We start from the raw sequence: 72,089 nt of genomic DNA, 5'->3' as shown, positions 1-72,089 counted from the left end.
GTAAAAATAAATTTAGCCAAGAAATTGCAGCGCTTCTAGAAAAGGTGGTAACGGTTTATATATATATATATATATATATATATATATATATATATATATATAGTTGCAAGAGCTTTTTGTACACCGTTGATGGTGACACCTTAAAGTTAAGGGCACATGAAAAAATGTTGAAATGATCATATATAAATCTAATAATGATTCATGCTTCGATATGTTCACAAAAAGTTTGAAGAGATCATAAAAGTAAAAATATCTTCAATAGAGTCAATGGAATTTTTATTTTATTTTAAATATATATGAATTCTTCGAGTTATATATATTCTTACAAAAATATCAAAATATTTAAGGATATGTTTAGATATGATTGGAGATTATTGCAATTTGTGAAGAATGGACTCAAATATAACAAAAATTGGAGTTCGATGATAATTTGGTTCTAAAATTCGTTGGTAATTTCAAAAATATGTGTTTATTAAAACTTTAAATATGTTTTTCATATAAAATACACTTTTTTTTCTAATATTGGTCGAGTAAAACTTTAAAGTTATTTATTTTAGTAATTACAGATAGATTATTTTATTAAATATTGACGTAATATATTTTGCCACGTCGATATTTTAATTTTCCATATGACAATATTTGACTTATCATATTATATATTATTTAATAATTTTTTTATGGCATGGATGAAGGGCAGATATAAACTTTAAATTTTATTATATAACCAATATAGACCAAAGCAAAATACATGTATTTTAATTTTGAGCAACGCTAGGAATTAAAAGGGTATTAGCCAAAAACTAGCCAAAATATTTTTGGTGAATTCAAAATCTATACGAGTTAATATATGTGAATGTTTCTTCTGCTAAGTATCATAATGTTTCTTTTTCATACTAAATGGATGTTCTTTTATATATTTTTCGTATTTTTTGTATTGCAAATGTGAATGTCTCTATTCCTTTAAAAATTTTATTTTTTTAAAATTTTATAGATATTAATTATTTTTACTAAAATATAATTGGATGTTTCTTTTGTTAAGTATTAGGATGTTTTTTTTTCATATTAAATGAATATTTTTTTTTATATAACGACGCCAGAGGGACTCCCGTGAATTGGAAAACAAGGTCTGCCATTGCCCTTGGCGCTGCTCGTGGAGTCGCATGCCTACATTCACACAGACCAACATCCTCGTATGGAAACATCAAATCCTCAAATATCCTTCTCACCAAATCATTTGAAGCTCGTGTCTCTGACTTTGGCCTTGCTCATTTTGCTCTCCCGAACGTCACACCCAACTGTATTTCCGGCTATCGTGCCCCAGAGGTCGCTGACTCTCGCAAAGTATCACAAAAGACAGACGTCTACAGCTTTGGTATACTGCTCTTGGAACTCCTAACGGGGAAGGCGGCTCCCACTCATTCCTCACTGAATGAAGATAGGTTTACTTGGAGAGCATAGAAGTCGTCGGCGCTTCCAGCAGCATTGGCAAGAGAGAGATCTGTGTGTGATTGTTGGAGGTGGGTAAGTTAATGTGAGAGAGAAGAGGAAGGCTTTTATAGGTTTTAATTAGGTTTACCTAATTAATTTTAAATTTTTTAAATTTAGAATTTAAAAAATTTAAAATTAATTATTAATATAAATTAATGTGATTTTGTTTAGTTTTTGGCTAATTTCCTTTTGGTCCACATACTTTTCCTTTAATTTTTAATAAAAAGAATTATTTAAGCCTAATTATACAACAAGTACAATTAATATTACATGATTAAACTTTAAACATACTCCATTTTGTTGGGTCGTTTCTTGTTGATATTTCCTGCAATGCAATTTGCCAATTTGTCATGGTCAATGACCACTTTCTATATACACTATACAGCACTCATCATGACCTTTGTTAGTGTCATAGTGTGCCAACTTGGAAGTACATCCTAAAATGAGTTAATATTTGTATTTGTCTCTGAAATAAATTTTTGCATTTTAATTTAATTTTTAAAATTTTAATTTATTCAATTTGTTCTCTTAATTTAATATTAATGACTCATATTAGTTGTTGATTTTATTTTTATTATCACAAAACTACTGTTAACAACATATTGAGATAGACTAATAACTATTTCACTAGATTTTATAACAAACATCTCAAAATGATAATCCTATTAGAAAATTTAACATAGCCATTGTCAGTATATAATTATTAAAATCGAACCGAACTATTAACATTGTTATCAGACTATCTTGTTCTTTGACACTTTTCATGCTAAACTGCTAATTATTATATATATAAATACCTTTAATGTTTTTATTACCAATTTAATTTTATTTTATCACTCATTCTTAAATATTAAATTAATTATATTTTTAATTATATACAAATTAAAAAAACAAAAAAAAATTTTACTCATCACAATATATCTTTTTAATAAATACTTATAATATATTAATATAATAAATTATTAAAATATAAAAATAAAATTAAAAAGACACTTATTATATATAAAGATAATAATAAAATTTTATATAATTATTTAATTATAACTGGATTAATCAGTTCAACCTGTGATCTACTAGTTGAATTAATAATGTAGTGACCCAAAAATTTAATCAGTTTATTTATTGGTTCGATTCTAATAATTATGGTCATCAATTTATCTCAATATGTCGTTAGCGATTCTATGATAAAAATAAAGTCAGAAACTAATATGAATTATAAATATTAAGTTAAAAGACCAAATTAAATCAATTAAAACTTTTAAAACCAAAATATTAATATGTAAATATAATTTCAAAAACCAAAAGATGTGTATTTAATTTTTTATTTAATTGAATATTGATTAATGCTCGTTAGATTTGTATTGTTTTGTTTTTATTAAAATTTATTATTCCGTCTCTATATTTGGTCACTGAACAATTTAAAATTTTTGTTCTCAATAATGTATCTATATTTTTAATGTTCATATATTTATATCTATGTCTTTGTTCATTTTCGAACCAAAAGCAGCCTTAATATATAGAGTTACTTGTAGAAAAAAAAAGGTAATGCTAGATAGACAAAAAAAAAACAGTTAGAAGTTATTTTATTTAGTATTAATTAATTATTACAATAATTAATGAATACTAAATAAAATAAATTATGGCTATTTCTTTGTTGATTTTCTTTAGTTATCAAACATTTATAAAAAAAATCATCTAAGTGTTCGGTACACATACAGATTAAGGAAATTACTGAAAGCATTTTAACTTTATTTAAACAATGAATTAAACTAATTATATTCAAATTACAAAATTCATTTTATTTAATTTACTCCTTTTTTTTTCACTTATATTGCTCTCTCTCCCCTCCATTTAATTAAGGTTACTAGTATAAGGAAAAATAGTAATCTGACCTAACTTTTTAAATGAACATTTATTTGGAACAAAATCAAATTTTATATAAAAATGGACCATTTGGAACCGAACAAAAATATATTTGATCATAAATAAATGAGATTTCATGGATAAAATTAAGACATAATAAGCACATGGAAATTTAAAGAACATTATTTGTAGGAACTAACCATTACTCTATTTTGAATTTTTAGTAAAGCCAAATGTGGCCTCCAAAAGTTGTTTGTACTTATCCCCCTACATAAAGATTCTTCATTATTATTGAAGGCATGCGCCATTGGCATGCATCACTTTCTTGAGAGATACCCCTCATCCTGATGGAAGTAGAAACCCAAGCACATTTTTCAATAGGGTTATTAATGATTTGTCTCTTAGGATAAATAATGTTAGAAATAAAGCCAAATACATATTATTTTGTACCTCTGCATTTTTGTTGCAAATTTAATGTTACTATTCTAGCAAATTAAACTAGTAAATGAAAAAGTACAAGAACCAGTGAAGTATTTGTATAATATGTATAATAAGAATTTAGGGATATTCGATTTAATAAGATATCAAATGTTTATTATCTTCTGGTATCTGAATGGTTATTTTGTATAGATAAGTGTATTATGTTTGAGAAATTAGTAGTATTTTATTCTGGATGTTTATTTTTTAATTCATATTAGACTAAATAAATAACTCATTGTACACATTGTACAAATACTCCGTTGATTCTCTAGCGGAATTCGAGAAAGTATAGGGAGTCAATGGAGTATCTGTACAATGTGTACAATAAATATTTAGAGATGTTCGATTCAGTAGGATATTAGATATTTATTATTTATGGTATTTGGATAATTATTTTAGATAATATGAGTATATTGTGTTTGAGAAATTAGTAGTATTTTACTCTAAATATTCCTTTTTTAAATTTATATTAAGTCAAATAAATAATTCATTATATATATTATACAAATACTCTATTCGCTCTCTATCAGAATTATAGTAATGTAGACGATTGTGATGTATCTATCCCCTACTCATCAAAATGATAACATATATATAAGAGGTTAATCATCATTATATTCAATCGTTTGATATTGATGATATACAATATATCTTGATCCATGTTAAAAAAAATAATAAACTTAGTTAATTAGTTCTTTTACTTTTTTATTTTACAAACGTTATTTTTTCTTCACTCTTAAGCGTAGTGAATATATGTAAATTAAACCTATTCTTTGTGAAGTTGTGTCCAAATAAATAACATTATTCGTTTGTGTACTTGGAGTTAGAAACATAATTTCCTATAACATATATATAATATTTAATTTTCATATGCGAAAAAAAAGGCAAATCTTGAAAATAAATGTACGATGAGACTAGTATGAGTAAAAAGAATAATGTTAAAAAACCAACTTTTTTTTCAATCAACATCAATTAATTTTTTTATAGTTATTTTGTTTATTTTAAATTTTTGTCTCTAAATCATAAATCATTAATCTTAAATCATAAATTATAAATCTAAATCTTGAAATTGATTAATATTAATTAACTAAAAATTAATTTCCTATTATGGCTACAAAAAACGTGAAATTGTTTAGATTAAATTGGATAATTTAGCATAACTAATCCGATTTGAGGATATAGGCATTGAGAGTTGTATTCTATGATGGAAACTTATTACGTGCAGAGAATTTCATATGAAGTTAATAACACGTTTTTAAATGGTAATTTAGTCAAACATATTAAATTATTTAACCACTCTTAATTATTAATTTCACATAAAATTAACTCCATCTAAATTTTTAAGATATTCTATATACCAAATCAACCTAATTTTTTTTATATATACAAAAAAACTAATGCGATTAATCCTAAATTCCAAATTAGTATTCCTTTTCACCCTCACCACCACACTTTATAACCTAAGAGTCTAAGACCCTTAGCAAGTTAGCATTACACCTTCACAAAGTCATAGTTTTTTTTAATTGACAATCACTGTTGGAGCTTTAGCTTTGTTTCAACTAATATTTTCAATTTTATGAATAGAAATAATAATTTATTTTTTTTAATAAATATTAGGAGTAATATAGAATTTTTTGTCTATATCTATGTAGATATATATATGCTTAGAACATACACTAACCAAACATAATTTTGGAATTTTCGTTAAATCTAGACCTAAAAAAAGAAAATGATTAGAAAATGGATTGTAAAAAGGTCCAAAACAAAAAAAAATGGAGAGCCGAGAATTTGTTTTGAACCAACCCATTTGGCCATTTCTAATTGGATCTATTGGGGTTGAGCTGGCTTTGTAAAAAAATGAAGTTGATTCAATCCTAAACCTTAATGTATTATCAATTGATATTAATTTTTCAATAAACTAAAAAGTGAAAGTGACATTTATTTTAAAATGAAAGGAATATAGGGTAATAATTTGAACATAAATGTTTATAAAAAAACAACTTAAAAATTTCCAACCGACATTGACATTAGTAAACTCTCTTTTTTCCCTTGGGGGGTATTACAACATTAGTAAAGTTTAATTGGCTTCCACCTGGCTAGTAGACTAGTAGTTAGTGATGTAACAACCTAATTTATCTTTATGATTGGATCCTATTTTGTAGCTTTTCACATAATTAATCATATTTTGTGAGGACAAAGAGACAAGACACACATGTTATGCTCCCATAGTTTTGTCCATTCTAGGGGGGTTTATGTTCTTTTATAAAAGAGCCCATATATATAAAATAAGGTGTTTGCTATGATACCTAAAAAATATTGTCTAATTATTAAAATAAATAAAATAATTAATTTTAAATTTAAAAGTATAAAAATTAAAAATTTTTAAATATTTTAAAGTTATTATAAAAAGTAATTTAACAAAAGTTAGATACCAAATAAAAAGCACCATAAATTTGGCCATAAAATAATGTATTAAGAAAGTTACCAAGCTAACCCAAAAAAATGTTGTCCATCCAACTAATTTCCTTGTTTGTTTGAATAATTGTGAGGGTAAAAAACGTAAACAAGCCAAAGAGAGAACAATTTGACACAAATAAGCCAAAGCAAAATCTGATTCATCAATCAACCAAAGCATATTTCTATGTAGTTCGAACCAATATGGTTCGAACTCACTTTCCATGTAATTCGAACCAAATAGGTTCGAATTACACATTGTAATCCGTTGCCACATAATTCGATCCAATCTGGTTTGAACTCTAACTTGATAATTCGAACCAATTAAGTTCGAATTACACTCCTCAAGTAATTCGAACCAGCTTGGTTCGAATTACACAGACCATATTTCGTACTAGGCTGGTTCGAATTAGTGAGGACCAGACCTGTATATATATGGTGTGAACGTGAGTTGCTATCATTAGAGGGGGGTAAGATGGCTAGTGAGGAGAGTTTCGTAGTGTTGGTTCACCACAGAGGATCCATTAAAAGGAAAACTCGTTCCAGTGTGAAGTTCACTGATAAATATCCTCTCTGTATTATCGTCAGGCCTACGACGAGGTATGAGGACCTTGTTAGCTCTGTACTGCTGAAACTTGGTCTAGAAGGTGTGAAACAGGTTAAGAAGTTTTTTTATCGAATTCCAATCACGGTGCTCTAGGAAACCGTAAAGTACGATTGTTTCACGATCGGGAGTGATGAGGACTTGCAGGTCATGTTTCATTGTTGCCGGCAGTTTTCAGAGGTGAGGACACCAGAACTGTTGGCAAAGTTGGTTGACGCGGTGTCCAGCTCAGGGGTTCGAACCGGAATATCACAACTTTAGCTACAATAGCCGGTTCTAGCTCCAGACCTGCCATTGCATCTTCCTCCGTCCCTGCGTACGAGCCACCCGTCCAACCTGTCGCCTCCCCTTCGTTCGCTGTTGATCTCAACGGCGGTGTAGGCAAAGAGGTTGGAGAAGGGGAATATCTGCGGACCTCTTTACAGTGTGTTGCACCGGATGGGGTTGGAGATGGATTCTTGGATGATCCAGAGGACGATGATGTCGAGCCGGATATGATTGCTGATGACAGTGGCGATGATGTTGGAGCAAGTGAGCCTGCTGGGACGGGCGGTGGTTCTAGCTCTGGCACGCAGCAGTACCCTCCACATTTTTCCTCTTTGGACCTGGATGCCATGAGGCAGGAGGGGGTTCTTGGGCAGCCGGCAAGATTTGGCGCTAGAGATGCTGAAGGGTCTGCAGGTCTGACAGAGTTTCAGGTTGGTCAGCAATTTTCGGATAAAGAAGAGGCCCTGTTAAGTGTCAAGACTTACAGCATCCGTCAAGGGGTGCAGTACAAGGTTGTGGAGTCTGACTATCGCCGGTATGTGGGCAAGTGTTCTGAGTTCGGCAATGGATGCACATGGTTGATTCGGCTTAGTCTCCGACAGCGCAAGGGACTTTGGGAGGTCAAACGTTATAACGGACCGCATACTTGTCTCGCCACCTCCATTTCCAGCGATCACAGGAGTTTGGATTACCATGTGATATCGGCATTCATTATGCCAATGGTTAGGGCTGATGCATCCGTCAACATCAAGGTGCTCCTAAATGCCACCGCCGCACACTTTGGGTTTAGGCCGACTTACAGGAGGGTCTGGTTGGCGAAGCAGAAGGCTGTTGTCCTTATCTATAGTGACTGGGATGAGTCGTACAACGAGCTCCCAAGGTGGGTGTTAGGAGTTCAGTTGACTATGCCTGGTACTGTTGCAGTCCTAAGGACGAGCCCTGTTCGTGTCGGTGGTCAGTTGGACGATTCTCGAGGTTATTTTCACAAACTATTCTGGACGTTTCCATCGTGTATCGAGGCATTCTGTCATTGCAAACCCCTAATTAGTATTGACGGCACCCATCTGTATGGCAAGTATGGGGGAACCTTGCTAGTCGCGATTGCACAGGACGGGAACTCCAACATACTCCCTGTTGCATTCGCATTAGTCGATGGTGAGAATGCTGAGTCGTGGTCCTTCTTTCTCTCTCACCTACGTGAGCATGTGACACCGCAGCCGGGTCTGCTGGTTATCTCGGACAGGCATAACGACATCAAGGTCGCGCTTGAGGCTCCTGATGGAGGCTGGTTGCCTCCGTTTGCATACCGGGCATTCTGCATTCGACATGTTGCAGTAAATTTTGCCCTCACCTTCAAGGGCAAAGACGCAAGTAGGCTACTTGTGAATGCGGCTTACGCTAAGACCGAGGTCGAGTTCCATTACTGATTTGATATTCTTAGGTCCGAAGACCCAGCGATGTGTGACTGGGCGAACCGGATTGAGTATTCGTTGTGGACACAGCATTGTGATGAGGGGCGTAGATTCGGACACATGACGACGAATATATCTGAGTGTGTGAACTCTATCCTCAAGGGTGTCAGAAACCTTCCTGTGTGCTCGCTAGTGAAGGCAACATACGGAAGGTTGGCCGAATTATTTGTTTGTAAAGGGAGAGAGGCTGAGGCGCAGATGAGAACCAGACAACAATTTAGTCAGCACTTGGTGAAGTGTATAGAGGCCAACTTGAAGACGGCTAAGTGCTTCACGGTTACTGTGTACGACAGGGATAACTCCGAGTTCACCATCGCAGAGACAACTCCGACTGGTTCTTTCTCACTGGGTAGCTACAGAGTCTCACTTGCATCTCACACATGTGACTGTGGATACTTTCAGGCACTTCATTTCCCGTGTCCCCACGCACTGACATGCTGTGTCTACTCACGGCTTACTTGGGAGCCTTATGTCCACCAGGTGTATCGTCTTAGTTCGGTCTTCAGTGTGTATCAGATGGGTTTTACACCTCCCATTCCGAAGGGTTTCTGGCCACCATATGACGGGTCGACTGTCATCCCTGACCCCAATAAGAGGCGTGCGAGAGAGGGTCGTCCGAGGTCCACTCGGATACGGACCAATATGGACGAGGCAGATCCGAACCGTCCAAAGAGATGTGGACTTTATCGGTAGCCTGGCCACACACGTCAGAGTTGCCCATAGCTCGGAGGAGCAGAGCACACACGGGGACATGATTAGGTGTATTGGTGGCTTTGGTACTTTTGTTATTTCAATTTCGCGTTTAGATTCCACTATTATCGGTTTTCTTACTTGTAGTTGGTGACTGATAGAATTGGTTAAGGTTAGTGCGATGTACTTTGAATTAGATTTTAGTTAATGAATATGTTCTGTCTCCGAAGTTTTAAACGAAATGTATGTCTAATGCACACCGGAATAAATAACTGTATGAGTTTTATTAAGACAAGATGCGAAAACTATGTTCGTAACTTAAATTGCTGTGTAGAACGAATTCTGAGTAATTCGAACCATGTTAGTTCGAATTACTTGGCGACTATTTATTCAGTGTAATTCGAACCTAATTGGTTCGAATTATCAAGTTAGAGTTCGAACCAGATTGGTTCGAATTATGTGGCAACGGATTACAATGTGTAATTCGAACCTATTTGGTTCGAATTACATGAAAAGTGAGTTCGAACCATATTGGTTCGAACCTATTGGTTCGAATTACAATGTATAATTCGAACCTATTGGTTTGAACTCCATAGAAATGTGCTTTGGTTGATTGATGAATCAGATTTTGCTTTGACTTATTTGTGTCAAATTGTTCTCTCCTTGGCTTGTTTACGTTTTTTACCCTAATTGTGACAAATTTAAATTTCATCCAATATAAATAGTAATTCATTTGCAAGTGATAGATCTTTAAATAAAATGTGAATATGTGATAATTTAATTTTTTATTTATCGAACTAAAAAATACAATAAAAAATATATAGAATTTTTGTAAAATTTATTAAATTTTTTTAAAATATTTTTAAATTTTATTTTATTTTAATTTTATTCCAAATTTTTTTGTTTATATCAAATAATTTCTCTGACAGTTAATTTTTTAGCAACAATTTTATAAGAACAACATTTAATACAAATAAATCAGATATAGTTATTATGTATTATTTTTGGATTGGTTTTAAATTTTTTAAAAAATTAACTGTTAAGAATATATTTGATATAAATAAAAAATTTAAAGGCAAATTTAAAATAAAATAAAACTTAGAGATATTTTTGAAATTTTAAATATATTTAAAAAATAAAAAATATATTTTACAGAAAAAAAAACAGAAGTCACCATGTATTTTTTTAATTAAAACTGAATTATTTAAAAGTAGTGTTTGTTAGTTGTTGGTTAGTTATAGAGTGGTTATTATAATGTTATCCCTTCTGTACTCTGTTTATAATTTAAAATGATAGTTTTCCTACTCTATTTCATCTCAATGTTAACGTTTGTAATAATTTAGAGTGGCAGATTCCTCAATACATAATAACATAAACTAACGTCAATTTTATAATAGGCCTAAACTAAGTGTCATAAAGTCGTATAATACAGTTGAAAAATAGTAAAAATTAAAGGTTTGTTTGGATAAATTTTTAAAAAAACAAAGATTTTTTTGAGTTATTTTTTTAAAGATTTTATAGAGAATAAAATTAATTTTATGTTTAAGTATTTTATATAAAAAGATTTTTTATTTATAAATTATATATAAATATAATAATATAAAAATATTTTTGGTTTATTTATTATATGAAAAATATATTTAATTTAAAAAAAATGTAAATTAAAATTTTTTAATTTTTTTGTTTTTTAGTACTTTTATTTTTACTACTGTTCAATTGCTCACTAAAATAGTGGATTGGATGGACGTCGAGTTGAGAGCAATAGATGGAGTGAGGGTGTATTTGGATCTGGGCGCGAGCTTTATGAAGAGATGTTGTCTCGATCGTCAGTGGATCGGCGAATAGGATCACCTGCAAAGATACTTCGATACTAAATAAGCGTCTGTAAGATATGACGGTTAATTAGGGTAAAGGTAATATACTTCTGTCATTCTCATTTATATCTTGTATTTAGGTGAATCATTTGGCTTGAATTCGTCTCCCTGAAAATTTCTGCCAGCTGCTTAGGTCTTCGTTAGAAGAAGAGGTGATACTCGGGTCACTTTATGTGTACGGGTCAAAGACCCGTTAAATCGATTGCCCGCGAAGTAAACTCCTGACTTTTATTAGACTTGGCCGAAATAACTACTAAAAATTTATTAAACTGCTAAACATTAAAAAATTATAATTTTTTTTATAAATTTAATAGCACCAAAAAAATACTAAATCAACTATTAATATTGTGACTTATATTTCTATAATATAACATGGGAATAATTTTAATAGATTATTTGTCAGTTTTTTTTTCAAATATTTAAAAGGTATATTTTGATCTTAATAGAACGATGGATTTATATTAAATTAACCGAACATTAATTAGCCAATAAAGAAAGAGAGAAATGGCTACTTGTTCCATGCAATAAACTTGTTCAACCATAATGTATCTTATCTGTAACATGGTTATCATATGATTAGATTAAATTATTGAATTTTTAGAGATGTAGGAAGTTTAATGATTAAGGGAGTAACGGATAAGAAAGATTTGATGGGTCACTTAATCCATGCCACAATTGAGTTGACTCCATGAAAACATTCAGATCAAATTGATCTTTATCTTCTATACTAATAGTCTAATACTATTCGTTCAGAAGTATAGCTAAGAATGTAATAAGAGGAAAGAGATACTTATCCTTTTTTACTTTTTGTTTTGGCGAATTTATTTATTTAAATATAATTTATTAATTTTTACAATTTTATACATTATTAGGTTGTATTTGATTTAGGATATGATAGGAAACTAAAAACAATACATAAAAAAATTAGTATTTTTATATTTTGTTTGATAATAAATTATAAAAATTTAATTTAATCTTATTTTTTCATAAACAAATATAATGATAAAAATTATAATTATAAAAATTTAATAAAAATAATAAAAAAAATGAGTTGTGTATCTGAATTTTTTTTTATCAAAAACGATATAAAATATACTAATTCAATATTTCTGTTTATATTTAATCTGCCAAATATAATTTTCTGTCTATGTATTCTTATTTCGTATATATAAACAAACACAATCTTTAATATCAACTTATTATTTTTATAATAATATGTAGTTTTTTAAAAATGAATAACAATTATTTTGATTAAGGGAAAGCAAAAACACGTGTTAAATAACCTAAATTTAATTTAAGAAATTAAGTGTATATTTAAAAGAAATTAATGTCGTCTTGAATTTGTGTTTTCGTTTTCATAAAATATAAAAATAAAAATATTTTCAACCAAACAGGTCATAAATTTTCTGCAGGGCTTTTCCTCCATAGTTTTGTTCAATTCTTCCCATTTTTTTCCAGTTCTTGGCAAAGTCAAAGCATCATGATTTTTTGGCCACTGAAGAATCCAGTTGGTTAAGAATCGTGAACATTAACATTGGGCTTTAGGCCCATGGTTCGGTTTGCATTTGCTGCATCTTACTCGTTAATGGGCCGTGCCGATCCAGTCCAATCAAATAACTAAGTCAAAAAAAAAGTTCATCAATTCTTTTGGAAATTTGTAACCTTAATATTTAATATTGAAATCATGCATGCTAAACAATTACAATGAACAATTTCTTCTAAAGTAATTCTCAAATATCCTTTAATCTTACAACCTTGTAGATGCACTATAATAACATTACCAATTTAAAGACAAATAACTAATCCTTTGAACAAAAGAAATCCAAAAATTAATATAAACAAGTGTCCTAGCTTTTTTTTTTCTCTTATTTTATAAACAGATAAATAGAATAGAACTACATATCTGAATTTTCGTATTAGATTAACATACTTATCTTATTTCCCGTAACTATTCATTGCATCAAGTTAGTGTCATTTTCTATGTGTGTTTTTCAAGGTAAAACAATTTTATTTATTTATTTTTGGGTACTTTAAGATAAAGATAGAATTGAACTTGAAACTTTATTAATGAAATATAGAGTACCATGCTTTGACCGAGAAATTTCCCCTAACCTTATTGTATACGTAACACGTATGAATGTATGATTTGTTAACTAAAACTTTTAAGAAGAATGTAAACAATTTCCTTGAAGTTTGTGGTTCTTATTTGGAAAACATTACAAAAGTTAAAAAAATTGCCGACAATTATTTGGAGTTGTACAGAATTACTTTATAATTGCATGCATCTATTCATAAAATTCATAAATTAATAGATAATTAAGTCAAATATATTGATATAAAACAATAGATGACTAAATGCTTAAATATAATTGTTTTATATTGATTATAAAATAAAATAGTAATGTTAGAAAGATAAAAAAATATTTTATTTAGTATTTATTAATTATTGTAATAATTAATAAATATTAAATAAAATAAATTTTAACTAATTTTAATTAAATTTTTTATTATTAAACATTTTTTAAAATAAAACGGTATATAATATCACTTAATTTAAGAGAAACACAAAAGGAAAATTGATCTAAATGATAAATATTTGGAACATATTTTTTTTTGGTGACTGAAATAAACTAAACAAAGAAAAACAAAATAAATGATCTATTTAAATAGAGGGACAGTCCTTTTTAAGACTACTCTTAAACTCCTCAAGCTCTACATGAGAAAGTTGTAACTTCATCGCCATCTTTGTCATAGTATGCCACCGTATTTGCATCTCTCATAATCAAACGAAAGTCAACACGTCAATTCCAATGCATGATATCTCTTATTTTGAGCACCAATGGATCAATAAACCCAAAACCATCTTGGTGATTAGTAACAAGATTAAATGCTTCCACACAATCTATCTCACAAATAACATCTCGTTGACCCACATCCCAAGTTAAGAGATATCATCTCCAAAAAGCAAACAATTCCCCTTGAAAAATACTATTGCTCTCAATCATTCGTAAACACTCCCTTTGCCAACTCCCATTATAATATCTAATAACACAAGCAAAACCAACACTATCACCCGAACTAATATAACTAGCATCACAATTAATCTTAAAAGTACCAATGAATGGAGAATTCCAAAAATCATTTAGAGTAAAGGAAAAAGACATACATTGTAATTTAAAAATATTCCTAAACTCATTTTCTAAAGTTAATACCAAACAAATCACTTTGGAACATATTTAAAACAATAGCGCTTTACTTTTAATTGATGTTTTAGACTCTACAAAATATTTAATTTTTTATTTTAGTTTTTATAAAATATAATTTTTTTGACTTTGGACTGTCAAATTTAAAAATGATTTATTTTAACTCTTATTAGCAATTTGTTTTATTAAATATTGACGTCACATGTTAAATATTGATTAGACAAAAAAATTTATAGTATTTGCTATGATATCTAAAAGATATTATCTAATTGTTAAATTATGTTAAATAATTAATTTTAAATTTAAAAATATAAAATTTAAATTTTTTTAAATATTTTAAAATTATTATAAAAATAATTTAAACAAAAGTTAGACATCAAATAAAAGGACACTATAGAATTGGACAAAATTTATATGGATCATGCCAAAAAAAACCCAAATAAAGCCTTTTTTTATTAAAAAAGGTTGAGACAAGTATGTATTAAACTCGTGACGTTAGTACATTACCCTTTATGTGAAGAGAGAATTTAATAGGATATGCAACGAAAGAAAAATAAGGACATAGTGAAGTGAAGTGGTAATTTCATGGTTCTGAAAAGTAGAATAGAAACCTCACTTGGGTCTATCTATCTAATATCTAAATCTAACCCTTTGAAGATTCAACTAAGTAGCTCGCAACATAACCCTCACTCACTCCCTCAACCATTTCATTTCAGCTCTTAGCTTCTTCTTCACAGTAGGGTTGCGTTTCGTTTTCTTATCGCACTTCACAACAAACAAAACGCGACCTCTCTCTCTCTCTCTCTCTCTCTCTCTCTCTCTCTCTCTCCTTCGACCCTATCTATCAGTATCACTCATTCTCCTCTCTGTTTCATAAACCCTAATTCTCTCTCTCTCTTCCTCACTCTCTCTCTCTCTCACACACACACACACACACACACTTTCTCTCTCTGCAGCAGTAACAATGGGTGCTTCGCTGCCCCCGAAGGAGGCCAACCTCTTCAAGCTCATTGTTGTAAGCTTCGATTCTCTCTCTCTTTCTCTTTTCTACTTCTATTGATCCAACTTCAATCTCGTTCTCGAATCTCGATTTTTTTGTATCCTTATCAATCTCTTGAAACCCTAGGTTATCGCCGCTTTATTGTTTCGCCTCTCGAGAATCTGATTCCTGTGTTTATTGTATCTGAAAACAGTGGATTGTTTGGGGGATCTTCGGCTTTGTTTTGTGGTGTTGTGATTTTGTGGTTTTCAGCGTGGATTTCATTCATGACTGGATAGTGAATAATTCTGTTGTGTACTTTGGAGCTTTTAACTTTATTGGTTCTATGTAGGAAGCTGGTTTTTCTTACTGTTTTGCTTGTCTGTTGATGGTTCTTATAGTTTCGAGGGTTTTGAATTGTTTTCTTTGAAACAATTCTTCGCTTTCTCCTGCAAGCTGCAGACATTGGATGTTGAGGAAATGTGAACTGTTTTAGAGGGCTTTTTAGTGCTTAGTGGTTGATATGGAACTATGTGATGTATTTTTTACATAATTGGAAATGTAGAAGAAAATATTTAATATAAACTATTTTTTACTAAAAGGTCTCGGTACTTGCGAATATATGTTTTATTCCCAATTTTACTTGATTTTCTCATGTGCAACAATGTCAATTTGTCAACCATTGGTAATGATTGAAAGTTGAAACATGACGACATAAAACATGATCAACAGAGAAATTATAAGATAACCTGATAACTGGGTGAGTGTGTTAATACCCTTGCAAAAATACGAGTGATGAAGGAATGTCCATTGATATAAGCATGATTATTGTGCTCATTACTCTTTTAAGATATTATAACGGAAGAGTGAAAGTAGTTGAAGTGAATACCTTGCTTTGAGTATTTTCCACTTTAAATGAGTTTTCTTTTAAGGACTTCGTTATTGCTTGCAAGCTTATGTAGCTAATCTTTATTTATTTACTTATTTTATATCTTGCTGTTAGGATATTTATGTAAGTGAAGTACTTTTTGTTTTTTGAGGTGACGGAAAAGTGTCACGAGGTCTATTTATCCTTGTTATTGGTGCTGCAGAAATCGTATGAAACCAAACAATACAAAAAGGGCCTCAAAGCAGCAGATGCCATCTTGAAAAAATTCCCAGATCATGGAGGTATACTTTGTTTTGAACATTCTTTGTTCATGCTTCTGCCTGATTGCGGGCATTTTATTTATTTCTTAGTTGTTTTATTCAGTGAAAAAATGAACATTAGTTCCAACCCTCAACCACCAAAATAAAAAGATTTCCAAAATTACGACTTCTGCCTTCACTATCTCTTCATTTTCATTGCATCATGTTTATCTCCTTTGGCTATATTTTATTTCTATTTATATTTATATATCTGTTCCCTTTTCTGGATGCTAGAAACTTTATCGATGAAGGGTTTGACATTAAATTGCATGGATCGTAAGTCAGAAGCATATGAACTTGTCCGTCAAGGATTAAAGGTCTGTGTGTGTTTGTTCATGTTACATCATTTGTCAATCCTATGATCATTGGTTAGATGATCCATTCTTAATAATTTTTCTATGCAGAATGACCTTAAAAGTCATGTTTGCTGGCATGTCTTTGGTCTCCTTTATCGATCAGACAGAGAATACAGGGAGGCGATCAAGTGCTACCGAAATGCACTGAAAATTGATCCTGACAATATTGAAATCCTACGTGACCTCTCTCTCTTACAGGTAGTGTATTAATTATTAAATGTCTTTTGCTTCTAATTGTGTATTTAAAGCAAATGTATATTTATAAAACTGGAAAATGACTTTGATCTTCTGGTTTTAAATTTTAGAGATATGTTTGATTGGAGAGTTAAATCATGTATGTATAGTTCACTAGCTGTGTGCTTGTGCCTTGCATGATGAAATATTTGTGAAAAAGCTTGAGGATTTATGTGATAGTCTCTGTGATTCAAATTATCTGTTACTCCGATCATAAATTTTTTATTAAGCTTACCATTCACACACATATTTCGTTGACACATTTATTACCATTTTTATAAGTAATAAAAAAAACAATTCTAAACCGTTCTAACAATGAAAGCATTAATGCATAAATTAATTAGTATCTGTATAGTTACTCCTTTATTTTTATTTTTTTTTAAATTTGTTTTATACAAATTAATAGTGTTAGCTAATTTGAACAGGGCGGAGTAGTGTGCTATTTGATAATGTTTTGTGCCCATACATTTTGAAGTTACTTGTAGTAACAACTGACAAAGTATTTGTCCATGTGTAAAAGCCAACTTGTAATGTTATTTACTAGTGTAATGTATTACGAATAACCTTCACAGTTATAATTATTGTAGTTAATTTTCTTAGAAAATGATCTTGCCCTCAGCTTGAAGACATGAACTGGAGCGCATAAAGTTCTGCTATGTTGTACTGTTGTATGCATATTTTTTCACGTAGTATGTATATAGGTGGAGAATTCTTTTATGATGTAATTTTTTTCTCATGTTGCTTTTTGTATTCTCGCTCACAGGCTCAAATGCGGGATTTAAGTGGCTTTGTTGAGACAAGACAGCAACTTTTAACTCTGAAACCAAATCATCGCATGAACTGGATTGGTTTTTCTGTTGCCCATCATTTGAACTCTAAGTAAGATTTGGATTTATATTGAGTTAAATGCTTTTCCAATTGATGCTCTCTGAAATGCCTATGTAAAGTACTAGTAGCATGTTGATCTTAGAGCATATGCTTTAGTTCATTAATGTCTCCTCTTTATTACTGTTGGTTTTGACTTTATATGTGTAAGTATAACTGGCAGTTCACCCAATTGTATTTTTCTTCTGATACTTTGTAATATTATCTTTCACATGTATAACAGTGCATCCAAGGCAGTTGAAATTTTGGAAGCATATGAAGGGACTTTAGAAGATGATTATCCTCCAGAAAATGAACGGTGTGAGCATGGGGAAATGCTTTTATATAAGGTTTTCATCTTGCAGTGTGTCTACTGCTGTTTCTTGTCAATGCATAATGTTTACCACATAGTTGTTGTTTGATATAACCTTAGCTATTAATATTTTCTCAACAAGTTCAATCCTATTCTCGTCCACTTGGGTTGATGTGAACTTTGATCCTGTTGCTTTAAAATAGTGCAAATAGTTCTGATACTTCTATATCAGTATAATTTGTTAACAGAAGTTAGCTTTTTTTTTAATATTTATTTTTTATTTTTTATGGGAAATATGCATGTAAAATACACATGTTGCCTAAAATGTGACTAAGTGATTAGAAGCATGTCAATGCAATTTAGGAAAATAATATGCACCTTAGATGCCTGATTTTGTCAAATAAGTAAGAGAGTATACCCGAGAGTATCAAGAGTAGTTTGCACGGTTTCAAAGTAACAGGATTAGAGTGCAGTGGCAGAAGTGCAAATCGACCTAATTGAAGGGAGTCTTCTGAGTGTTTCTTAGAATACTTCAGTTGCTTGATTCTAACATCAAAGATTCCGAAAATTTTCTGACTCTTCTTAGTTACATTTTGTTGAATGTGAATTACTTTGCTTCCATTTCTATTTATTGATGTACAAGAATAAAAAGTCCTGGCGATTTCCGAGCTGATTTTCCCTTTCATACTTTTACAGATTTCTTTATTAGAGGAATGCGGATTGCTTGAGAGCGCTTTGGAGGAGTTGCGCAAAAAGGAATCAAAAATTGTATGTATGTTATATGTACCTAGGTATTTTAATGATGCATCTTAGGATTCATGGTATAATGAGTTTTCTGATTGTCTTTATAGGTTGATAAGCTTGAATATAAAGAACAAGAGGTTTCACTTCTAGTGAAGCTTGGTCGTTTAGAAGAAGGCGAAGTCTTGTACCAGGCATTACTTTCCATGAATCCTGATAACTATAGGTGATTTTTGTGGGGCTTATGCTTTTGTTGGACTATCTCAATTGCAAAAGTCTTTCAACATGTTCATAATTCTTTTAGCCTTGGTATCAATAAATTCTTGTAGCCTTAATGGCTCTCAATATCTCAGGCTGTTAGCTTTTTATGTCATTTTAATAATATATAGTGTATACTATTTGTATAGTAAATTATTAACTTTCTAAACCCTTCGTAAGCAGTTTCTTTTGGATTGTTTTTTGTCCACGATATTGTTGACTTGTAGAGTCTAACTAATAATTCGTCACATGTGTTAAAACTCAGGTACTATGAAGGTCTCCAAAAATGTGTTGGGTTGTATTCAGTGAATGGCCAGTACTCACCGGATGAAATAGATCGATTGGATTCCTTGTACAAATCACTTGGCCAGCAGTATAAATGGTCTTCTGCTGTTAAGGTATTGCATTATAGTATTTTGTTATGGATGCGTTCAATAAAATATCTCGCCTTAATGTATCCAACTCCAAGTTATCAGCTCGTTACTATTTTTAAATTATGTGCAAGGGAAGATGTCTGTTTCTTCTTAAGTCATAACCCCTTTGAGATTTAGAGTATTTGCTTTCTCTGAAAAGAACAATAATTGCTTCTTGGTATCTGTTCCCTAGGTGACAAGAATCTCATTGTTTCTTCCATAGTAGAAAATGTTGATGACTGGGATGGAATATCCATTAGCATAATGTCTGTGGTGATATTTTTGTTATGTATTAGTGATTTACCCTTCTAGAGCCATCTCTTAAAATGCATTCTAAAGTAGGGTAGTCCTGGTTTCGTGGTCTCTTCATTGAACAATGTGTGCGCCTTCTAGAATGTTAGCATAGATAAATGATTCCTGGTTCTTCTCCTTGTTTTATTTGGTTGGACCTCTATTTATGTACATCCAGTGATAGGTTTTCTGACAATTAAGTTTTATAAGATAGGATTATATGTTTGGCTTCCTTGGCATGTTGAGAGATTGGAGAAGTTTTCTTTATAGATAGGTTTTCTTTTGGCTAGTTTTTGCTAATGTATAGAGGATCTCTTTTCCTCCTCCTCCTCGTATTATTCTGCTCTCTGTCTTTATGATATTCATTTATTTGAAGGAAAAAAATTATTCCTGGTCCAGTACCAGTAGTATATTTCATGATTTCTTGTAAAACCTAGAATTATTGTTGAAGTGCAAGTGCTTAAACCTTTTGATGAAGTTAATTCTTTGAATTCATTCTTTGCTGAATCTCGTTTGGCAGAGAATACCCCTAGATTTTTTGCAAGGTGACAAATTTAGAGCAGCAGCAGATAATTATATTAGGCCTCTCCTAACTAAGGTATTCAAGTTTCTTTTCAGCTTCAAATTATGCCTCGTTCAGGTTTTTCGAAGTTGATTGTGATTTCTTTCTTTTGTATTCGCTCCAGGGAGTTCCATCTCTTTTCTCTGATCTTTCGTCTTTGTATAATCACCCTGGGAAGGTCAGCTTTATCCCTTACATTTCTATGACTGAAAAACTGAGATATTTGATTGTATTTTTTCTTCCATCATGTTATGTAGTGGAAGAAGATAAGTTTCCTATGGGTTCTGATTGTTCTTTTTATTCTTTTGAACTTTGTTCAGGCAGACATTTTGGAACAACTTATTCTCGAGTTAGAGCATTCAATTAGGCCGGCCGGCCAATATCCCGGGAGGTAAGATATACTACTTGTTAACTTTTTTGTGTTTTAGTTCATGACTTGGTAAAACTATTCTATGGGGTAAATCTCATGTTGTGATACTCTTGGTTACCTCTTGAACCGAGGAAGAGACTCAAATTGCAAGGCAAACAAAAGCTGTCCGTTGCCGTTGCATATCAGTGATTGAAATGACCTTTGGAACAACTATAAGCTAAGCACCAAAGAGAAACCATAAACTCAACCCTATTCCATTACAAATAAATCACAAAACCCCTCATAATACGTTAATAGTTCTTTTCTTCTTTTTGGTGACTTACTCATTTTTATAATTTATACAGGGTGGAAAAAGAACCCCCTTCAACTCTTATGTGGACTTTGTTTTTATTGGCTCAGGTCTGTAGCTAGTTTTCATATTGGATTCTTGACTATCTTTTCTTTCCCTTCTATTTTTGGCCTATTTATGAGGATTTTGGCCGGTGCAGCATTATGACAGACGAGGCCAATATGAAGTTGCTCTTTCCAAAATTGACGAGGCCATAGAACACACACCTACTGTTATTGATCTATATTCCGTAAAGGTTTGCTTATTAATAATTTTCTAAGATTATTTTTTTTTTCAAGTCCTTTTATGCTGTAAAGCTTTGTATTTTAAGTTCATTTAAACAGACTATAACTACAATGTAGTTGAAGCATAAGCTTCGGTTGGGTGGGTCAACTTTTAGCATTTGTATGTGGCACTAATTTACAACAAAGCTTAACTAAGTAAATTGAGACTGAATTTGGAACTAACCATGATTTCTTCAAATGCCAATTTTCCACAACATAATTGATATCTTTGTATAACAGAGTCGGATACTGAAGCATGCTGGTGATTTTGCTGCTGCTGCTGCATTTGCAGATGAAGCCAGGTGTATGGATCTTGCCGATCGTTATGTTAATAGTGAATGTGTTAAGCGCATGCTGCAGGCTGATCAGGTTTTGTAAACGTCAACCACATAACTATTATATTTGTGGCTTCCTTGTTTGCCTTTTCTGACTCTGCTTTATTATCTATTCACTTGTTACCAAAAGGTGGCTTTGGCTGAAAAAACTGCTGTACTGTTTACAAAAGATGGTGATCAACACAACAACCTTCATGACATGCAATGCATGTGGTCAGTATAGAATGATGCTTTTGATATTTTGCATTATACAGTGTACATTTTGGTTTAACATCTGACCATATATTTTGACATTTATCTTATGAAGGTATGAGCTAGCCTCTGGTGAAAGCTATTTCCGTCAGGGTGATCTTGGACGGGCACTGAAGAAGTTTTTAGCAGTTGAAAAACATTATGCAGATATTACTGAAGATCAATTTGATTTTCACTCATACTGCTTGAGGAAAATGACTTTGCGTACTTATGTGGAAATGCTTAAATTTCAAGACCGGTTGCACTCACATGTTTATTTTGAGAAAGCAGCAGCTGGAGCTATAAGGTGAATGTCATGTTTTCTTTTGTTGGTTTATTAATGCTGTTAATGCTTTGGCTAACTGGGTTAGCACGTGTGGAAGCCCTACACTACATTTTAGTCACAATGCATTTTGTGAAACTATACTTGTGGCTGTTTTTTTAAAAGCTACTGTCTTTGATTTTTTTCAGTCTCAGCTCATGCGAGGCCAATAGGGTTTCACATGTGCTTTAAGCTGTGTGGTTTTTTAGTTTTATGAGCACCCCTTAGCGGCTGCTCTTACTGTAAAGCTTATTTACTTCTTATTTTGTACCAATGGATCTCATGTCTGTAACTTTTTCAATTTGTAGATGCTATATTAAGTTGCATGATTCTCCCCCGAAGTCTACAACTGAGGAAGACGACGAAATGTCAAAATTGCTTCCTTCTCAAAAGAAGAAAATGAGACAAAAACAGAGAAAGGCAGAAGCAAGAGCTAAGAAAGTATGTTAGTCACTTGTATAGCTTCTTTAGAACTTATTGAAGGAATGGTACTAATCCTGGCATTATATTTTTTAGGAGGCAGAAGAAAAGAATGAAGAGTTGAATGCCGGAGGGGCTTCAAAGTCTGGGAAACGACATGTAAAACCTGTTGATCCTGATCCACATGGGGAGAAGTTGTTGCAGGTTGAATTTGTTTCCTCTATGTCTATTGGGACTCTTATTTGGTTGTTTCAAATTTGATTCAGTATACAAAACACAGTTTTGCTCCCTGGGTTCCATGTAGAAAATGAGTCAAACATAGGTACCATTCTGACAGTTGCCACCATGTATTGTGGTATTTTGGATTTTTGCAGAAAATCCTAACTATAGGAAATCAGGTGAATGAGTGAATAGACCAGGAGTACAGATCTAATTCTTTTGTTCATTAGCCGTTTCCTTTTGAGTACAAACACATTAAATTGATAAATTAAATCTCTCTAGAGCTGCTTAGCATCAACTCTATCTTTCTAATAATGTTAATGTTATATATTCATATTTGAGAAACTGGAAATCAAATATGATACTTAGTGTCAGGTCAATCAATGTTATGCAAAAATCTCATTTTAAACATTCATCTGTCATTTATATACTGTGCTTGTTTTAATTGTGAAGGGGACAATGTCTTGCATGTCATGTATTTTCCTGACTTAGGTGGAAGATCCACTGTCAGAAGCCACGAAGTACTTGAAGTTGCTGCAGAAGAATTCACCTGATTCATTGGAAACACACTTGCTTGCTTTTGAATGTTATACAAGACGAAATAAGATTTTGCTTGCACTACAGGTAATTCTGGATTTTAGGGGAGCCCAGTAACTTTATCTGGCTTGTTGAATTTTCATGTTGTCAAGCTAGTAATTAGCTTGGGCAAAACAGTTGTGGATGTTTTCCTTGCTATTGTATGCCTGTGACCATGATTCCCCAAAACAGGACACAGTTCATGTTTATGGGGGAGCTCTACTTTTAACAACAATTAACAGCCATTGTATAGCTTCTTTTACTTGAATACTTTTATTTGCATTCTTATGAGGTTATAGTGTACTACCTTTTTCTTTATCATTGTTAGATTACAATGCCTCTTAAATATTTCCTGTGTTTATTTGATTGTAGGCTGTGAAGCGATTGCTGAGGTTGGATGCCGAACATCCCGATTCTCATCGTTGCTTGGTATGGTCTCTCGGAAAAAAAAAATTGAATAAATTCCTTGCTGTTGGGTCTAGAAAGTTTGGTTTCTTCAAAAATCGAATTAATTCCTTGCTGTTGGGTTTAGAAAGTTTGGTTTCTTAAAATATATCACAAAAAAAAGCCATGCTTGTCAAAATTATAATTATGATTTTTCTTTTAATTATGATTGTACTGGAGATTATGAATTGCATGAAATTTTTATGGGGCATATTAAGTAATCAAAAGAAAATGATCATTTATATTGGCACCTGCTGCGTCCAGTTCATTATTAAATTTGTACATTCTCATGTTTTGGGATACTATTTCCTCTCTAATGTTGTGATTTCTTCGAGTCTACCAAGCACATACGTAGCTATTCTGCTGTCATTTATTTCGGTCTATCTTTTGCAGATTAAATTATTCCATAAAGTGGGGTCCATGAATGCACCTGTGACTGACGGCGAGAAACTGATTTGGAGTGTCTTAGAAGCTGAGCGCTCAACCATCAGGTTCTTGATGTGATTGATTTTACTATAGTAATTCTGGAAGCTGGTGTATTCATTTCTGTATAAATTTCATGATGACAATTCAATTCTTCATTTATTCCCTTTCTGCAGCCAGCTGCATGAGAAATCTCTGGTTGAGGCTAACAACGCTTTCCTTGAAAATCATAAAGGTTGTGGTGAACATTGTTATCAACATGGCATTGGAAATTCCTTTCTGTTTCTTTTTGAAGATTACTGACGCTTTTTTTCCCTTCCAGATTCTCTCATGCACAAAGCGGCTTTTGCAGAAATCTTGAGCATTTTGGATTTGAACAGAAAGTCTGAGGCTGTCAAGTTGGTTGAAGAGTCCACAAACAATTTTGTGCCAAGGTAATTTGTTGCAACATCTGAAGCCATTTATTATGCCCACAAACACATTTCTTGTGTATCAGTCTGTTAAGTATTAGAGTAAGAGAACATTTTCATACAGATTGTGACTGCAAGTCATCATCTCACTCCATGGCGGGAGAAAGAAAAAGGGCGCGGGTTCTCATTAGTAATATAGACAGGGCTTCAGTTGAACGTTGCGAAAATAGAAATTAATTGAGAAGATGAGATAGAATCATGAACTATCTTTCCTTTGATGGGGATGAGGATGAGTTGGAGGGAAGTTCCCCGCATTGTGCCCCCACAAAGGAACGATCAACCAATAGTAGTGGGTACATCCCAAAAAATAGCAGCCAATGCAATGAGCTATAGCTCAAGTGGTGCTTCCCTTCGATCATATCATGAATGTTTGCATTTATATAGGGATTTGATCTGTTTACCTGTCCCGTTACACATTTCCCACAGCTTTATTAGGAGGAAGAAAAGGGAAATAAAAAATGAAATTGAGGTGGAAAAAAATTTTGGGAACTTGTATCATGTTTGTGTCAGTTAATGTTTCTTGTTTCTATCTATATCAATTTCGTTTTTTGATGTTTCACTCAGCAATAATAAATCATTCTGTTGCTGTTCACAAATGTCTTGATAGTAATGGAGCACTTGGACCAATCAGGGAATGGACACTTAAAGACTGTATTGCTGTTCACAAACTTCTTGGGACAATACTACATGATCAGGATGCTGCATTGAGTAAGTAAAACTGGACAGCTGTGTTGTGTGTTTTGTTTTTCTGTTGGTTAGATGTGAGAACCACTGCTAATGAAAATTTTAGTACCTGATATTTGCCATAAATGTGCCAAGAATAATGTGATTTTGAGTTCATTTTCCTGTGAAAGTATTGGAGATCAACCAATTCTCTGAAGCAAGCTAGATCCTGTTATAATTAAGGGATAGAGGGTAAAGGAAATGGAAATTGTTTCCTTGAAACAGTGTTTTAATTTTCACTTCTGGGATGGGGTCTGGTACTCGCTTTTAACCCTGTTTCAAGATTTTAGTTGATATGCCATTTAATTTGATGTTCTTATATTTCAATTAAGGAAAATTTCGATGCATAATCCTTAACTTTTTGCCTAAATTTTATACCATTGTCTATTTTTCATTCCCCTTCTTTTCTATTTCACCTTCTGTTTGGTGCATTGCAAGGTTAATTATATGTTCTTGCAGGATGGAAATCACGATGTGCTGAGTACTTCCCTTATTCTACATACTTCGAAGGCAGCTGCAGTTCAGTCTCTCCAAACTCGGTCTACAGTCAGTTAAGCAAAAACTCTGAGCATGAAAGTTCGAACCATTCGACGGGTAGTCAGAATGCGGGCCCTATCAAATCAAATGGGAAACTGGATGCATTCAAAGATCTCACTATCTGACAAAGTAGAGGACATCCATGAGGCGAAGTTTATTGAAGGTACCTAGTTTGGATGCTTGATTAACCAAACTGCATTTGACATTCCAAAAACGGCCCACCTTTTGCTGTTTGCTGGGGACAAGGGCCACAGTTTTGGTGCGGGTTTATTGCAAATCTTCACACACGTCACTCCCATGTATTTTTCTTTGCAAGTTCTCCCTCTCCCAACTGTGAAAATGTATTCAGATTGCAAATGTGTATAATCTTACCAAAAGAAGTGTTTTAGGATTGAATATTTTTTTTGTTCACCCCTTATTTCCGGAGAGGTGGTAAGCGGAGCCGCTGGATTTCCACCGCGTCCTGGTTGTCATTTTGGTTATTGGGAGAGCGCTACAGAGTTTTAGGTTCTGGTCCTGCATCCAGTCAACATAAAAAAAGTATACGGTCGGAGAGCATGTTGTACCTTTCCTATTTTATTTGCTTATATTTTCATGTATAAGCAGTGAATTATGTTATAATTTTTGCCACTGCAAGCTGAAACGGCAGCTTTGATTTTGGATGAATTTAGCCAAGATGAATTGGGGTTTAGTACCGATCTTGTTTTGACGAATCTGCTTGTTTTTCATTCGAGAAAGAAATGTTTGGTTTCCTCACGAAGGTGTACTTATGACGGAAGATTATTTAGGAATTCTAGTGCGTATCTTCCGTTGTATTAACAAGAACTAGAAAGAATTGCGTACATTAGATGTGTGCAATGCATTCTAGGTTGAGTACGAATTTGGGATTATGATATCCGAAAATCGTGACAGAATGGTGGATTAGGAAAATGGTACTGATGTGTGGTTTTAGTTTAGTTCAAAGGATGTTACTGAAAAAAAAAAGGATGTCTTATGATTATACTAAGCAAAATCTATATTAATGAGGATATATGAGGTGTTTTAAAACTCGGCATATTGTGATTGATTCTAGTAATTGGAAAGGAGTATTGGTTGAAGGCAAGGGTGTAATATTATATTAAGAGAAATGCTGCGTACTAATTTTTGTTGTACAATTGGTATTGGGTTATGTATTCTTCACCATCATGTGGGATATGGGGTTCGTTCTTTATAGCCAATCCAATGGAAGAGAAGTATCTATAACTAACTCGGCCATGTATATATATGGAAAGCCTGTCTTGAGTTTGGTGACATCTCGGTGTGTGTGACGTAGCGATAATTAGTGTATTTTACACTCGGTTACGTGATTGTGCAATAATAAGTAATAACATGGTCCTTCACGCTTTTCGAAGACATGATTTCAAATCTTAAAATACTTGGTACTCTAGTAGTGGACCACTAAACAAAGAACGAGTATAACTGGTTAACTACCAGTTGCAATTATTCCCACACTCTTGAATCTTGATATTGGTAGGAAAATGATGGGAAAATGACACGTGTCTTTTTTCACCTGGGGCAACAAGATAAAATATATTTCAGCTTGTAAGTGCTTACACATATATGTTATAAATTGTATAGGAGCCCTCACAACCGAAAAAAGGATCTAACCTGCATGATTGCATAATATGATTTAGAGTATCTACTGCCTGTGTCAACTCTTTTTTGGCTTAGTTAACGAAAGATCATCTAAGACAACTTCCACCATGTTTAACATTGTGTAATAGATAATAATAGATTATCTACAATTTGATACAATGTCCATGTTTTCGTGATGATCATATACTGTTAAATCTGAAAGAAGTATAATAGTTATGTTTAGATTTCAGTGAATATTGACTCCCTGTGTCTGGATATTGTAAGTCTGTGTATAACTGAATCCGCCGGGTTTTTGTATAATTATTTCTGAAGAACTTTAAACTCAATGTAAATCAAAATCAACATTTTGATTATATTTGGTTACAATGTACATACATACAATACAAGATTAGTGCAGCCTATATTCTAGAACAACACTTGATATGGAAAATTGGGGAAAGGTGCTAATGTTGCATCTATCTTCATCTCTCTAGCAACAAAAAACAAAAACACTTCAAGGCAAGAACCCAAATATGACCAATATCAGGGAAAATGCAACTGCTTTGGTAACTTGACTTCATGTAAGCAATTACTAGCACATTGAATACCACCGAACAACAGAATTGTCTCCCTTTTTGTTTTCTCATCTAATGCTGATTGGAACCCATGGCCGAATGTGCACCTTCATTGTTTGTACCAACTTCATATTTACAAAGAGGACAGGATGCATTTATCTTTAACCATTTATCAATACACCCTACATGAAAGATATGAAAGCATGGTAGCTCCCGAAGTTCGTCGTTGTCTACATATTTTGCCAAGCAAATGCAGCAAGCCTGCAATAAGTCATGAAAGATAAAAGATATTAATTTACAACCAACCAATTCAAACCTGTATATACTTAATTTTGATTTTTCTTCTTTTTCCCCCTCAGGTGTGTGAGGGTAACGAGAATCATTGACACAATAATTATTGAATATAGGCACACGCAAAGTTAAACCTAAACAACATTGCCTGAAGTATGAATACTACCAAACATATCCAACAAAAACTTACAGAATCTTCTCCTGATATAGGCCGTTCCTTTTCAGTCCCAGCAGCTAAAATTCCACCGTCATCTTCAGCAGTGGTATTGACATCCTCAACACCACTATTTTCATTTTTCTTCAATTTGAACTTGTAGACTGGCAGAGCGTTAATGGATTCTATTGAGGCTCCTCTGTTTGGTGAAAAATCCTCAGGAATGCCGAAGACAGAAATTATGCAAGGTAGGCAGCAACAAATTGTTGCACAGAGTATAAAGGGCATGGCATATCCGATGCAGCTGAAGGTAAGGAAGACTATACATAACCTGCACAGATAGAAACCTATATTGTTAGAAGACCTGAGAAAGTGAAAAACAAAGTGAAAATAAACTGTTTGAGTTATGACATTACCTATACAATTTTGGAGCATCGGAAGGAGAAGTGTGACCTCCAAAGATCCACACATTGCCAACGACAAACCAAACTGCAAAGAAGCAATCCAAGGCCATCTTGAAATGGTCTACTAATCCATTAAACCTGGAATTTTCCAATAAACTTATCAGATGAAAATGAGTATTTCAATAAATTAGTTGCACTTTGCGATTCAATAACTCAGGAAATAAGCTGCATAAATTTGGTATATATGATAACGGAAACTTCCCTTTCCCAACTCACTGATATTAAAGGAAGCAAGAACAAGAAAGTTCTCCTATGCAATACATTGATTAAATCCAGATGCAGAAAAATACAGAACGATGTTGTACAGGTTCTGTATTAACTTGAATTTAACACAGAATAACTAAGCGGAAACAAGGTGTTACAATTTTTAAAAGGCTCAAAAGGTTTATAGGACTTAGTAGTCGGCTTCACGTTAATATGATTTTAGTTTTAAATTTAAAATCAACTCAAAAAGCTATAGCTTGCCAGTTATATTCTAGAAAAAAAATTCTGTAAAAACGAAAGAGAGAGGGGAAAACAACAAATTTCATGGTTAACAATATTTTTAAAGAATTCACACCTAAATTTTACAACTATTTTCTCCCAAATGATACCAACAAAGGATGAGAACAAAAGACAGCTTCACCCATTACCTACTCCATCTGGACTAGAGTCCATGAATTGATCATGTTCACTGCAAGTACCCTATTTGGGTCTGTTTGGCTATAGTTCAGAACAAACTACACAAAATCTTGTTCTAAAATTGTTATATCCCCAACTTCTTCTAAGCCCTGAATATCATCCAAATGATTAAGAAATCTATATTTCAATAAAGCCTGACAAAGGCTCAGAATGGTTTCACCAAATGAGCATAATATCCAAATCAATTCTAAGATATGGTTATGTTGTATACCCAAATTGACTGAACGTAATTTAGAAGATTTATAATTTATACCAACAAATTTAAGCGGAAAATGTAGATTATGGAACACCAGTATCTACTCATTCTATTGTTTTTCCATATGAAGAACCTTGTGCCAAAAAAGGACAAATAAATAATTAAATAAACAAATCTCATAACCATGAAAACAGAAGTATCAGAGCTTGCAAAAAATGAAATGCATACCTAGAACTAAACACTGCAGGAATTCTAGCACTTCCTGCAGACAATTCTGTAGTGTGACTATTGTCGCTGTTCGAATTATGGGTAACAGATATGGCAGTATAAGTAGTTTCTGAAGGGTTACTTAAAGAAGATCCTTGAGATGATTGAGATATATCTGGTTCCGCAATTTGATTATAGTTTTGATATCGCCAGTAAAGAATAGGAAGAGTAGCAACACAACCAGCTGCATAACCCACAATCCATGCAAACAATGGGGCTTGGGGATGTTCATCTCTTGACATTGACAAGACAACAACAGATGCTATGATCTGACCCACAGTGACAAAAAGCTCAACAGAGACCCATAGACCAGAATTTAGTGGGCTCCTTCTGCGATGATTGTACCCCTCTCCTCTTGTCAATGTGGAACTTCTAGGACTAAATCTAGGTGAAGCAAATGAAGCTGTTTCACGGGTATGGACATCCGTGCTGACACTAGGTTGATTTTCATGCACTGCAGGGCGTTGATTATTAGATGAGTTGGATAAACCATCATTGTTCCTTGCAATATCAATTATGTGCTGATGATCATTGCGGGATACCAGCTGCTCCATCAGCAATGGACATAGATCACTTTCAGTGTTACTATTCCGTTGCGTGTCGGTGATATCCATCTAAATTACCATACCAGAAGACAATAATACAAAGATCTTCCCAAACATTAATCTGCTTTAATAGGCAAGTGCCACAAAATCTTGCAGCACTTTGCACTATGTGTCGTAAAATATCAAGTTCTTGTCCTGTTAAAGTATCATAGATTGTTAGCAAGTCTAATTACCAAAGTACATAGTCTGTTTCCAACATTTGCTATATCTTAAAAGTGGAAAAATAAATAAATAAATGACAACTACAACTTCAACTTCAATTTATATAAGATCAGAGTCCTTCATACAATCAACCAGGATTAGCAAACATTATATTGAGCTGTAACCATAAAATTTTATTATAAATGGCACTAATACATGAAGAATATCTTGATCTGACAAAACATTATATTGAGCTTATATTAGCAAGAACACATGAATAATCTTGAGGGAAGAAATGGTGAATCACCCCCCCCCCCTTCCCCCCCCCCCCCACAAATTCCTTCTAACGCTGTACATTAAAACAGAACCCTACTTCATTCCAATTTCGAAGTTTAAAGCCCTACAAAAATCTAACATACTCAAAATTAAATTACCCCCACCCCCAAAATATAAATATATTAACTCACCCAGCCAACCCAGCAATTCAGAGGGAGAAATAAAAAACCTATCCCAAACCTGTTGAATTGTAGTAATTAACGAAATCTAACCGAAAAATAAATAAAAAAATAAAAGACGCAGAATTTGCAGAGAGCATAAAACCCTAATTTGAAAATGCGAAGACTAAAGTTGAAAATTTTAGACTTGACGAGAAGGAAGAAGAAAAAAACTGCACCTGATTGAGCTGAATTTCGTTGATGCAAGGAAGGGGTTTTCGATGCTCAACACCGTTTCTTCCCCTTCCAATTTTCCCCCTTTTTTTTAATTTTTTCTAATAACAAATTTACGAACCAAAGAAAGCGTTTCAGAGAGAGAAACAAAGAAGAGAAGGTGTAACGCTGAAAATAATAGCTTGTTTGAGTTGTATGCAGTGTTTTTGTTTTGGACGCTTCTGAACCGTTAGATGGGAACTTGTTTTCAATCGTACGGTTTATAATTTCAGGTTCTAAGTAGGTGATGGAACTTCAGTGTCCATGTTATTATTATTTCTGTGATATAAAGTGGGGCCACTTTTCAACCTTATCGGAGAGTTTTTTTTTTTTTTTTTGTGGCTATCTGAGAGTTAATACTTAATAGGAACATTAGAAGTTTTATTATTATTTTAACCCAAAAAAGTAAAGTTAATGTTTTTTTTATTTGAAAAAGAATTAGAAAATAATTTTATAAGATATTTGAAAAGTGGAAGAACATGAAAGTATCAAGTTTGATTCTTCAAAGACTTGTGTCCAAACGATTTAGTTCTTAAATTGATTGATTTCTTTGCAGTTTGCACTCAATTCGGTTGGTCGAATTTAATAACTAAATTATTATGGTAATATATATGGATATAAAAACGTGTTTTAACTAAAGAAAGCAAAGTGAAAAGAAGTTGAGCAATCACCATGAAACCTCAAAGTAAAATAAGACATATTAAAGATTAACCACTAATTTAAAATAAAAAAAATTTATATAGTAAAAATTTTTATATTGATATTTTTATATGAAAATAATAATTAAAAATCATTAGATGATTTAAAATATTTGATTAAATTATTATTTAATAATTTTTAATTATTAACTTAATATAATTACATGTCAATATTCTCTAATTTATAAACAGAACAATAATTAAGTTTTTTTAAGAGTTAGTTATTGATTAATAAATTATTACATGCATGTGAATTTCAAACAGGCTAATAAATTAATTATTAGATTAATTTAAATTGGTTGACTTATATTATTGTTGTAATTCCAAGTTTTAAAAGCTAAAATAATAAAATAATATAAAACATGTGACATTTGGGCTTCAATTTATTTTAGGCTAGTTTAGCTTATAAACAAAAACATGTGACAGTGTGACACTTGTGGGGATATATAATGTTCCTGTTTTTTTGGTCAGGATAGAATGTCACTTTAAATTTTGGTATTCTGAATAGTTAAAAAGCCGAAAGAGAAAAGCCCTCAAATGAGCTGAAATTAAGCCCAATATATAATTAACCCATTTGTATAATATTGTTGAAGAAATGTATGCAGCCAGGCCCGGGTCAGATGATAATTTTGTTCAGGGTAGTAGAGGTGGGTATATGAGTTGGTGTGTGTTGTGTAAGAAAAAAATAATAAAAAAAGAAATGTATCATATTCATTAATGTACAAAAAAAAGAGAGAGTGAAGAAAAAGAAGAATTGTTAGAAGTGTTATAAAATAACTAAATAAATAAACAAGGAAGAGGTAACAAACATAAAATATAAAGAAGTATAAAGAGAGTGAGAGAAGTATTGCAACATAAAAGAGAGAGAGAATTATTTTATTGCTTTTTTTTGTGTGTTCAAAGGCCTCAGCCTATACTCCTATTTATACATGTGCAAGGCTTCTCTTTTTCAAACTACATTAAATTCATTCATCCTTGGAAAACTCTATCTTATGGAAAATGGGCATCCACATAAGATGTGATAACCCATTCTTATCACAACACTCCCCCTTGGATGACCATTTAGGATTATTGCCTCGTTAAAACCTTACTAAAGAAAAACCCTGTGGGAAAAAACCTTAGTGAAGGAAAAAGAGTACAATATCCTTTGTGATGGGGACTGCCTCATTAAAAACCTTGTCAAGAAAAACCCAATGAAAAAAAAACCTGACCAAGGAAAAAAGAGTACAGTCTCCCTCTCTTGCCGACATTATTTTATATCTCGAAATCGGCGCATCCCAATCTGATGTACCAATCTTTCAAAAGAAGATTTTGGGAGTGACTTTGTGAATAAATCTGCCAGATTATCACTTGAGCGGATCTGTTGGACATCAATTGTCCCTTGATTTTGAAGATCATGAGTGAAGAAGAATTTGGGAGAAATATGCTTTGTTTTATCACCTTTGATATATCTGCCTTTAAGTTGAGCAATACATGCTGTATTATCTTCAAACAGGACAGTTGGAGCTATCTTCTGATCAATCAGTCCACATGATGACATGATATATTGGATCAAACTCCTTAGCCAAAAACACTCGCGACTTGCTTCATGTATCGCTAGTATTTCAGCATGATTAGAGGAGGTTGCTGCTATCGTCTGTTTCGTGGAACTCCATGATATAGCTGTTCCACCATATGTAAATAGGTATCCTGTTTGAGATCTCCCTTTATGTGGATCAGACAAGTATCCAGCATCTGTATAGCCAACTAGTTGTGACTTGGATCCATAGGGATAAAACAATCCCATATCAACTGTTCCATGAAGATATCGAAAGATCTGCTTGATTCCACTCCAATGCCTTCTGGTTGGAGAGGAACTATACCTTGCTAGTAAGTTCACAGCAAATGATATATCGGGTCGTGTATTATTAGCAAGATACATTAGCGCTCCAATGGCACTAAGATATGGTACTTCAGGACCAAGGATATCCTCATTCTCTTCTTTAGGACGGAATTGATCCTTCTCCACATCCAAAGATCTTACGATCATTGGGGTACTTAATGGATGTGACTTATCCATATAAAATCTCTTCAAGATCTTCTCTGTGTATGTTATTTGATGAATAAAGATCCCATTTTTTATATGCTCGATCTGCAGGCCGAGACAAAATTTAGTTCTTCCAAGATCTTTCATCTCAAACTCTTCTTTTAGAGTTTTTATAATTGTTAGAATCTCTTCAGGAGTTCCAATGATATTTAAATTATCAACGTACACAGCAATTATAATGAATCCATATGCGAATTTCTTTATGAAAACACATGGACAAATATCATCATTTTTGAATCCATTTTTGGCCAGATACTCAGTAAGACGATTATACCACATTCGTCCAGATTGCTTTAGACCATATAAAGATATTTGCAATTTAACTGAGTATAACCCTTGCGAATATTCATTGGATGGTTTAGATATCTTTAGTCTTTCAGGGACTTTCATATAGATATCCCGATCTAATGAGCCGTATAAATAGGATGTTACCACATCCATTAAATGCATATGCAGTTTATGATATACAGATAAACTGACCAAATAACGCAATGTTATCGCATCCACTACAGGGGAATACGTTTCTTCATAATCTATACCGGGCCTTTGTGAAAAACCTTGTGCCACAAGTCGGGCTTTATAGCGCACAACTTCATTTTTCTCATTTCGTTTTCTCACAAATACCCACCGGTATCCAACAGGTTTTACATCTTCTGGTGTACGGACTACAGGTCCAAAGACTTCACGTTTTGCAAGTGAGTCTAATTCAGCCTTCATGGCTTCTTTCTATTTTGGCCAATCATTCTTTTGTCGACATTCTTCGACTGATCTTGGCTCAAGATCCTTACTTTCATGCATGATATTCAATGCCACATTATATGCAAATATTTCAATGACAATTGTCTTATTTCGGTCCCATTTCTCTCCTGTAAAGACATAATTTATTGAGATCTCGTCATTTTCACAATTTTCAGGTACCTGAACGTCTTCTGGCGTTATATCAGAATTTTGGACAACTGCAGGTGTCTTTACTATGTTTTTTTCAACAGGAATATTTACCTCTTTTCTCTTTCGAGGATTTTTATCTTTGGAATCGACAGGCCTGCCACGCTTCTGGCGTGTATTTGCTTCAATGGCTATTTGTCCTACTGGAACATCAATTCGAATTGGGGCATTTTCCGCCATGCCACGCTTCTGGCGTGAATTTGCTTTAGTGGCTACTTGTCCTACTGGGACATCAATTCGAATTGGGGCATTTTTCGCTGGTATATAAGATTTGGTTATCCTCTTTGTATCGGAAAATGCATTAGGCAATTCATTTGCTATTCTTTGCAAATGTATAATCTTTTGAACTTCTAGTTCACATTGCCCTGATCGAGGATCTAAATGCATCAACGATGATACATTCCAATTAAGTTCCTTTTTCAGGAAGCTTATTCTCTCCCCCTAATGTTGGAAATTTTGATTCATCAAAATGATAATTCGCAAACCGGGCTTTAAATACATCTCCCGTTTGTATCTCAAGATACCTCACTATAGAGGGAGAATCATATCCAACATAGATCCCCAATTTTTTTTTGGGGTCCCATTTTGGTACGATTAGGTGGTGCAATGGGAACATATATCGCACACCCAAATATTCTTAAATGGGAGACATTTGGCTGCTGGCCAAAAGCTAATTGCATAGGAGAGAACTGATGGTAACTCGTTGGCCTCAAACGAATAAGTGCTGCGGCATGTAAAATAGCATGCCCCCAAACCGAAGTTGGGAGATTTGTTCTCATAAGTAAGGGTCTAGCAATCAATTGGAGGTGTTTAATAAGTGATTCTGCTAACCCATTTTGTGTGTGAACATAAGCTACTGGATGTTCAACACTTATTCCATTAGCCATACAATAAGCATCAAATGCTTGGGAAGTAAATTCACCAGCATTATCAAGACGAATTGTTTTGATTGGATTTTCTGGAAATTGTGCTTTTAATCGAATAATTTGAGCCAGTAATCTCGCAAACGCCAGGTTGCGAGAAGATAATAAGCACACATGTGATCATCTCGAAGATGTGTCTATTAGGACCATAAAATATCTAAAAGATCCACATGGTGGATGAATAGGTCCACATATATCACCTTGAATCCTTTCTAGGAATTCAGGGGACTCAAATCCAATCTTTACTGGTGATGGCCTTAAAATTAACTTTCCCTGAGAACATGCAGCACAACAAAATTCACTAGATTTAAGAATCTTCTGGTTCTTTAGTGAATGTCCATGAGAGTTTTCAATAATTCTCCTCATCATGGTTGTTCTCGGATGACCCAATCTATTATGCCAAGTTATAAATTCATTTGGGCTAGTAAACTTCTGGTTTACAATGGCATGTGATTCAATTGCACTAATCTTGGTATAATACAATCCAGATGAAAGTGAGGGTAATTTTTCTAATATAACTTTCTTATTTGAATCATGAGTTGTGATACATAAATACTCATTATTTCCCTCATTCATTGTCTCAACATGATATCCATTTCGGCGAATATCTTTGAAACTCAACAAGTTCCTCAGAGACTTGGTAGATAATAGTGCATTATTTATTATAAATTTTGTTCCTCTAGGAAACAAAATTATAGCTCTTCCGGAGCCTTCAATCACATTACATGAGCCAATAATAGTATTAACATACTCTTCTTTTAGCACAAGATGGGTAAAATATATATCACTTTTAAGAATAGTGTGCGAACTTGCACTATCCGCAAGGCAAATATCTTCAGAATATATCCTTGCCATTTTTCTTCAAAAACAAATAATAATAATAATAAAATGAGTAAAAGTACATGCATAGTAAAATTATTCACATGAATACTTAACAAACACATACATATATCAAATTATTCCATCATTGATCAAATAGCCAATATCTCCTTCAGAATCCTTAAAGAAATTAGATACATCATAATGAGTGGTGGAATTTTCATCATTTGAAACAAAAATTGTTTCCTTTTCTTTGTCATCCCTTTTCAAAGATGCTTGATAAAGATCAACTAGGTGCCTTGGGGTACGACAGGTCCGTGACCAATGGCCCTTTCCACCACAACGGAAGCATTAATCCTCAATTGATATACTTTGCCCATTATTTCTTTCTTTATCCCACTTCTGGTGAGGTCCTTTCTTGTGAACATAATTCATTTTCCTTCCATAATTTTTCTTGTCATCAAAATCTTGCAATTTACCTCTTCTGGGGTTATAATTTGCCGCATTTACTTCAAGAAATGGGGCGGCGCCAACTGGACGCGCTTCATGATTTATCAAAAGTAACTCATTGTTGCATTCAGCAACAAGAAAGCAAGAAATTAATTCAAAATACTTTTTAATTTCTTTTTCTCGATACTGCTGCTGCAGGAGCACATTCGAGACATGGAAGGTCGAGAAAATTTTCTCTAACATATCGGGCTTGAGGAAGTATCACATGATTGTACCTTTCTTCAAGGTCTTTTCACAAATCTACAAGATCTTTTAATGTGGGATATTCATTTTTCAATCATACTTCAAGATGACGACGAAAGAGAATTATGGCTTTGGCTATATCCTTCTGGGATGTATTATTTTCAGCCTTAATGGTATCTCCAAGATCCATTAAATCAAGATAGATTTTAACATCTAGTATCTATGATAAATAATTATTTACAGATATATCAAAAGTATTATATTCAAGATGAAAGAGATTCGCATAATAAAAATTTGTTACCTGAAGTCTTCTTAAAATTTCGTTAGAGCTTCGTGCTGATAACGTGTTATAAAATAACTAAATAAATAAACAAGGAAGAGGTAACAAACATAAAATATAAAGAAGTATAAAGAGAGTGAGAGAAGTATTGCAACATAAAAGAGAGAGAGAATTATTTTATTACTTTTTTTTGTGTGTTCAAAGGCCTCAGCCTATACTCCTATTTATACATGTGCAAGGCTTCTCTTTTTCAAACTACATTAAATTCATTCATCCTTGGAAAACTCTATCTTATGGAAAATGGGCATCCACATAAGATGTGATAACCCATTCTTATCACAACAAGAAGCAAATATGGATGCTTCTTATTGGTATATATGCATAATCATGATCATCATTTTTTTAGGTAAATGCTATTATGTTTTCTCTGTAATAAAGAGTAAATTATTCTTTGAGATATATTGTATTTATAATTATAATTAAGTTAAATATTAATTATAATAATTAGGTATATGTTTTCTATTTTTTTCTTTCTTTTGTGATTATTTAAATTTAGTTTAGCACCACCAGTTTATAGTGGTGGTGGTAGCTGTCACCGTTAAAAATTTTTTTTTGCGATGAACTTACAAATCTATCAATAAGGTGCAAGTATGTATTCAACTCGTTACACATGGTAACATTTATGCTACGAGGTACGGAGAATCTCTACTATATAGGCAGAACTCCTTCCCAACCTCAGCGTACACCAACTGTGCCTCCTTCATCCTCTTTTGTATGGTGATAACATCCTCGAAGTTTATTGTCCGCAAAATTTTTGTCTCATGAAAGTGATTAAATTTGTACATAATTGTCACCTCATCTTGCAAATTCTATTGATCTCCACCTCATCTACAACAATGTCTTTAGTCTCGTGAGGATTCGAATCTACCATCTCTTAAAACTTGTATTTGACATTATCAACAACAATATCTTTAATTGTGTTTATGATTTGAGGATCTAAAAAATCTTTTCAAATATTTTTATGACTTCTATCATCATGGACTATAAGCTCTCTTCTACCTTCAAGTGCATCAATTGCATTCGTAAAGATCTCTTCCACGTCATAAAACTCATTTGGTGAATCACTTTTAATATATGAAAAAGTATAGGTAGACAATAAAAATACAAAACAATATGAACAATAGATATATCGGATGTTCATTTCACTAGGTATACATATGGTTATTTTAATATTAAGATTTATATGGTTAATTTGAAAGAGTAGTGTATTTTTATTTGATTGATGATTGTTTATATTATTCAAGATGATTATTATTTACCTAACACTCCCCTTAATATATATATTACAAAGGAATAATTTATCTTTTATTTTAAAAAAAAGTACGATAAAATTCACCTATTTTTTAATATTTAGATAAAATTCACCTAGTTTGTATAATTTTTTTAGTGTAGTTTTGGTTAAAAAAATTAAAACATAAATAAAATCGGTTATTATCATCATTAATTCTTTTCATATGTATGTATCAATTTAAAAATGGGTATATCTAATAATATTTTCCACCAAAACACAAGCAAAAAAAGAGTTATAAGGACTAGAATTATTATAAATTACTAATTTTATAAAACCAAAATTATGCGTAACCCTTTCTGTTTTTAAAATTTTTAGTATATATATTTAAAAATACTTTAACAAATCGTTTTTATCAATAAAATATAATCTTAGTCTATTAATATTTATTTTTAGAAAAAAAATAAAGGAAAAAAACGGTTGATGATAATAAAATAATATTCTTTTCAAATATTATTATTTTAGTTAATAAGAAAATACAATTATGTCAAACTTTAAACTTTTGCATTGAATACAATATATTATATTTAAAGAAGCATTATAGCAAATTAAAAGTTAAATAAATTTTGTTACCTATACTTTTCTTTTAAAAAATAGAGTTAAACTTTTGGATCAATATGTAATACAACTGGCTTAAGAAAAACTTGACGCAAATCCAATTCCTAAACCCATATAAAACCATAAATAAACTTTAAAATTGTCATCAACATCTTCTTAATAAATTTTGTTACTTGTACTTTATTATATATATAGTGGTAGCCTCAATTCTCAAAGTCTTTTTATGGTATAAAAAAATATAATAATATATTAGTTCATTAATAACTGCGTATCTCAACTAAGAGTTTTGGTTTAAATATTAGAAAGAAAAATTTTAGGTGATCCAACACTTTTTCTTTATTTTTTATTTTAAAATTAATAATATTAATCATTTTTCTATTATTTTATTCTAAAAATCTTAGTCTTCTAACATTTTTTAATTAGGAATAATAGTTTTTATAAATTATATAATAAATAATATTTTTAGACAAAACAATCTTGCTCCTCCCAGCAAAATATAAAAGTACACAAAGAAACAATTATAAATTTAAATATAATTTATATATGCTATAAACCCCTAATATGTTAATGTATGTTTGAATAATATACATGAATATTCACTACAAAACATCAAAGTTGGAAAGATCGATATTGTATATTAACTAAATGGTGTTTTTATATAAAATTAATAATTCAAAATCGTTAGATAATTTTTGACAGAATTGATTAATAATTTTTAACTATTAACTTTACATGAATACAAGTGTTTGAGTTTTTACCTAAATAAAATTCAGATTCACAACAAATTAATCTTTAATCGATTGAGTTGAAGAATATTTTAAAAACAAAAAATTGAATATACTGAAAAATAAAAATAAAAATAAATATATGAATTTTGTTGAAAGAAAAATGTGAAGTGTCAATGAAGCTAATTTGAAACTTATTTTCGTTGATCTTTTTACTTTGCACATAAATCACACAAGTCCCCCTCCCATTAACGTATAAACAAAACAAGCTGAGGTCAAGGCACTCATTTTAATTAATGCCAAAGTCGTCTCTAGTATTTCTACATATAAGACAAATTTAATTGACCATGACTTCAAAATAGCCAAGTTAATTACTATTATTTATTTATTAATTAGTCTCAATCATTAGTAGATACTACTGAAAAAGAAAGCAAGTGATAACTTATTTTCCTAGCTATCGTATAGATAGACAATAAAAATACTAAATAATGTGAATAATAAATATATGGGATGTTCATTTTATTAGGTGTATGGATGATTATTTTAATATTAAGATTTAGATAATTAATTTAAAGATATAATGTATTTTTATTTAATTAATAATTGTTTGTGAGATGGTTATTGTTTACCTAATACTCCAGCGTTAAATTATTGTGGCGTTAATTTTCACCATTAATTACCCGTGAATTGATGGATTTAATTACCCATGATACTATATTGAATCCCATTTTAATGTAGTGAATTATATTTACGGTTCTCAGAAATTAAATAACACTTCTAGTGATGAATTCTTTTCTAACAACAATCTTAACTCTTATTATATTGTTAAGGAAACTTAAAATGACCATAGAACAATGCAAATTTGACGTTTATGTTTTAGTTTTAAAGTCTTCGATACAAAAAAAAAAAAAATCTTTCTAGGGAACTTGGGAAAATTATAATTTTTGAAGCTGATTTGATTGTGATATATAAAGAAGGTGATGGTTAAATTCACCATTGCTATTGGAGTATTTATCTTCTATTTTATTTTATTGATATTTTCCAACTTAATAAACACGATACAGATCAGCATCAGATAAATAAATTGACTTTTAAATTCTGGTATCTATAAATTTTTAGACAAAAGTTATACTAGTGGTAATCAAATAGTAATTAAAGAATAATAAAACTCACTAATTTATATAATAAAAATACTATTTTATTGTAGCAACAATTGGTAAAATAAGCCAATAATAATAGTATATATAATAGAAAAAATGACACTTTCTTTTATGAGATAATTAAATAATATTTTCTTCTATTTTACTTATAAAATATATATTCTCATGTCTCATGTTTTGCAAAATTAAATTACTAAGAAATTGCTAATAGTAGAAGCTACATTAATGAATATATTTTTAATATGCCGCTTTATATCAGAATTTCTTTTGGATTTATGTGATTTTTACTAGGCTTTTTATTTTGTTGAACTTATGCTAAAATTCTTTTTCTGAAATTTAATAAGAATCGAACTCTAGACATTTATGTTATAGAAATTTTAATATTATTTTATAAAATTAAATTTTTTTTAAAGAAAGAGTTCAACACAAGAAGTAGAGTAAGAACGGAAAACAAAGACACAAAACAATAAATAATAACCTAACTAATTGATCTAACCATAAAATCTTTTGTCATCTCCAGCATTATCATCAACAACTAAAGGGGTCAGCACCTAACTACTCAGTATAATTCTGAACAAACAAGTTTATAATCTCATCTGCTCTTTTTTTTTTATTCTAAAAAATTTTTCGGTTTCGCTCCAACCAAATGTTCCACATAATGGAACAAAAGCACACCATCCATTTCTTGCGCTCCTCCTTATTAATTCATAACTCAATCCAATTTTAGAAATGCTCCTTGACTATACCTGGGTATATCCATTGCAAACCAACATGAGATATCCAAACACACCAAATCTGCCAAGAAAAATTATAACCAAAAAACAAGTGGTAATCATTTTTATCGCCTATTTTACACAAGACACATAAAGAAAAAAATTTAAATAGATAAGATGAATCACATAAATAATTATATCTTTAACATATTTTTTTAAACAAAAATCTCTTTAATAAGCGTCAAATTCTAAAATTGTAAATTATAAAAATTTAATATCATAATAAAATTTCTTAAAGAGCATGTAAAGATCAGAGAAGATAGTAAACCTAGCAGTGAAAGGAATGATAAGAGCTGACATCATTATGATTTGATTATTGCACTAATAAATACTAGATATCATGTATATACACTTCTAGATTCACTTATACTTTGTTCAGATGAAAGATGGAAAATGAGAAGAAAGAAAATGGAAGAAACAAAATAATGGAAGAAAAGAAAATGAAAGAAAAAGTTAATTTTTTTTATGTTGTTTGGATGAAAAAAATAGATGAAAAAAAAAATTTGTTTAAATAAAAAAAAATAAAAAAATCATAATCAAATAAAATTACATTAATACCTTTTTCTATATTATATATAAATAATAATATTATAATATATCAATGTATTTTGTTTATAGGAAGAGTAAATTTGTATTTTTATTATTGTGTATACTTTTTCCCTCAGTTTTCATCTCATGTCCGATGAGAAAAGGTTTAGATGAGAAAAGGTTTAGATGACCTCCGTATCACTTTTTCGTTTTCCTCCCAATTTTCTATCCTGATCCAAATAAAGAAAAAGTTAATTTTCCATCCATTTTCCATCCTTACATTTTTTTTCCACTTAATTTCCTTTAAACCGAACAATGCGTTAATTACCCTTTAGGCCTTTACGGCTATGATATCTTCATCCATTATATATATCTATTAATTTAATAAGATAAGGATTAATTTATTGAATATCAAAACCTATTTTAGAATTTAGTCACTAAAAAAAAAAAATCTATTTTAAAATTTGTTATTGGCCAATCAATCATAAGTGTCATTTTCTCTATATAATAAATTAGTTTTCATAACACAAACATAAATGTCATTTTCTCTATATAATAAATGTATCAATAATTTTTAACTAAGTTTCCAATTGGATCCCAAAAACAGCAGCCATTAATTTCCCTTCTTTCTCAGCTATTGATTTTTTCCTTCACTTTCCTTCGTCAACACAATAACAACAAAGGAGTTGCTGCAAAGAGACAGGTATAGAGATGATGAGGTTGAGTGTTACTATTCAATTAATGTTGGACCGTTTAATTAGTTAGTTACTCTATTAGAAATTGTTAGGAATATAAATAAGAATATTGAGTCATTGTATTGATTAATGATTATGAAAAAATTAATGAATTGGTGAATTCTTTAAAATTTTTTAGAGATTGGTAACTCAGTCTCGAATAGAGTTGCAACATTGAGAAAAAAAAAAAGGAAAACGAACACAAAAGAAAACGATTTATAGAAGGAAAGACTTACTTATATATTCGAGGTTGAATTTCGATTAACCTTTAAATCTTTAAATTTTTAATTTTATTAGTTTAATGACTGATTTAATTTTTACAGCTTTAATTATAAGTCACTTATTATGTTAACTAATTTAATTCTATTATTTTTATATACATTTAATGAATAAAGAATGAAATAATATTAGTATATATAATGTTACATTTCTTTTCTTTTTTTGCAAGTAGTCTTATATAATTGGAATGATGACAATTGTGTAAAAATATTGAGAAACTGCAAAGATGCTATTAATGCTTCAAGTAAGAATAAAAATAAAGGTAAAATAATCAGTTTAGATGTTGTGATAAATGAAGAATAAGATGAGTCTGAAATTACTCGACTCAAATTTCTTATGAATATAAGCATGCATATTATTCTCCATGGAAAAGAGAGAACCAAAAAAGAATGGAAAAGTATCTTTTATAAAGCTGGTCTCTATAATTACAAAATATCTCTATTTACAGGGTATTTATCACTTATAGAGGTCTATCCTTAAAGAAAACCTCATAATAGTTTTTACAACTCTATGAATAAAATAAATATTATGCAAACAACTAATAAAGAAAATGTCTACTTTGAATGTAAAATTTAAAAATGTAATTTTTTTAATTTAGTATTTATTAATTATTGTTAGAATAATTATGTACTTTTAGATGTAATAAATATATAATTATAAATGCTATATGTATGAAATTATAAATGTTATGTTATATAAAAATCATCAAAGAATGACAAGTGGTATATTTTCACTAAAATAAAATATCATTGTGTTATTTTGTTTATTATGAAACTTTGAACGTGTAGTAAAATGTATCTTATTATGAATCTAAAAAAATATATATATATGTTGAAGTTGAATCTATTGTTTGCAGGGTAATAAAAAACATAGCATGTTCCCAGTTATGTGTTTCTGGTATTATGTAACAAAGCACACATCTTCAAACATATCTTACAGAACTTGTACAGGAAAAGTAAAAAAATAAAATAAAATAAAAAAGTGCAATTACATCTAATCAAAGTAATTCACATGTATCATGTATGCAACCCGTGGAGCTTCTTGGTGATGATCAAATAGCTTAGCCAAAGCAATATTCACTCCAATAAGGACCTGCATTCCAGTTATTCACATAAAAGCTTAATTATATTGTTTTCATTTTCATATTACAAACATATATGAAGCTGAAATAATAAAAGCAAAGCAAAATTTGCTCCTCTACTTACTATGATAATTCAGCAGATCAGAATGTCATAGAATATATTTAAAAATCTGAAATAACCATGTCTGAATTTTCTGTTGAAAAGAATAGCACCCAATACTCCCCAAAAGCTTGTGGCAAATCCAATTCCCAACCCCATAAAAAATCATGAACGTACTTCAGAGCTATCATCATCATCATCTTCTTCTTCTCTCTTCTGTTTTTCGTTCGGTAGTTTCTCATCTTGTGGGCAAAGTTTTGTGAGTGGAGGTCCACAAAGTTTTGAATTTCCAACATAGCTAAGGTTTGTGAAACTCTCAAGTTGTGTTCCCATTGGGATTTTGCCTTCAAAATTGTTGCATGAAAGATTCAAGGCTCCAAGAAAAGACATACCAGACATGGACTGAGGAATTTGTCCGGAAAATAAATTGTTTGAGAGATCAAGAGATTCCAGCAGTGTCAAGTTACTAAAATGTTGTGAAATCGATCCCATTAATTGATTGTGGGACAGATTTAAAGATCGCAATCCAGTGAGCATAAATAACTCTGATGGTATTGTTCCAGAGAGATCATTGCTTGAAAGATCAACAAGGCATATTGGATGTACAAAATCTAATACCATATATTTTGTAACTACCCTAAAGTATACAAAACTGAAACCTCTTTTGGAATATTTTGTAGGGATAAGAATCTTGAGCACATCCATTGAAGCATATGGAGAAATCATACTTGTCATATTGTGCAAACAGTTAGGTATTGATCCTGATAATTTATTATTTGAAAGATCCAATATCTTGAGGGAAAAAAATTGACATACTTCAATTGGGATATTACCACTGAATTGGTTAGATCCTAATTGAAGTATTTTTATTCTTTGATTGATCCAGCTTGGTATAGTTCCAGAAAATGCATTTCCACCTAGAATAAGGTATTGAAGATTTTTGCAATCTTTTAATGACAGAGGTATCTCTTCAAATAACTTATTTTTTTCCAAACTCAAAAAAATTAGTCTAGATAATGAGCCAATTGAGTGAGGAATTTTGCCAGTCAAATTATTGTTCCTCAAGTCAACTTGAAGTAATGATGTCCAATTCATCAAACAATTTGGAATCTCTCCGGATAATGCATTATCAGATATGAACAAAGTCTCTAAATTCCTTTTCCCCTTCATCTTTTGACATAAGAAAGGAGAAATGTCAGACAAATTGTTATAAGACAATTCCAAATGAGTCACTTTTGGTGAAACTTGAGGCACACTGCCGCTAAAGTTATTCAATTGCATGATTACAACTTTGGAATCAAGCAACACATTTGAGATGTCAGAATTGATGGAGTTGTTTTGTAACACCAAAACTTCAAGTTGAGCAGCAAACTTCCAGAACTTTTCAAGAGGTTCAAATGAAGCCCTTGAGTTCAGAATAGACAAAAGTTCTAGAGAACTCTGTGTATATATCCATGATGGAAATTTGGGACCAAAATTTTCCAAAACCAAGATTTGAAGTTGAAAAGAAGGGATCCATTTGGTATCAAAGTCAAAGACTAAGTATTCTGAGCCTAAACCTAAATTCTTTAACTTGGAAAACAAATGAAAGTTCTTTTGAGAGACAGTTCCTGTCAAGAAATTTGAGTGCAGAAGCAATTCAATCAATAAAGATGGTAAGTTTTTCAAAATTGTTGAGATTTGACCATCAAAATTATTATAACAAAGATAAAGTGCTTTCAGTTGATCAAGTTGGCCTAACCAATCCGGAATGGGTCCTTCAAGATCATTGTCATACAAACACAAGGATTCAATGCTTTGATGAAATTTTGGTAGTGTTTGAGGTAATTGGCCATGCAGGTAATTCTCTGAAAGGTCAATGTATGAGATGTGACTATGATTGAATAACCAAGAAGGCAAGATTGATGAGAAGTCATTGGAAGAAAGACTAAGAACCTTAAGTGAAGTCAAATTAGCATACTGAAGAGATGGATTTATATCTTTAAGACTGCAATCATCTAAGTGTAACTCTGAAAGTGAAGAAAGTGAGATCAGTGATTGAAGCCAATCAGTTTCCTTGTAAAAATCAATACCACTGAGGTCCAGAAATTGCAAAGAGGAAAGAAGATGAGAAATCTGATGTAGCATATTATTATAATCACTGAAGAGATGATAGTTATATGCTAAATCAAGATAATGAATGTTGGAGGAGTCATTACATGTCTTGTTGTTATGAATAGAATTGAAATCATATTTGATGGTCTTGAAATCATTGTTACTCAAATCCAAGTAACTCAGAAATTCAAGATCAAACAAAGAAGACATGTCGAATTCACCTGTTAGACAGTGCGGTTTCTCATCATCTTTATCAAGAATTTCATCAGATTGGATTGTATCACAAGGGAGATGAAGCTCTGTAACTCTGTGTGTGATGTTATCACAATGAACTCCTCTCCACTGACAACAATCTTTTTCTTCATCAGAAGACCAAGATGAGAGTACTCCAGAAGGATCTGTGACTTCATGTTTAAACTTGAGCAATGTGTTCTCATCCTTCTCATCACAATGAATGATCATAGAATTACACATAAGCAGTGATGATGAGTTAAAGATGATTGTAGATAGTAAACAAAAAAGAATGATTGTAATTTGGTTGGAAGAGGAAGTAGCCATATTATTGGTTGCACAAGAAGATATGTTTTGGAGTTTTGGTAATGGATGGTCGGAATTTACAAGTGCTTGTGGCATTGAGGGCAATATAGGAAATTCACTTATTTTCTTGTAGTATTTCCATGACTATCGTAATATTCACGCGACACCAAAATCAGCTACTAAAGGCAGCCACTAATATAAAATACATTGATCTTAAGCAATCTCATTATAGTTTTATCATAAAACCAAAAAACATTTTTATTTATAAAAAAAATGATAGCTACAATAATTTAGGAGTCAAGAAATATTTATATCTTTCATATTAGATTAAAAAACAAAGAACAAAAGGTATTTTGTACACCTTAAAGTGTATAGCTCTAAAGACTACATTTACCTTCCTTCTTTGAAAATATTACATGTTTATTATATTATTATCAGAATTATTTTTATATTAAAAAATAAAAGGCACAGTGAAAAAAAATAGCACATGTATCATGTATGCTACCTGTGGAGCTTCTTGGTGATGATCAAATAGCTTAGCCAAAGCAATATTCACTCCAATAAGGACCTGCATACCAGTATAAAAGCTTAATTGTTTTCATTTTCGTATTAGAAGCATATATGAAGCTGAAATAATAAAAGCAAAGCAAAATTTGTTCCTCTACTTACTATGGAAGCTTATGATAATTCAGCGGATCAGAATGTCATAGAATATATTTAGAAATCTGAAATAACCATGTCTGAATTTTCTGTTGAAAAGAATAGCACCCAATACTCCCCAAAAAGCTTGTGGCAAATCCAATTCCCAACCCCATAAAAAACCATGAACATACTTCAGAGCTATCATCATCATCATCTTCTTCTCTCTTCTGATTTTCGTTCGGTAGTTTCTCATCTTGTGGGCAAAGTTTTGTGAGTGGAGGTCCACAAAGTTTTGGATTTCCAGCATAGCTAAGGTTTGTGAAACTCTCAAGTTGTGTACCCAATGGGATTTTGCCTTCAAAATAGTTGCATGAGAGATTCAAGACTTCAAGAAAAGACATACCAGACATGGACTGAGGAATTTGTCCTGAAAATAAGTTGTTTGAAAGATCAAGAGATTCCAGCAGTGTCAAGGTGCCAATATCATGTGGAATTGATCCCATTAATTGATTGTGGGACAGATTTAAAGGTTGCAATCTAGTGAGCATAAATAACTCTGATGGTATTGTTCCAGAGAGATCATTGCTTGAAAGATCAATGAGGTATATTGAATTTAGATAAGACAATACCATGTGTTTTGTAGCTAGGGTCAAATATAAATAAGTGACACTTCTTCTGCTATATTTTGAGTAGCTAGGAACCATGAACACATCCATTGAAGCATATGGAGAAATCATGCTTGTCATATTGTGCATACATATGGGTATTCGCCCTGATAATCTGTTATCTGAAAGATCCAATATCTTGAGAGAATAAAATTGACATATTTCATTTGAGATATTTCCACTGAATTGATTAGATCCCAATTGAAATACTTTTATTCTCTAACTGATCCAAATTGGTATAACTCCAGAAAATGCATTTTTGCCTAGACTAAGATATCGAAGATTTTTACAACTTTTTAAGGACAAAGGCATCTCTCCAGACAAATTATTTTCTTCCAAATCCAGAAAGATTAGTCTAGACAATGACCCTATTGAGTGAGGAATTTCACCTCTCAAATTATTGCTCCTCAAGTTAACTTGAAGTAATGACCTCCAATTCATCCAACAATTTGGAATTTCTCCGGATAATGCATTATCAGATATGAACAAAGTCTCTAAATTCTCTTTTTCATTCATCTTTTGACATAAGAAAGGAGAGATATCAGATAAATTGTTATAAGACAAATCCAAATGAATCACTTTTGGTGACACTCGAGGCACACTGCCACTCAAGTTATTCAATAGCATCATTACATGTTTGGAATCAAGTAACACCTTTGACATATCAGCATTGATGGAATTGTTTATTAAGTTCAAAACTTCAAGTTGAGCAGTGAACTTCCAGAACTTGCCAAGAGGTTGGAATGAAGTTCTGGAGTTCCCAATGTACAGAACTTTCAGAGAAGTTTGTGTATATATCCATGATGGAAATTTGAGACCAGGGTATTCCAGTGCTAAAACTTGAAGTTGAAAAGGAGGGTTCCATTTAGGATCAAAGTCAAAGATTAAGGATTCTGAGCCTAAACCCAAAATCTTCAACTTGGAAAGCAAATGGAAATCTTTTTCAGAGACAGTTCCTGTCAAGAAATTTGAGTGGAGACGCAATTCAATCAATAAGGGTGGTAAGTTTTCCAAAATTTTTGAGATTGGACCAGAGAAAGAATTATGAGAAAGTGCAAGTACTTGCAATTGATCAAGTTGGCCTAACCAATCCGGAATGGGACCATCGAGATCATTGTTATTCAAATACAATGATTCAATGCTTTGATGAAATTTTGGTAGTGTTTGAAGCAGTTGGCCAAGCATGGAGTTTTTAGAAATGTCGATATATGAGATGTGACTAAGATTGAATAACCAAGCAGGCAAGATTGATGAGAAGTCATTGGAAGCAAGACTAAGAACTTTAAGGTAGCGTTTGTTTTGAGGTATTGAGACAGAGACTGAGAGATTGAGACTATTGTGTTTGTTAGTTCAGAGACTGGTACTAAAATTTTTGTCTCTGTCTCTGTCTCTAAAATTTCAGTATTTTAGTAGTTCCAAAAAATAGGGACAAAGGACACTGAAGTTTTTAGAGATGGAGACTGAAACTTTAATAACATTTTATACCTAAAATACTTTCATTTCAATTAATTAATTCCAATTTTACTTTTTGTGCAAATTAAATTAGAGTTTTATTCTTGTTTCAATTCCTGTTTCTCATTTTGCACCAAACAGAATACTGAGATTTATTTCAATCCCTATCTCTTAGTCTCTGTCTCTTAGTCTCAGTCTTCCGTCTCTATCTCTCCACCAAATGCTACCTAGTGAAGTCAAATTAGCATACTGAAGAAATGGATTTATGTCTTTAAGATTGCAATAATCTAAGTGTAACTCTGAAAGTGAAGAAAGTGAATTCAATGATTGAAGCCAATAGATTTCCTTGTAAAGATCAATACCACTGAGGTCCAAATATTGCAAAGAGGAAAAATGAGAAATCTGATGTAGCATACTATTATAATCATTGAAAAGATGATAGTTATATGCTAAATCAAGATAATGGATGTTAGAGGAGTCATTACATGTCTTGTTATGAATAGAATCATAATCATACTGGATGATGGTCTTGAAATCATTGTTGCTCAAATTCAAGTAGTTTAAATATTCAATACCCAACAAAGAAGACATGTCAAATTCACCTGTTAGACAGTGCTGTTTCTCATTATCTTGATCAAGAATTTCATCAGATTGGATTGTATCACAAGGGAGATGAAGCTTTGTAACTCTGTGTGTGATGTTATCACAATGAACTCCTCTCCATTGACAACAATCTTTTTCTTCATCAGAAGACCAAGATGAGAGTACATCAGAGGGATCTGTGACTTCATGTTTAAACTTGAGCAATATGCTCTCATCCTTCTCATCACACTGAACCATCATGGAATTAGACGTGACTAGTGATGATGAATTAAACATGATTGTAGCAAGTATTAAACAAAAAAGGATGATTGTAATTTGGTTGGAAGAGGAAGTAGCCATATTATCGGTTGCACAACATACAAGATATGTTTTGGAGTTTTGGTAATGGATGGTTGGAATTTATAAGGGTAAATGGTTAAATTAGTCTTCGAAAGAACGCTCACTTTTAAGTTAGTTCCTAAAAGATTTTTTATAATTAAATTTGTCTTTCAATGATTTCAAATTTATTATTTTAGTCTTTCTATCACTTCGATTACTAACGGTTTCAAAATTTGTTGATATGACACATAGTGACACTACAACATACACCTAATAGTCTTAATTAGCGACAAATATGATAAATTTATGAAATTAGATTAAATCACATCAAATTGAGGAATTTTAATACCTCAAGTTTTCTTCTCAATTAAATTTTAATTTGATTTAATTTTATAAGCTTATCTTACTAATAGTCAATTAAGATACCTATGTGTATGTTGAAATATTATTTATCGTGCCATGTTAACAAATTTTAGTACCGTTAACAAAAAGAATGGCCGAAGAACTACCGCGATTAATTTAAAATATTTGAAGAATAAATTTAATTAATTTTTTTTTAAAAAACTAATTTAAAAAATGAGTGATCTTTCATAAATAAATTTGACTATTTACTCAAATTTATAAGTATATGTGGAACTGAGGGCAATATGAGAAATTTACTTATTTTCTTGTAGTATTTCCATGGCATCGTAATATTCATGTCTATATGTTATTCAAAAGAATATGTGCTACTAGGCATGTTGATTAAAAAAGAAAAATAAGTGACTAATTCAGTTATTTATAAAAAAAATAAAATATATTAAAATATAAAATATATATTTAAATGTATAAAATAATATTTATATTTATATATAAATATAAATATATAATAATTGATTTGATAATTGATATTATATATATTATATTTTTATTTCAATTAATTTTTTATTATATATAAATATTATTGGTACGGTTTTAATCTACTATATATATATAAATTTTTTTAGTATACAAGTTTATATAAGTTAGTCCAAACCTAACAAAAACAACCCTCAGTTTAGATTTCGTGTAAATATGTACTTCCCCAACTCTTGAATAATGCAAACGGTTTTTTTCCCTCAATCAAAATCGCGCTCAAAATTCAAATAACGATCAAAATCTCTTAAAAATATTTCAAAATCGTCGCAAAAAGTGAAGGAAGTTTCAAAGTTGAATTCGAAAAGAATGAAGAAGAAGAAGAAGAAGAAGAAGAAGAGTTTTGAATTATGCATAATTTATCAGTACAAATCTACCGAAAATTTTTAAACAATACACATGAATGTCTTAGTTTTACACTGAAATTTGCTGCAACTACACAAAAATGTTTTTTCTAATGCTGCATTTTTTTCTTCTTTTTTTTCTTATTTCTTTCTTTCTTTTAGTTGAATGAATGTAAGTTCATCCTCTTCGAAGTAATTTTGTAGTATTATGTGTTTCTTATTTTTCTTTATTTAATTGTTTTATTTTTATTCTTGTTAAGAGAGTAAAACAAGAAGAAACTTGAGAAGATAAAACAAGAAAAAAAAAATGAATAAGAAAAAAAAAGAAGACGGTGATGATAATGAAAAAAAAAGAAGCAACAGAAGATGAGAAAGAAGAAAAGAAAGAGTTTTGAATTATACAAAATTTATCAGTACAAATTCATCAAAAATTCTTAAACAATATACATAAATGTCTTAGTTTTATACTGAAATTTACTGCAATTACATAAAAATATTTCCTTTAATGCTGCATTTTTTTCCTTCTTCTTTTTTTTTCTTATTTTCTTCTTTCTTTTAGTTGAATGAATGTAAGTTCATCATCTTTCAAGTAATTTTGCAACATTATGTATTTTTTCTTTTTCTTTGTTTGACTTATTCTTATTAAGAGAGCAAAACAAGAAGAAACTTGAGAAGGTAAAACAAGAAGGAAAAGAAGAATAAGAAAAAGAAGAATAAGAAGATGAAAAACAAAAAGAAGGCAGCAGAAGATGAAGGAGGAGAAAAAGGAAAAATTTTAAATTATGGAGAACTTATTAGTATAAATCCACCGAAAATTCTTAAACAATACATATAAATATCTTAGTTTTACACCGAAATTTGCTACAAATACATAAAAATATTTTCTTTGATGTAGAATTCCTACATTACATTCAATTCAAACAAACCATCAACGATGAAAAGTAATTTTCACAAACAAAAACAACATTATTTACCTACCGAATCATAAACTACTAACAAAAATATTAACTAGAATGGAACCACACGTCAGTCACTTGATTGGATTTAAAACAATAATCTACTTCGTTCTGGTTCAATTAACAATGTAAACTTGAATCATTCATTATCTTCAACAACGAGATAACTGTTCAAAACTGATTTCAGAGCTTGATTTTAAAAACGTAGAAAACGAAAGAAATTGTGAAAAACGAAGAAAAAAAAGCAGAGAACGAATGAAGAAAACGCAGATATGGAAGATAACGTAGATCGAAAACGCTGAGAAATCCTTTCGAAAAAGGTAATTATATATTCGCGCATTGATTGAAAAATTTGTTAGACAGTAGTGTATGAGGTAAATTAAGTTAAAGAGACTTATATGAACTTGTATATATAAATAATTTGTATGTGAAGAATATTTAAAAAGATTAACATGAGATGCGTTTCGATTTTAAAATTACACTAGTTTTAAAACAGAAAATTTTAATTAGTTTATAATACGAAGATTTGAATTAATGATGGAAAGAATTTAGAATTTTATATATATTCTACCTATATATATATATATATATATATATATATATATATATATATATATATATATATATATATATATATATATATATATCGGGTGATTAATGGAATAAACTATCATTAGTATTTACTTAAATCAAATATATTTAGACCAAATTAAAAAAAAAAGAATAATTTCAAAAGGTGAAAGATAAGAGCTGATGTTGAAATTGAATGGAACCGAAAACTACTTTATTTTTTTTTATCCAATTTCTTATACATAAAACAATGATCTTAAGTAAGGGAAGATGAACTTTATCAAATCATACAAATTTTAAATCAATACATAAAAGTATTGGGATAGATAATAAATTTGGAGAAATTAGGGATTATTTTCGAAAGTCAAATTCCTATCTAAACGAGGGTAAATATCGAAGAGATATTAAGAATGCCTATTTGAGAGAATCAGGAAAATATTTTGGGTTACCGGCACAGTGAAAAAGATCTAAAAATAAGGCACTAACATGGATAGAGAAGAAGGTGATAAACAAGTTAGAAGGCTGAAAAGAAAAATTACTAAATCAAGCAGGTAAAGAAATCTTGATTAATTCTGTGATACAAGCAATTCCAGCATATGTTATCAATGTTGTGATGTTGCCGAAGAATTTCTGTCAGAGAATTTACGCAAGATTAGCAAAATTCTGGTGGGCAAACGCGGGAAAAGAAAAAGGGGTGCATTGGAGGAGTTGGACAAAAATCAGCATGAACAAAAAGGAGGGAGGCTTGGGCTTCAGGGACATACAAAGTCAGAACTTGGCGTACCTAGCGAAATAAGCTTGGAGAGTAACGAGGAATCCTGATGCCACTTGGGTTAAAATATTGAAGGGCATATACTTTCTAGAAACATATTTTTGGGAAGCGAAGGAAGAGAAAGGAGCATCTTAGGTTTGGAAAAGCATAATATAAGGAAGAGATTTTCTAAGAAGGAAAGGAAGATGGAGTATCGGACAGGCAAATCAATTAAAGTAAAGGAGGATAACTGGATCATGGGAATGAGTAGAATTCAAGCAGCCATAAATAGAATGGTGGACAGAGTGAGTGATTTAATAGAAGAAGGTTGTAACACCCTAATATTCAAATCCTTATGCTCGAGTCATAAGTCAATGATATTACGGTGGTACGACTCTCAGGTAGATTTTTAATACATAAATATAAGTATAATTGAAAGGAGTATTAATCACGAAGACGTATCACTCACGTTTCGACAACAAAAAGATAAACCGTGAAATCGAAAGCGATATACGGATAAAGACATAAAGGAGATTAAGAGAAAGATAACAGATAGATATATAATATAAGTAAATAGCCACTAGTCGCGACCCGCGAAGTTTAGGTCAGCTAGGGTAAAGTATGAAAGTAGTTGACAACAGAACCTCTTAATCTCTCCCAAATAAAACATGAAAGCCTCTATAGGCAAGTTCAAAAGAGTTCAATACATAATATAAGTTATTCAAAATAAAAGTGGAAAGATTCTAAGCAAAATATAAAGTAGGGAATATAAAAAATCTTCGCCGTCTCTCAGACAAACCGTAGCTCACTTCTGAGCACTTGAACCTGTATCTGAAAAACAAGAGATATATACAGAATGAGAATTCCCGACCCATGAGTTTCTAGTACGGTAAAAGTTCCAAATAAATACAATGCACTGCAACAAAAACTCACTAAGCATCCTAATCTTCTTTTCACCAAGTATCCGTCCTAGGTTCTCGCTAATCGATGAATAGGCAACTGTCATAAGGGAAAGCTAAATCTAATTCAGATTTTCTTATACTTCCCAACTTTCTAACTCTCCAACAAACCAGGACCAGAATTATAAATAAAACCATCACCAGTTATTCTGCCTCAACAATACTATATCAGTACATCATATCCTCACCTAGAGCAAGTGAATTCACTTCACTGCGTCTACCCAGGGAGTTCAAATTCTCTTATTCAATAATAATCATCATTATTCAATCTCATCATCAATTCATCTCATCAAGAACAGCCCTCAGCGTCCACCAACACCAGCATGAGGGGCCTCTCAGTTGTAAAAACACAAGCAATACAGGTAAGTAATACACAATTAAGGTACAAGTAGAACAAGTAGCACATAATCAGGTAACATAGCATATATGATATAGAAATCCAAAATAAATAGGCAAACCCAAACAATTCAAACATATGCAAATGATGAATGCCTGCCCTATGGCTGATGATATCATCTGTCGGTTATATAGCCAACTCGACAAGTCCTGGTAGCTAACCATTGGACTGTCCCTCTGTCGTGCATCCCTAACTCGAGTTATTATCGATCATCATCATGATCATAATCATAATCATATAACACCCACACTGGTGTTTATCCACGGGGGCGAGCTCATCCAAAACTTTCACAGTGTCCGGCTACACTTACGACATAGGGTCAGCAGAGTATCGAGTCTCCACCTGGAGCACGTGGTGGCTAGCCACTGCTTTCACCCAGGGAAACTCGTATCTCAGATAGTGGAAGTGCAACATTCACATTTCATTCAATACACATATATGTAATTATACTTATTCATAATCAATAATGGCTCCGCCGTAACTCGGCAATAAACTCAGCCATCCGGCTCATGGTTCAATCCAGAACCAGCCAATTCATAAACAAATATAGCCTTTCGGCTCATGGCACATAAAGCACTTTCACTGCCATCCTCTGTATCTCATACAATTATCTTTGATCATTATAGATCATTAATTCTCCCCTTTCTTCTTTCACAAGTTACCACATGCCCTAACTCCATTCCCATCATGAGGCATACCATAATGATTTAAAACACAAGGGGTGAGATTGGAGGCTTAGAAGTATGAAATTTGGCTTTAAAAACTCAAAAATCAACTTTGGAATGAAAATCAGATCATGCGTGCGCGTCGCCTACGCGCACGCGTAGAAAATCCAAAAGTTCATCGACGCGTATGCGTCACCCATGCGTACGCGTAGGTGGTAAAAATCTGAAAACAACGCGTGTGCGTCGGTTAAATTTTTTTCTAAGTTAAAAGCTGTCGAATTCCCAATTTCAAACTCCAATTTTCTGACGGGCATAACTTCTCCATTTTTAAATCATTTTTCGCCCGTTCTTTGAACGGCATAAACATTACGGATCCAAGTTCATTTCTAAACAAATTTGGCACAAATCGGGGATCCGGAGCCCAAGTTATGCTCCGTCAAAGTATGCCCAAAAACCACATTTTCATATAAAACCACAAAGTGCCATTTTCAAAACAAACCAATTCCAACCCTTTTCAAAATCAACCAAAACATACCAAAATCAACCCCAAGCCTCCTCAACTCATACATTACCCCTTTTATCAAAACACAAGCCACCAATCCACCATTTTAACCAATCTCAATCAATTACCTCAATTTCAAACACAATATCACATATTATATATATCTCCTCATCCCAATTTCCAACAATATCATTTTCAATCAACCATCAACATATACAATCGATATCATTCTCACCATCAACACGGTTTCATCCACTACTTAACCTCAACCAATCATCAAACATATATCAAGCATGCATATCTCTCATGCTTCATACCATCAAAACATCAATATTCATAATCACACATATGACTACATAATTTACCTCAACCAAAACCAAATCTACCTCATCTACACAATTTTACCCACAACCATCAAATTCCACAATTCAATTTCTCAAACCTTATTACTCAATAACCAAACCAATTGTTCACACATTCAATATCTAAAATCCATCCAATCAGTTATATCATCACACAATACACACATCAACTTACCTTCTTTACCTCTTTCCAGCCTCCGGCCCAAAAGTCACGGCCTCTGGCCCAAAATTCACGGCCTCCGGTCCAAATTCACAATTTAAATGCATATTCCACAAATCAATACTCATTATCCAATTTATCAAATTCTCAACACACCAAACATACAAGGCCACAAATTCTCAACTCAATCATTAATTCACATTACATATCAACTATGCATATTAGCACCAACCATTTACACAATCCAAACTTAATCTTAGAGGCATCTAGTCTAGGAATTCTCATCACATCACACGGTACTTAAATAAAATTTAAACCGTACCTCTTGTAACCAAACCAATTGAGCTTCTTAATTGGAATTCTCCACCAACCTTAGCTCCAAGCCTCACCAAAGCTCCTCAAGCAACACCATTCTCCCAATTGTGCACCAACATCACCAAATACACTAACATAACCAATTTCACATATATACATTAACCTAGGATTCATGAAATTGATAAATTACAAGGGTTTGAGCACATCTTACCTCATCCCATATGACATAGGGACAGAACCCACTTAGAATCCATGTTAGAGTATCCCTAAACAACTAAAATCACAAGATTTTAACACTAACCATCCTAAAAACGCATATCGATGGGGAAACTCGAAAACTGGACAGAGATGAATGAGATACTCACCAAAAAACTTAGATATAATTGTAGAGGATGAAAAGAGCGACGCGTGGCCTCAAACGTCTCGTCAATCGGAGTTTCGAAGAGAAAGTTATGGTGATTTGAAGTTGGAGCTTGGATTTGGTTTTCTCCTCTCTTCTCTCTTCTCAATAGCTGCGCCCAAAACCCCATTCTTTAGGGCAAATGAGTTGAAATACTCATAACTAATGTTTATATATGTCGGGTCTTGGGCCCACTTAGACCCGATTCACATATTCTTGTCCGTTGGCCTAATTTTGGACCAAAACTTTTAAGATTAGCGCTCTAAATCACACTTTAAATATTTCTACCTTTCCTAATTATAATTCCTCATTTCTTAACATTATTTACCTATAATCAATTTTCTCAGCTGCAGTACCAGACAGATCTCAGCCAGTACTTCCGGTCAAAATTTCAGTGCGCATTTTTACGCAGAAAACTATGTTTTTCGTCTCAGAAAAATTCACTGAATCTAAATATCATATTTAAATGATCATATTCTCGTTGCCAAATCTTCTAACCATATTCGCTCCTATTTAATTTATTATTTAATTAATTACGATTAGACCGGATTTTACAAAGGTAGAGGATGGAATCAAAACAAAATCAGACAAGTTTTTTCACAGAACATAGGAGATATGATTATGAAAACACCTATAAGCTTTATTAATAAAGAAGATCGGATAATATGGCCTTACAGATATGACGGAACATACACAGTGAAGACAGGCTATTATGCGACTAAGATGGAGAAAAGAGAACATGAAACATGTTTAGCGTCATCAAGTACATATTTGAAGGAACTTTGGAGCGGAATCTGGGGAATGCGAGTCCCAAAAAAAATCAAAATGTTTGCTTGGAGGGCTACACGTGATATAATTCCAGTAAATTATAACATATACAAGAAGAGAATCATAAGAAGTCCTATATGTCAAATATGTAGACTGAAGTAGAAACAACGGAGCATGCACTATTACTATGTCCTTGGATGAGGGCTGTGTGGTTTAGAGCTCAAAGTCAATGCATCCCAACACCAGAAAATGTTACTTCATATGGAGTATGGCTATTAGAAAACATGAGGCAAATCAATAGGGAAGGCAAAGAATCGAAAGAAACTATGATAAGAAAATTGGGATACCTAAGCTGAAAAATTTGAAAATCTAGAAACTATGCAATTTTTTGGAATAGCAACACAGAACCAATGACAACGATCACAAGGGAAAGAAATTCGGAAACGGAATTTGTATAGGCAAATAAAATAGATGAATAGAAGCAGCCAATCACAGACAAAAGAAATAGTATTGAAAATAGAAATCTGTATAGAAGAAGGGTTACTTGGAGGCCGCCAATAGGAGACAGGCTCAAAGCGAATGTTGATGGAGCTTTCAAGAAGGAATCCGGAGAGGGTGCAATAGCTGTTGTAATCAGAGATAATGAAGGAAAAGTGGTAGCATGATCAGCTAAAATAGTCAAAGCAATATCAAGTTTATCAGTGGAATCAATGGCATTAAGGAGTGCTCTTATTCTAGCAAAAAACTTACAATTGAAAAATATCCTATTTGAATCGGATAGTTTACCTCTCATCCAAGCAGTGAAAGCGAAAGAAACTATCGGTGAGATTGATCCGATTCTAAGGGATATCTATGTCCTGGTGGAGGTTACATCAAATAGCGGTTTTACGTGGACACTTAGAGAGGGCAATCAACTAGCACACCAAGTGGCAAGTCTTGCGATAAATGGTAGACTAAATCGAAATTGGACCTGGGACCAACTAGTGGAAATTAAAGGGATTGCAAGAAGAGAAGCACGGAGTACTTTCAAACAGACCATGCCTGAGCAGCAACATTTTCAACACAATTTTCAAGTTTTGTGGATAGTGAAAGGGCAGTAAGATGACACCTGAAATGTTAGACCAAGATACCCAAAGACTCTGAACCAATCTTGCATCATGGCATCCTTGTAAGTAGCAAGAATCAGACTTGCGGTAGAAGATGGATTAGAACCGTGGGATGCTCTAGAAAAGAAAAGAAAAGAAATAAGCCGCGGAATTTTCGGCTTGCTATCTTGGTGCGATGAAGGCGCCATAATTGAAGATACGATTCTTACTGCTGGATGGAGGTGCTTTAAACGGCCGGATAGGATGGAGATCCTGCTACGCCTCCCCTTGTGTCGCTAAGTAGAGCGGAAGAAGAGTGACGGCCACAGCGGAGCTACAACGCACCAGCCATCAGGACAACACAAGTAGGAAACCAACTCTGACTTGGGCGGCGGCAACTTACCCGGAAAGGACGACATCTACCGAAGTCCGAAGTGAAGGCGCGCGTCGTCCTGTCTTCGACGTTTCTGGCTGGGCATTTCAAGCAACGCGAGATCGAGGGGGAGCACAGAACAGAGCAGCAGTGCTACTGATGAAAACCCTGGCGAAAGCTCTGATATAGGGGATGGTGGGAAGAACGGTGAGAAGATAGTCTTCAGGAACGGGATAAGTCACCGGTAAAGGAGCAGCGGCTGCAGATTCGGTGAAGGAGAATGCATCCAGTGTCGAGTCGGGTCATAGGGGTGGGGGATCTAATTTTCTGTGGTCTGGGCTTCTGTTAGCCTGGACCCTGACCGAAAAAAAAAAGCAACCTCATTTTCTCATATTATAGTTCATCATAAAACTAAAAAAGATTTCCATTCATAAAAAATTGATAGCTACAATAATTTAGTAGTAAAAAAATATTTATATTTTTCATATTAAAGACTACATACACCTTCCTGGCTTCCTTCTTCGAAAATATTACATATTTATTATATTTTTATCAAAATTATTTTCATAATAAAAGATATAATATAAAAAAGCACAAAATAAATATCGTAACTCAATTTGGCACGGATCTTATGAATATAGAACAATTTTTGACGTTGCATATGTTAATTATTTCAAAGTCCCTAATGATCAATTCAAAGTTTCAAACGTGGAAATATGGTCACCAACTAATTATTAGTCAAAGAAAATAAGGTGATTGTTGACTTTACAATACGCATGTTTTAGAAATTATGGAAATTGTCATCAGTGTATTATTGTAATATGTGCTTATCCAGTGACGGAGTTTGAAATAAAATTTTTGGGACCAAATAGAAAATAATTATCAAGATATTTTTGATATAGATTCTATTTAAAATAAGTTCGTCTAACTTCATCTCTCTAATTTGGATGATATTGTCAAATTTAAAGTCGTTTTTCAGGGTCTCGTTCCAAAGAATTAAGGTCAAACTCATCAAATGTAACTCTTTGAATTTTTGGAGGTTGTATCTCATTTTTTCATGATTCATTAAAGTAGAAGAACTATCTACAGTGTTGATATTGTCAAAGTTATATGTTCTCCTTCTTGAATATTAGCCTTCTTCTTAAAAAATACATTAATTCTTTAATTTTTCATAATTATTTTTTATGAAAATTTGAATATATATCCTGTAAAATACGTAAAAAAAAGTTACAATGACAAATATTAAAATTTATAATATTTATTGAATTTTTTATCAATTTATACAAATACATTAATATCAATACTTATTGAATATTCTAATATTTTTTATCATATAAAAAATTAAATTAAATAAACAGTAAAATATAAAATAATATTAAATTATATAAATAAAAAATATCTAATTTTTTATATTTGAACTCAAAGGTAAAGGGAGTATTGCTTATTGAATAGAGGGCTGCGAAATGCGAATACACTCAGTCCAAATCTAACATGTTTTGAATATTTAAAACTAAAAACTACTGTGTAATAAAAATAAGAGATGAAGACTGAACTTTGGTATTTTAAGTCATAGCAAAGTATTTGAGTCAATTGAACTAATTTTTATTTTTTAAAGAAGTATTACTAATTTTTTTACCAAAAATTTGGGGGTCATGACCCCACTTGTCTTAACTAAATTCCGTCCCTTGCTTATCAGTGACTTAGCTTAGCTTATTATTATGTGAAATAAACGTTTTTTTATTTATTTGATTGTCTGTTTTGGTACAAAGTCTTGGAATTTTATTCCTAATAGCAGGGATCAATAATGACAAAACTCAATATATATTTACTCATCAAAACGCTTTTAAAATAGAGAGATATCCCACACTTTAAAGGATAATAAATAATTAAAAATCATACCTAATATATGCGTACATCAATTTTGTTTATGAAGAAAAGGAGTATATATGTAAAGTTGTAAAGATTCTATAAAAATGTTGAAAAGTATATTGGATTACAAAACAATATTTTATTTCTACTTTTTTTCTTAAAACTCTAATTCGCAAACAACTCCGAAGGAATAAAAAGAAAAAAAACCCTTCAAGCTGATATGGATTAGACTAAAGCGTTTTTGTTTGAAATTATGCTTATTTTCTTTTTATTGTCTTCGACGTTTCTGGCTGGGCATTTCAAGCAACGCGAGATCGAGGGAGAGCGCAGGACAGAGCAGCAGTACTGCTGGTGAAAACCTTGACAAAAGCCCCGATACAGGGGATGGCGGGAAGAATGGTGAGAAAATAGTCTTCAGGAATAGGATAAGGCACCGGTAAGGAAGTAGCGGCTGCAGATTCGGTGAAGGAGAATGCATCCAGTGCCGGGTCGGGTCATAGGGTTGGGGGATCTAATTTTCTGTGGTTTGGACTTCTGTTAGCTTGGACCCTGGCCGAAAAAAAAAACAACCTTATTTTCTCATAGAGTAAAGCTAGGGAACCAAAGGCATATCAGCCAAAACCCAACCAAATACCTTTGGATGAATTCAAAATCTCTACGAGTTAATATATATAGATGTTTCTTTTATTAAGTATCAGAATGTTTCTTTTTCATATTAAATGGATGTTCTTTTATATATTTTTCGAATTTGTGATTGTTGGAGGTGGATAGATTAATGTGAGAGAAAAGATGAAGGTTTTTATAGGTTTTAATTAGGTTTACTTAATCAATTTAAATTTTTTTAAATTTTGAATTTAAAAAATTTAAAATTAATTAATTATTAATATAAATTAATGTAGTTTTGTTTAGTTTTTGGCTGATAAGCTTTTGGTTCCTTATACTTCTTCTTTCTCATGTTATAGTTCATCATAAAACTAAAAAAGATTTCCATTCATAAAAAATTGATAGTTACAATAATTTAGGAGTCAAAAAATATTTATATTTTTCATATTAAAGACTACATACACCTTCCTGGCTTCCTTCTTCGAAAATATTACATATTTATTATATTTTTATATTAAAAAATAAAAGATATAATATAAAAAAAGCACAAAATAAAGATCGTAACTCAATTTGGCACTGATCTTATGAATATAGAACAATTTTTGACGTTGCATATGTTAATTATTTCAAAGTCCCTAATGCTCAATTCAAAGTTTCAAACGTGGAAATATGGTCACCTACTAATTATTAGTCAAAGAAAGTAAGGTGATTGTTGACTTTACAATACCCCATGTTTTAGAAATTATGAAAATTGTTATCAGTGTATTATTGTAATATGTGCTTATCGATCACTTAGTTTAGCTTATTATTACGTGAATAAACGTTCTTTTATTTATTTGATTGTCTATTTTAGTACAAAGTCTCGAAATTTTATTTCTAATAGTAGAGATAGATAATGATAAAACTCAATATATTTACTCGTCAAGACGCGTTTAAAATAGAGAGATATCCCACATTTTAAAGGATAATAAATAATTAAAAATCTTACCTAATATATACATACATCAATTTTGTTTACGAAAAAAAAGAATATATATGTAAAGTTGTAAAGATTCCATAAAAATATTGAAAAGTATATTGAATTATAAAATAATATTTTATTTCTACTTTTTTTTCCCTTAAAACTTTAATTCGCAAACAACTCCGAAGGAATAAAAAAAAACCCTTCAAGCTGATATGGATTAGACTAAAGCATTTTTGTTTAAAATTATGTTTATTTTTTTTTATTGTGAGTTTCTTATATAACTTTGTCCAAAAACTTCTTTATATTTTTTAGCAATTATTGAATAATTTAAAAAATATTATTTGTTTATTTTTATTTTATAATTTAACTTTTTAGGAATTAGAATAAATTATTTAGTTATAAAATTAACGCTTTTATAAACAAAACGTTTAAAATTTCACTATTAAATGTAATAAGATTGAATAGTTTATGGGGCATTTTATTACGAAACAAGTTCAAGAAATAGAGAAATTACATCATGACATACATAGATAACAAGTAAGATGGACATAATAGCAACATGTATGAATTATTACTAATTATGACAATATATTGTTAAACAATAAAAGCAACTTCAAATATACTTTACGATTTCAACAAGATAATTTTATTACAATATACATCCAAGAGATTATAAAAATAAAAATAAAACAATATACCTAATCTTTATTATTTGAATTGGAATGTGTTTAATACGGTTGAATATTCAAATTTGAATTTAAAAAAAATAATTAATTATTGTAGTTAAAAATTGACAGATAATCACTTGGTTACTAATACTTTTCCAAATAAAAATAGTTTTGAAATTGACAAATTAAAATAATTTTAAAATGAAATCCTAATGAATACATGTCACTATAACTATTAACTTATTATTTGTCTAAATAATAATACACATTCTAAAATCTTGTTGAAATAATAAGTCCAATCATGATGTAAATATATATTGAGACAAAAGTAAGTTAGAATTCTTTGAACATTTATTTGAAAAGTATCAACTAAACGTTAAAGCTTAGTACAGACTTATTGGGATTTCATTAACTATTGTATACAGAGGAAAAAGAGACAAAATCAAAGCAAAATCTGCAGTTTATGGTTTTGGTTTGTATAAAATCTTGGTGTAGTTTTAGTCAAAATCATCATAACTCTTGTATATATCAATTTGAAAAACGGCCCCTAATAATACTTACGACTAAAAACACAAACAAAAAAGAATTATAGAGACCAACACTATAAATTACTAATTTTACAACAGCAAAAACAAGTCTTATCCTTTCGGTTTTTAAAATTTTTTAGCATGTATATTTAAAAAATACTTTAACAAATCCTTTATAATAATGAAATATGATCTTAGTGTATTCATATTTATTTTTAGGAAAAATAATATGATGACAGAAAAATAAGATTGATGATCATTATTTAAGTCAATAAAATAAAAATATGTCAAACTTTTGTTATGCAAAGCACACAAGAAAATATATATATAGAAAAGCATCATGCCAAATTTAAAAAGATGAATGGAATTTGTTACTTTACTTACAAGTTACCACCATGAGTGCTTTTGATGATACTTTAGGAAAAAAAGTTGAATTTTTGAAATACCATCTCATAGAATTGGCTTAAAAATCTGAAATAAGCATGTCTCAATCTTCTATTGAAGAAAACTGCACCTAATATTGCCCAAAAACTTGTGGTGAATCCAATTCCTAGACCCATACAGAACCATGAATAAACTTCAGAGTTATCTTCATCTTCTCTCATTTGTTTTTTATTTGGTGGTTTCTCATCTTGTGGACAAATCTTTGTGAGTGGAGGTCCATAAAGTTTTGGATTTCCCATGTAGCTAAGGTTTGAGAAACCTTGAAGTTGAGTTTCAGATGAAATTTTTCCTTCAAAATTGTTGCATGAGAGATTTAAGTCTCCAAGAAAAGACAAACCAAACATAGATTGAGGATTTTGTCTTGAAAATAAGTTATTTGAGAGATCAAGAGATTCCAACTGTGCCAAGTTGCCAATATCTTGCAAAATCACTCTCATGAATTGATTGTGAGATAGATTTAAAGACTGCAATCCAATAAACACAAATAACTCTGATGATACTAATCCAGATAGATTATTACTTGAAAGGTCAATAGCACGCATTGAGTGTGTATAGTTTAACTTATTGCCTTTAATAAGCAACATAAGATTGATATCGAACTCAAATGTGACATTGATCATCCCACCTCTGCACCGCACTCTCCCCAAATGGACAAGGTCTAGTGCCTCCAAGACGCCAAATTCAGGTTCATTATGTAGTGATGATAATAATAATAACTTCGTGATTTGTGTAGGACATCAATTCTTATGGTTTAGTATGTAAATGTAAGTGTAAATTGTTGTTGTTATTATTTTTTTTCCTTTTCAGATGGGAGTGTTCTTCAATTTGAGAATGGCTTTGGTAGGAGGAAGGGGATTGGGGGTGGGAGGGAAAAAGAGAGCGAAGAAGAGATGTTGGGCAGTGGGGTGGGATGGGGATGGGATTTTTTTTTTAATATTATTTTTATTAATAGTTAAGGGTAAAATTATCCGAAAAAATTTATTTATGGACGATTTTACAACGTTTTGTAACGTTAAAGATGATTTTAATAACAAAAAAAAGTCGAAGACGAATTTGATTTTCATCTCAAACCTTAAGGACAAAAACAGTACTTAACCCTAATACATTAATAACTACATATTTCAACTAAGAGTTTTGGTTTAAATATTAGAAAGAAAAATTTTAAGTGATCCAACATATATTTTTTTTATTAATATTAGTCAATTTTTCACCATTTTATTCTAAAAATGTTGGCCATCTAACTTTCTCTAATTAGAAATAATATTTTTTTATGAATTATATATAATAAATAATATTTTAAAAATATTGGCATTAATTTTTGTTTTATATAATAGATTATATAGTTTAATAAATAATAATAATAATAATTAGTAATATATATATATATATATATATATATATATATATATATATATATATATATTATAAACCCCTAAAGATTATAGTGTATGTCTGAATAATATACATGAATATTCACTACAAAACATCAAGATTAAATATATAATATTTATTTGTATTTTGGTATATTATTAGAGACTAAATCGTAGTTGTTTTTAGGGGACCAATAATCTACTGATATACTACCTAACTAATGTATGGAATAAAAAGTATGTATTTACTAATTTACTAAACATACTTTGGCTGATTTTTTATTTTTTATTTTTTATTTTTTATTTAAAAAAAAAGAATTTTCAAAAGGTCAAAGATAAAATAACAACTATTTTTGACGTATGTATGTAGATTATCTCGAAGTCGTGTCCACAACACAAATTAAAGTTAAAATGACTTCAATTGTGGAAATTAATGTGGTCAATGTTAACATGCATATGTTAGTGACAGAAGGTGACTGTTGATGACTTCATAATACCCATGTCTTAATTAGCAATTACCATAGATAAATAGAAAAGAAAATGAAATTAAGTTCGTATTCGTGACAGGTATATATGTGGAGAAGAATAAAATCGTTATTAATTATATATAATTATATATTTTTATGTTTATGTATTTGTGCTACTGTAAATTATAACAACTATTTTTTTTATCATATATAAAAACAAAGTCTAACAGCGAATGGTGTATATATGAGGAAATAAAGATATTGTATATTAATTAACAGTAATGTTAGATAAACAAAAAAATAGTTAAAATTTATTTTATTTAATTTTATTAATTATTGTAATAATTAATAAATATCAAATAAGATAAATTCTAGTCACAAAAAAATAAGATAAGTTCTGATTTTTTAGCTAATTTCTTTTAGTTATTAAATATTTTTTATTAATTAAATTATGAAAGACTCATATAGATTTTATTTTATGTGAAGTTAATAATAATTGAGAATTATTAGATAATTTGATAAATTTAATTAAGTTGTTATTTAATAGTTTTTAATTATTAATTTTATATAAAAATAATTGTATGTGAGTTTTTATCATTTAAATTGTATTAGGAGTAATTTAAATCTCACTTTGTATATATAATAATTGATTAACCATTAATAAATTTTAAATAAAATTCAGATTGACAACAGATTAATTTTTATCCTATTAGATTGAGAAATATTGTTGAAAACCAAAAAATTGAATATACTGGAAAATAAAAAGAAATGTATGAATTTTATTGAAAGAAAAAATATGAAAGTGTAGATGAAGCTTATTTGAAATTTATTTTCGTTGATCTTTCTACTTGCGTATAGATCACACAAGTCCCTCTCGCATCAATGTATAAAAAAAGAAGCCAAGGCCAATTGGGAGTGTTTAACTTCTTTTAATTGACGATGACTTCAACATATCCAAGTTAATTATTAGGAAAAATTATTCTAAAGGACCGTTAGGAAGATTTAATTATTAAAAAGGACTTTTAATATCAAAATTATTAAAAAGGACTAATTTTTTTATCTTCTTAAATTACTGATTATTTATTTACATTTATATATCCATACAACACATTAATTTCTACACCCTTCGATGAATGACCTATTTAGTTATAGCTTTGATAGGATTTTTAAAAGGAAAAAAGAATTTCAAATGAGTTGTTTGCACTTTGAATACAATAAATATATTTAGTATATTAGCATAATTGCTAATTCAATTAGCTTGCTATTGTGAACAAAAAGCAGGATGCAATTTTTTTAAATTTGAAGACCGTCAAACTAAGTAGCATAAAGAGTTTGTGCAAAATATGAAATTCTAAAGCTCATGAAATTTTTTTGGGCAAACTACACACTCTGATCATTGAGAAATTTGATGAATTGGTCTATGTGATTCCTCATAATTTGGTTGAAAGATTGTCGAATTTAAGTTGCTTGAGGGTTACGAACTGCGAGTCAATCAAAGTTATATTTGAAGAAGCTGACGATAATAATAGAAAACAAGATGTTATGCATAACATCAAGTTGCAAGATATTCATTTAGAAACACTCCTGAAACTGGAGAATGTATTCAAACAGAAGAAAGAAGTAAAATGGAGTGATATCAAATTGTAAAGATATGGGTGCATGATTGTGGAAGGTTGGAAAATATATTTTCAATTTCTGTAGTCAAGACTACTGAAATAAATATGGTTGAGAAAAAAATAGTTAAGGATATATTTATCTCCTTATAAAAAGATTTGGTTCTTCTTCTTAAATATTATATAAAAAAATTTGGTCCTTCTTAATAATTTTGGCATTAAAGGTCCTTTTTAATAATTAAATCTTCCTAATGGTCCTTTAGAATAATTTTTCCTAATTATTATTATTATTTATTATAGCAATGTTAGAGAGTCAGTAATTTTTGTGATTGGTAGTCAGTAAATAGTCATCAATAATAATTTAATGGTGTGAGATTGGTGTGAAATTTCATCCAATAACTCACATTTCTCTGCTGATTACATGCTGGCCAAAATTCAACAAAATTGACTAGTCCCTAGATTTTTCTATATTTATTAATTAGTCTCATCAACCATTAGTATAACTTATTTCCCTGGCTAGTGAACACATCTCATAAGTTATATTAATTAAATTAGAGAAAATTTTACTCCCTTTTTCTATGGATGCTAAAATAATATTTTCCTCTCCTCTATTTTAAATATGTATATTTTTTTTTCTTTCTAACTTTTAAAAAACCTCCTCTTTAATCTATTTTAAATTTTTTGTGTTAACTACTATTAACTTTATCCATTTTTTAAAAAAATAAATTATTTTTTTGAAAAAATACCTATTAACAAAAATTCTATTATTTTTTATCATTAAATTTTGCTTACTAAATACTTTTTAATAAATTATTTTTTTATTGATTAAATTATATTTTTACTAAAATACTTTTAAAAAAATTAATAATTAAATTATTTTTTTCTAAAATACCTCCCCTTCAATAATTTTTTAATAATTAAATTTTGATTTTACCAAAATTTTTGTTAATAATTATTTTTATATTTTACTATTAATTTTTTGATATCAATATATATTATTTTAACATTAAATAAAAAAATCTTACCACTGTTAATATGTATAACAATTAATAGATATTGATATTGAAAAATAATCTTACTAAAATTTTTTATTTAATGCTAAAATAATATATAGATATAAAAAAATTAATAGTAAAATATAAAAAAATTGTTAACGAAAATTTTGGTAAAATTATAATTTAATAATTAAAAGATTATTGAAGGGTATTTTAGAAAAAAATAATATAATTATCAATTTTTTAAAAAAATACAATTTAATTAATAAAAAAATAATTTATTAAAGAGTATTTTAGTAAGTAAAATTTAATAATAAAAAATAAAATTTTTGTTAATGGATTTTTTTAAAAAAAATTTATTTTTTCTTAAAAAATAGATAAAGTTAATATTAGTTAATGCAAAAAATTTAAAATAGATTAAAGAAAAGATTTTTTAAAAGTCAGAAGAGAGAAAAATATGTATTTATAAAATAAAAAAATGTCATTTTAATATCTCGCAAAAAAAAAATAGTGAAATTTTCTCTTATATTAGTTAAGACACCGGTTTTAAATTTCCGTGACCTTAGCTACCAAGGCGCGCTATTCTATATTGGAATAGACAATGCCTGGCCACCATTATTGAATTTATTATATAAAGCCACGGTTTTTTACTACTGTTGTCTGAGTACATATAATTATATAAAGGCAACTACTCCCGTGAAGATGCTAAAAATATTTTTCATGATAATTTTTGTTTAAAAAGTGTAATTTATTTATTTTGCAATACTTTAAATAAAGATAATACTTTTACTTCAAATAAAATCAAGTCCTATAATTTATTATTCAATGATCAAAATAATATATTTTCACATAATAATAATCATTAAATCTTCGTTAGAGTAGTCACCTAAATATTATAGCAATAAGGTGAAGTTTAATAGTTTCCTTTTTTTATATTAGCAATCCATGCCTATATAAAGAGTGATAGGTGTGTTGTTTTAGTATTGTGAAAAGCGAAAGAAAGGAAAAGTTCTCTTAGCTTTCTCTGTTTTTGGTTAGTTGTTTATTAAATTTTAA

At 31.1% G+C, this 72,089-nt stretch overlaps 6 protein-coding genes across 8 annotated transcripts in view; 3 read left to right on the top strand and 3 right to left on the bottom strand.

The window, feature by feature from the left end:
• The first annotated feature begins 8,613 nt into the window (after positions 1-8,613).
• On the top strand, positions 8,614-9,321 carry LOC114924496 (uncharacterized). Its single transcript, XM_029289311.1, has one exon. The coding sequence runs from the start codon at positions 8,614-8,616 to the stop codon at positions 9,319-9,321; it is 708 nt and encodes a 235-aa protein (XP_029145144.1).
• Positions 9,322-14,907: 5,586 nt separating this feature from the next.
• LOC112709833 (N-terminal acetyltransferase A complex auxiliary subunit NAA15) lies at positions 14,908-26,972 on the top strand. Its single transcript, XM_025761817.3, has 26 exons — positions 14,908-15,410; positions 16,466-16,544; positions 16,797-16,879; positions 16,967-17,116; positions 17,916-18,031; positions 18,261-18,366; positions 19,026-19,097; positions 19,181-19,296; positions 19,594-19,726; positions 20,553-20,630; positions 20,719-20,772; positions 20,915-20,985; positions 21,309-21,363; positions 21,453-21,548; positions 21,817-21,945; positions 22,042-22,124; positions 22,219-22,449; positions 22,773-22,905; positions 22,981-23,088; positions 23,596-23,727; positions 24,052-24,108; positions 24,517-24,614; positions 24,723-24,781; positions 24,869-24,980; positions 25,624-25,724; positions 26,199-26,972. The coding sequence occupies exons 1-26, from the start codon at positions 15,360-15,362 to the stop codon at positions 26,399-26,401; spliced, it is 2,706 nt and encodes a 901-aa protein (XP_025617602.1). The 5' UTR covers positions 14,908-15,359; the 3' UTR covers positions 26,402-26,972.
• Positions 26,973-28,239: 1,267 nt separating this feature from the next.
• Positions 28,240-32,116, bottom strand: LOC112709834 (E3 ubiquitin-protein ligase At1g63170). Its single transcript, XM_025761818.3, has 5 exons — positions 31,938-32,116; positions 30,480-31,258; positions 29,327-29,452; positions 28,947-29,241; positions 28,240-28,726 (listed from the first exon to the last, which is right to left on the bottom strand). Exons 2-5 carry the CDS (start codon positions 31,130-31,132, stop codon positions 28,538-28,540), a joined length of 1,263 nt encoding a protein of 420 aa, XP_025617603.1. The 5' UTR covers positions 31,133-31,258; positions 31,938-32,116; the 3' UTR covers positions 28,240-28,537.
• Positions 32,117-45,347: 13,231 nt separating this feature from the next.
• Positions 45,348-52,088, bottom strand: LOC112709831 (receptor-like protein EIX2). Of its 3 annotated transcripts, none has more exons than XM_072202233.1 (3): positions 51,694-52,088; positions 45,726-48,900; positions 45,348-45,612 (listed from the first exon to the last, which is right to left on the bottom strand). In XM_072202233.1, the coding sequence occupies exon 2, from the start codon at positions 48,426-48,428 to the stop codon at positions 45,867-45,869; it is 2,562 nt and encodes an 853-aa protein (XP_072058334.1). In that variant the 5' UTR covers positions 48,429-48,900; positions 51,694-52,088; the 3' UTR covers positions 45,348-45,612; positions 45,726-45,866. The 3 variants fall into 3 exon arrangements, with proteins under 3 accessions (XP_072058334.1, XP_072058335.1, XP_072058336.1); XM_072202234.1 differs by lacking the exon at positions 51,694-52,088 and adding an exon at positions 49,002-50,796; XM_072202235.1 differs by lacking the exon at positions 51,694-52,088 and having other exon boundaries at positions 45,726-47,710; positions 48,017-48,498.
• On the bottom strand, positions 48,489-51,931 carry LOC112712762 (receptor-like protein EIX1). Its single transcript, XM_025765685.2, has 5 exons — positions 51,342-51,931; positions 49,864-50,858; positions 49,166-49,761; positions 48,838-48,900; positions 48,489-48,524 (listed from the first exon to the last, which is right to left on the bottom strand). Exons 1-5 carry the CDS (start codon positions 51,929-51,931, stop codon positions 48,489-48,491), a joined length of 2,280 nt encoding a protein of 759 aa, XP_025621470.2.
• A 19,922-nt stretch (positions 52,089-72,010) lies between the features above and the next one.
• The window catches only part of LOC112709830 (isoflavone 7-O-methyltransferase), a 2,906-nt gene continuing 2,827 nt past the window's right edge, over positions 72,011-72,089 (top strand). Inside the window, exon 1 of the mRNA XM_025761813.2 lies at positions 72,011-72,089. This exon is cut by the window's right edge and continues 294 nt beyond it. The gene's annotated coding sequence lies outside the window, so the exon portion shown is untranslated.

Source organism: Arachis hypogaea, chromosome 9, assembly GCF_003086295.3.
Source record: "Arachis hypogaea cultivar Tifrunner chromosome 9, arahy.Tifrunner.gnm2.J5K5, whole genome shotgun sequence".
NCBI classification, from domain to species: Eukaryota; Viridiplantae; Streptophyta; class Magnoliopsida; order Fabales; family Fabaceae; genus Arachis; species Arachis hypogaea.
This window is presented reverse-complemented; position numbering and strand designations above follow the sequence as displayed.

What these genes read in the sequence shown, in the direction of transcription:
- LOC114924496 (XM_029289311.1), top strand. Translation starts at nt 8,614, where the DNA reads ATGTGTGACTGGGCGAACCGGATTGAGTATTCGTTGTGGACACAGCAT.
- LOC112709833 (XM_025761817.3), top strand. Translation starts at nt 15,360, where the DNA reads ATGGGTGCTTCGCTGCCCCCGAAGGAGGCCAACCTCTTCAAGCTCATT. An exon ending in CTTTGTTTTTATTGGCTCAG is followed by an intron (nt 21,364 to 21,452) that starts GTCTGTAGCTAG and finishes TGGCCGGTGCAG; the next exon opens with CATTATGACAGACGAGGCCA. An exon ending in ATGGGGAGAAGTTGTTGCAG is followed by an intron (nt 23,089 to 23,595) that starts GTTGAATTTGTT and finishes TTCCTGACTTAG; the next exon opens with GTGGAAGATCCACTGTCAGA.
- LOC112709834 (XM_025761818.3), bottom strand. Translation starts at nt 31,132, where the DNA reads ATGGATATCACCGACACGCAACGGAATAGTAACACTGAAAGTGATCTA. An exon ending in CCTGCAGTGTTTAGTTCTAG is followed by an intron (nt 29,453 to 30,479) that starts GTATGCATTTCA and finishes GGAAAATTCCAG; the next exon opens with GTTTAATGGATTAGTAGACC. An exon ending in CTATATCAGGAGAAGATTCT is followed by an intron (nt 28,727 to 28,946) that starts GTAAGTTTTTGT and finishes GACTTATTGCAG; the next exon opens with GCTTGCTGCATTTGCTTGGC.
- LOC112709831 (XM_072202233.1), bottom strand. Translation starts at nt 48,428, where the DNA reads ATGCCACAAGCACTTGTAAATTCCGACCATCCATTACCAAAACTCCAA.
- LOC112712762 (XM_025765685.2), bottom strand. Translation starts at nt 51,931, where the DNA reads ATGGTTCAGTGTGATGAGAAGGATGAGAGCATATTGCTCAAGTTTAAA. An exon ending in ATGATGATGATAGCTCTGAA is followed by an intron (nt 48,901 to 49,165) that starts GTATGTTCATGG and finishes ACTGGTATGCAG; the next exon opens with GTCCTTATTGGAGTGAATAT. An exon ending in ATCACCAAGAAGCTCCACAG is followed by an intron (nt 48,525 to 48,837) that starts GTAGCATACATG and finishes ATTTTATATTAG; the next exon opens with TGGCTGCCTTTAGTAGCTGA.